Genomic DNA, 72,089 nt, shown 5'->3' with positions numbered 1-72,089 from the left:
CCATTGAATATGCGCTATACTTGCTCATTAACATAAAATGCACTCTTGAATAAGGGCAGTTTGGAAAAGACGGTCGGGGAGATGGTGCAGTATTCCATTTTTGTTCTCTTATTAAACTTAGCCATTGCAATCATTGTGTGATGCTGCCATGCTCGAGCATACTGCTACATGCCTGGTTAACTTTTTTTTTCCTTCTTGCTTGTCTACAATTTGACTAATATTGTCGACTGTCGGGAAAATGTGCCTTGTCCACAACATTGTCGACAAAGGCCTTGTCGACGACAGCCCTAAAGACCTGCAACAATTTAGTACAATATTGATAATTTCATATCTAACATTCTGGTTAGGCGTTGTCTTTACTTGCTGTCAGATACATTGATAATTTATTACTTCTAAACTTCTGAACAGTGTTTTTCTGCAGCCCACTGACACAAGGAAACCAACTTCTGAACAGTGTTTTTCTGCAGCCCACTGACACAAGGAAACCAACTTCTGAACAGTGTTTTTCTGCAGCCCACTGACACAAGGAAACCAACTTCTGAACAGTGTTTTTCTGCAGCCCACTGACACAAGGAAACCAACTTCTGAACAGTGTTTTTCTGCAGCCCACTGACACAAGGAAACCAACTTCTGAACAGTGTTTTTCTGCAGCCCACTGACACAAGGAAACCAACTTCTGAACAGTGTTTTTCTGCAGCCCACTGACACAAGGAAACCAACTTCTGAACAGTGTTTTTCTGCAGCCCACTGACACAAGGAAACCAACTTCTGAACAGTGTTTTTCTGCAGCCCACTGACACAAGGAAACCAACTTCTGAACAGTGTTTTTCTGCAGCCCACTGACACAAGGAAACCAACTTCTGAACAGTGTTTTTCTGCAGCCCACTGACACAAGGAAACCAACTTCTGAACAGTGTTTTTCTGCAGCCCACTGACACAAGGAAACCAATTTTTATTACGAATACCGACACAATTTGTATCAATATTTCACCAGTGACACTTTCTGACACTTCAACCTAGTCATTTATCTTCACTGATCCATAGATCCATTCATCCTTCCTTCTGTCCACCATGCATGGTTATTTCATCCTCCATGTGATAGCTAGATGACCACATAGGATTAACCACTGGACAGGCCTGAGTACACCACTAATCTAGCATTAAGTTGAGTTACAACCAAGATGTCACCATCACTATGGTTATATGATATGACAACCTACGTGCAATTGGGTTGGCTTTGTGAGAAAGTTGTTAGGGGTACGTTGTAGCTGCCTTTTGGTAAACAAACGGCAAATTGTGCATTTCCCCTAAAATGTACTGTACTGTTTGTAATAAACACCCTGGGGTGGGCAGTTTTTGGAAAAAGGGGGGTGTTCACTTTGGGCAAATTTTCAAGAAAAAAAACACATTAAAATTGGGGTGAAAATCATAAAATACGACCCATTTGAAATGATTGGAACTTTTAGAAGGAGTAGTACATGCAATTTAATGGTTGCAACAGCCAACAAATGTCAGTTTTAAGCTTCTAGACATGAACATTTCAGCATTTCTGGCACTTTTTTATTGCAAAAATTATTGCAATAATGTAAAATCGATGAAAAACCTGCTTTTTATTTTCAGCGCAAACGACTCGCATACCCTAGAAAATGGCACGATACGATTAAATAAAGAACGTGGGATGTTTGACACAGCATTTCGACGACAACTACTGTTGGGGTTGCGCCTTAAAGCTTGCCGGACAGCTGCAATGTTCGCTCTAGTTCTTACAGTCTGACGAGCACCTGAAGCTTCACTCTGAAGCTTCGATTCCTGACAGTTCTGTGCTCGCCAAACTTCTTTACGTTATACACTATCGCTAATGAATCTCCTTTATGCGTCTCAACATAGCTGCCGGTTTGCCAGTAAGTTTTTGAAAGAAATCCACGCTGCTGTACAATAAATTGAGGAGCCATCTTTTCTGTACCACAACCAGTTCGACCTCTGCAAGCATTTCAAATGACATGGACCTCACACCACAATAACTAAAACTACCGCAAAAGAGAGAATGGGATTAGGCCGCAAATCCTTAATTCCATATAATGATTGCTTCGTAACGTCATAAATAATAGATAGATATCGGCTATTTAGTGGAAATATGAACAGGGCACAACTAAAATACCTGCACAACTTTTTCCAAATAACTTTGTGCTGAACGGTTAGTAATGTTACAGATTTTCAAAATAGGTTGCATTGTCAAAACTTAGAATTCACCATTTTTACGCAATCTTCTATAACTTCTACTAGAAACGTCCAATTTTTAAAATCTAAAAAATCTGAGAAAGCTAAATATATGTAAAACTTAAAATGTAAAACAATATGACCATTTAACATGCCCTTCATACCTAAAAAATTCCATCTTTCCCGGTATAGATCATTCTGGGACACCCTGTATACATTTCTGAATTCTGATCAATGCACTTGCTGAGACTTTTAACCCAGTTCATCCTGGATCTCAGTCAAGATCAATTTATCTTGTGGTACGTAGGATTTTTTTGGATATGTGACCAGCTCCAACAAAACCCGGAACAAGTAGCCAGGCATGTTTTTTAGTTCTAGGCCTTAAAAGATGACGTTCCCATAAAAAAATCTAATTTTAAAATTCTTAATTTCATGGTATTTGGTGGATTAATTAGCGGACTTTCAAATGCTTGAAAGTACTTATTAAAAAGAGGTTTATTTAAACAATAATTAACAGTTGAACTATGATAATCCCTATTCAATCCTGTGTAAGGCAGGAAACTAATTAACACATTACTCAGAATAGCAATTTAGTAAAAATATTAAGGTATCATTTTACAAAATTATCCATATCTTGAAAAGTAATGTTGCTATGTATATAATTTTTGTATCATTTTAAAGCTTATTGTCTTGTGCTTAGATTTTTATTCAAATCATGAAATATCAAAAATACAACTTGTTCCTGGTTTTGTCAGAATGGGTCACATATGTGACATGATCAAGAGGAATGAGTCGGATGTCGCTAATAGTAATATTGTTTTTGAGATATTGGCAAAAACGGTGTTCAAATTCTTTTGTTTTATATTGTTTGCAGCCATTGATAAATTGCTCATAACTCGGTAACCAGATGTCCGATTTTGATGGAGTTTGCATCAAAATGTAGCATTCATAAACTACCAGAAAATGATGTAAAAAACTTCTAATTGAAAATTGCCGACATGTGACTCATTCCCTTGATCATGTCACATATGATTACAACAATGACAAAATAACCATTCAAACCATAAATCACTCATTCTTAGCCCCTCCTAACTTAAAATCAATTCCCACTTCCTATTCCAGGATGTCCAATCCAGACATACATTAAGATGAGTACACTATCCACAATCTATCTGTTCTTACATGTATCCCAACTTCCACATATAGATCATCTTTAAAGACTCAACGACCTGCCCACCAAGGAAAATCTTTTCTAATTTCCATCTAAATCTCGGCAAAGTCTGAATATGATCATACACGTAGGTTCTTAGTTCCTAAACTGCCTGTCAGCCATTTTAAGATTGCGATAACATCAAGGGTCTGCGCCTCATTAGAGCCAATTTATGTCATACAGGGTTGATGTATAATGAATGAAGGCAGCCAAAGGAAATTACTGTTTGGTCAATTTAACGGACACCGCCTAATTAAAACTGACAATAGCTGCTTTATACATTGTTTTTATAAAGTATTCAAAAAACAGTTGGCTTATAAATAACTTCATTTATTTATAATATTCCCCCTCTAAACAAGGGAGTGGGTGACGGGTAACAATAACTATCACCGTATTTGGCATAATTACATGTAACACCAGTAAGTTATGTGCGGCTTACTAAAATTATGAGGAATTTCCATGCATAAATATTCAAGATCCATTGATCTGTAGTCAAAATTATTACTATCCCAAACTAGAAGGTTTAGAAGTTATTTCATTCAGACTTTTGAAAAAAAATTTCTTGTACATGTGCACTGAAAAGGGAGCGCCTATTACACAGATCTGTAGGGGCACTTATTAGGAGATGGGCGATGCTCTGCATGCTAGCCATACGCTTCATCAACGGAAAAAGATTAAGCTTTGAAATATTTTCTCAAAATATCAAGAGCTAAACTGGACCAATACTAGGCTTGTTTGTACTCATTTTAATGCAATTTTCTTGCTGATTCCAAATATGGTCATGAAAATTTACATTTCTGAAATTTTTTAATTAAAAACGTCTGCAGTCGACACCCGCGTGAAGAGAGTTAAGTTGAATATGGCACAAGTTTGGGCTACAAAAGTTGGAAGTCACTGAAAATGACCAGTTTTCAGTGAACATAGTAAACTGTGTTAATTACAGACTCGTTTAAATTCAACAGCACTTGCAGGCTATATACATCCTGCTGAAATGTTATACCCCAAATCTTACAGTACCCAGGCACAATCTAATTGGTATTTTACAACAATTCATTTCTATCAAAAATTATCAGCTAATAACTCCTTTATCAGCTCATTTAGTTTGGTCAAATTCTTCCTCTTTATTACAAAGACCGGAGTTCATAAATCCCAGGAGAGTTGGTGCCAAGTAATGAATCCTGGTTATACGAGGGGGTATCAAAAAGTTTTAGAAATCGCCCAGAAGTGAAAAAGCTATATCAATGAAATTTTGTCAGTGCAATCACTGGTCCTTATGTACACTATGATGCAAAAATGGTCACATAAGAATGTTTACTTTTTTTACAGGCGCTAGATGTTAGTACCTGCCTATGTAACCGCATAACCAACAAAATGGAGAAAATTGAGGCATGTAGCATGATTAAGTTCCATTTTAAGGGTTACAGTGCCCAAAAAATCTGTGATGAAATAAAAATTCATTTTCCAAAAAGCATCAGTGACAATATCACAATCACCACCGAAGATAACTTTCATTTCATCATCGATTTTCTTGGCACTGCAACCCTTCAAATGCAGGATCTTAATAACGCTGCTTGCCTCAATTTTCTCAATCTTGCACTTTATGTGCAGTAACTGGGGCAGCAGGTTATTAGCATCAAGCGTCGCCTGTAAAAAAAGTAAACATACTTATGAGACCATTTTTGCACCATAGTGTACATAAGGACCAGTGATTGCACTGACAAAATTTCATTGATATAGCTCTTTCACTTCTGGGCGATTTCTAAAACTTTTTGATACCCCCTCGTATGTTCGTTAAATGCAGAGGAAATTAACTATAACATGTCATTTACAGAGAGGGTTGGCAGGTTAAGACCCAGCCATTACCATGCTACACCCTCAGAAAACAGCGCTCCAACCACTGCATATATAGCTTCTGGATTTCTGTAACAAATTTTATTCTAACACAACTTTTTTATTTGTATACAGAATGATCAATCATAATAAACTTAAAGCTGAATTTGATCATTCCATTTCCAAAAAATATGTAAATTAAGATTTAGTCTCTAAAAAACAAAAAGAAACTCTTAAAAGTTAAATACGTGCTGCAATCAAGCATTATGATCCATTTCTTGATTTCTTATCTATTTTTAAGCTCCATTTTTAGCTCAATTTACATATTATAGTAAGTTGCTGTAAACCATGAACGATGAGTACTTATGATATTGACAAGGGAGAACATGCATATGTTGCATATATGGCGGAATTAACAAGCACTGATGTCGTATCATATCATATCATATATCATATAATATCATAATATCATATCCTAACATATCATATCATATCATATCATATCATATCATATTATATATATATCATATGATATCATATCATATCATATGATATCATAATATCATATCATATCATATCATATTATATATCATATCATATCATATCATATCATATGATATCATAATATCATATCATATCATATCATATTATATATATATCATATGATATCATATCATATCATATGATATCATAATATCATATCATATCATATCATATTATATATCATATCATATTATATCATATCATATGATATCATAATATCATATCATATCATATCATATCATATGATATCATAATATCATATCATATCATATCATATTATATATCATATCATATCATATCATATCATATCATATCCTTTCTATTCAATTTCAGGTAAAGATTAATACCACGACCGGTAAAAACTACGGTCACTGTACAATGTACAGTGACAGTAGTTTTTCCCTGGCAGTATGTTGTTAAAAGGCGTTGTCATGTACAGTGTACATGACAACGCCTTTTAACAACATACTGCCAGGCAATAAATATTTTGACATACTTCATTGTTTTCAGCAGGTTACAGGAAAATTAACATTAGGAGTTAATTTGTCAATTACAATGACTTAGAGCAGAAGCAACCAGGACATGATATTGTCCTAAATTTACTATAAATGACATGCATTATCATGATTGTGTTAGACTAATTAATAGGCAGGAAGTTCAGTCTTGTAACTCAAAACAATTACAATCATCACATAATTGGAATTGATACATAATGGTACACAATGTACTGTTAAGTTCAGTAATGTCTAGAGGATCTAAACCTGAGATCAAATTTAGAACCGGTACCAGTTCCTTGAGGGGGATGCGTGCGAAGTGCGCTCGTCGGCCGTGAAGCGGCCTTCAAGCGCAAAGTATAGGACTGGTGGATTTTGTAATGTCAGAGAGGGCTTGTCATGGTCCCCTACGCACTGAACAAGTGCTAATCAAATTCAACAAGAATCAGGTTTCATTGTGAATCTTAAAGCAATAAAGTGTGATTTGCATAAAGAATAGATTCTTATTTAAATGTTTGTTTTCATTGATCACATTATCCCCTTTTAATTTCGAGCCAAACAAATGAGACATAACGAAGAAAATTGCGATTCATTCCAACACCTACAATGCGTGTACTACGCTCCCCGACCATATTACATGTAACTGCACGGAGCATCGCGCTCGACGTGCAGTATATACAAGCTGATATCCACTGTACATGTTAGCAAGTACTCGATCGTTGAACTCTGAATAAAACCGGGTCGACCCGGTTTTAATACAAAAAGTTAAATTTTACTGTTATTAAAGCACTTCAGACTTAGTCTTTTACGTGGTATTTTAGTATACCACTGGGCATTAATTAGGTACTTTGTCCTGAAGAAGTCAGAGCTACTCCTGACGAAAGCTTGACAGTTCTGAACTTGTCTGACGGCGAACCCGCTAAAAAACAAACACTAATCAATCTTTCAATGTTTCACACAAGTATTCCAGCAGAATCACTGTAAACTATCTTCACACAACAAACTGGTTACAATCTACATAGAATCCAGTGATTCTCAGGACCTTTACTTTCAAAAACCTGATTTCAGTCCTTCAAAACGGGCAAAGTTGAAACCTTTACAAAAATCACTCTCTCCTTGTCATGAACAGGTTTGTGTGCCCACATTAGCACAATGACAATCTGATCATCGATCACCATCAACTTTTATCTGTCCTTTTGTGCAATGCTTGGCGCCAGTTTAAATTTAATATTATATATTTTTCCTTTGCTCCTTCCTACAATTTACAAAGTTGACCTTTCTGTAATATAAATCTTTCTGATCTATAATTATCTGTCTTTTGAGAGATACTAACTATATAGTAGTCTATGTTACAGTTTGGAACTAAATATGTAAGGTATTAATTCTGGCTATATTACAGCCCGGCTGTAGAGTATAGACGAATACAATTTCACGCATTCCTACACCTCAATGGCAGCCATATTTGGGTCCCTGTCGGCTCCATCTCACCTAAAATGAGATATGATGCGGCCTTGGAGGGTACTTTAAACTGCATTCTATCACCCGTATTACGCGGAGACAAAAGAATGATGACAGTTTACAACACACAAGAATCTAACATCGAATTTTAAGCGGCTTTAATCCACCCAATTGTGCAGTCACAACACCAGTTTGGTGCTGCGGGGACCCAGTCAAAGGCCGACCAAATCCTGACCATGATTTGGCTCGTTGGATTTGTCTACAGAGTTGGGCGACTATCACTTTTTTCCTAGTTGACTAGTCGGCAGCAAATAGTCACGACTACGACTTTAGTCGCGACTATCTGTAGTCAAAATTGGACCGAAAAAATTGGGTGAAAGATTGGTGCAAATTTACGATAACAAGTCAACAACACATCATCACAATGATGATTTATGAAATTTATGAATATTAATTTTGTTGGTTAGTGTTACTATTGGTAAGACAATGATACACGCTTTTAACACATTATTGCAGTTTATATGTTAGTATTAGGTTGCTTTTGTTGTTGTTTTCTAGTGCTTTTAATATGATTTTTTAACATAAAAATAGAGTTGTCTTAGTCGACTTTTAGTTTTCAATAGTCATTGTCGCGACTACCAGTAATAGTCGTGACCAAGCCTAGTGGAGTACACATATTTTATAAAACATTGTTTATGTTATAGCTAAAGCCATGATTTCTCCATAATACGGAAAAACGGACAAATTCACAGAATTCGGGGTTTGTTCACTGAAATTTGAAAATGCCACAAAATAGTGAAAACTGTGTAAAATGTCTAACTTTTGTGTTGATTTGCAAAATCAATTTGTAACACGGATTTTACATTTTGTAACACGGAGAAATCATGGCTTTAGTTATAGCATTCTAGACAGTTCTATTATTTGGTTTCAGCAAGCAGGACTTAGCAGACAAGAGGAAAGTTCAGTTTTACATAACTGAAGTGGCTTTTCTGCTAAATTTAAAACCATTCACTTTCACTCACAAATTGAGCTCACAAGCAGTTGCCAGAGACTAAGATAATAGCCAGTGGGTGAAAAGGATGTTAGTTTGAGATGGTTTTCAGATTTGAGTCTTTAAATGTCAGGTAGTTCTTTCCGTTACTGGGATCAAGGTACTTTGAATAACATTTAGCTCTACCATAAATCTCTATCTTGCCTTACCACACCTAGCTTTGGAATGTGCAGCTAAGAAGATATGAACAGGCATTTCAGTATGACTTTCTGTTGAAGGACACTTTAACCGTAACCTAACCAGAGCTCACTAAAGCTCACTATTTGCCAGCGAAGTGTTATGTGTAATCCGATTATCACCATGCCAACTAGATCACGCTTTTGAGTTCTGCACTACCATCAAAATGATCGCAACGCAAAGTCTATGGCATGTACTACCAATTCCAAAAGGTGCATGATCCAGTTACCAGGGAGTTACGCAACCACTTCGCTGGCGAATTAAAACCACTGCTCATGCATGCATTCCATGTGATGCGATGGTGCCTAAGTCATACCCAGGGAATTGCTGGCCAGGCCAGCATAACCCCCGTGGCTACAGGCTGTGATCTTTTGGGTGGCATGCGAGGGGACAAGGTTCGAATCCTGGGGGGGGGGGGACCAAGTTGACTTCTTTGTTTATCCTTTTTCCTATTTTGTTTCTTCTTTCCCTTCCAATAGCAAAAAAGCATGAGCACAGTCAGGGTTAAGGAGACATGAGCTGTAAGATCAATTCAAAGTTGATCACTATTTAATAGTTTGTTTTATAATAACATATTATTAATTTCAATTCTAAGCCAGCGTAAATATAAAATTCAATAAACATCAGTCAAGTAAGGTGAATTGGGAAGATGTTTGGGTGTATGGAAGTGTATGTAAGCATAGGCCTTCAAACACATCTTCAAGGCCTATGATGTAAGTTTGTTCTTCAGTGTGGAAAAGTTATGCAAACTTTTATGGAAACGTTATGCCAAAAGTTATGCCAACTTTTGATACTTCTGCACAAAGGATTCAATGCAGATCAGATTGTATTCCATTTTTTACCCTGATGTAGCAGTGATGTTAGCCCATTAAGGCAATTGTTTTGTGTGTGCAGCTATGCATGGTCTTTAAGTGTGCACTTTGAGGGGACATTAGCAATTTGAAGCTGTGCCCACATCAGGGTGAAAAATGGTACAGTCTCAGTCTATAAAGTACAACAATTTGGTAAGCTCATCCCAGCTGTGAAGCTGAGTTATTCTTCAACATAGCTGGATAGGGTATAAATCCTGTACAGCTGTCCATAGATGATGCTAAATTTGGCATCTTTAATCACAAGAAATGGACCGGACAAGAAGTCCAAGAACAGCTAGCAAAACCTTCCCTTATCACAGATGATAAACACATTGACAGGTCACGAGAGGTTGAAAAGTCAAGCAGCTTCAAATTTCCTTCCATCTAAACAAATGTATCACATCAGATGAACTCTTACAGGGACTGTAAGATTCCTGTAAGATTCAAAGCATATTATTTTACCCTGGCCATGACACAAGAGAAAACCCTATAAATATAATTGTTAGATAAAACTTCCGACTTGGTTATCTGGTCACTCAAACCTCTCAATTTAACTTTACCATGCTGTCAAATAGTACAAGCAGACAAACTGTTGACATATTTTAATAATTTTTTTTCTTCCCATTTTCATAAATACATTAATAACCATCCACCATGGACCTCTTGTAAAGTCAGCCACTGGTCAGTTTTGTTTTATTTCATATTCAAAACGTATACATCATAAGCTTTAAAATGATATATCATTTGACTTCATATGATATTCAGAAGCGGAGTTACATGTATGGTAGGTTGGATTTTCTTGCACAATTGAATGCAATTTTCAATCATGCAAATTTTTTACTGTAGCTTAAAATCAAATTGTCCAACTTTAACAGAGATTCATGGTGGTCAGTCAAATTTAAATGTCACTGTTTTGACAATTGATTAGTATAATTTGGTTCATCTCAAGTTTGGTAGTGACGTACGTGCATATTTCGCTCGCCGCAGTATCGAATCGTGTGCGTTAAGTTAAACGCCCTGAGTGAACACGCACACATACAGGGCCAGTTTGTTGGCACGCTTGAGGCGCAACCGTGAAAAAGCATTGACATTACGAATTTGAGGTGAACCAAATTATAGTTATATATTTGATTTCTACATATGTTTTTGCCTGATGAAAATTTGTATAGTGATATCCACACAGATAAATGATTATTGGTCAACATAACTAGGACACAAGTTGTCCAGATTTCTTAATTTTAATATATTTTCCAATTTGTTTTGACCAAAGACCAAAATGTACATTTAAAAAGTGTTCATACATACTCAAGATATAACAACGTTTCTGATTGGATTTCGGACCTTTTTTGCTGGTCATAAATTCCGTTTATGACCAGTACGCAGGGCATAAACAAGCTGCGTCACGCAGCGTTGGAACCACGATCCACGATTTGCTAGTGTTGCGTACAAGCGCATGTCACCGCGCCCATCTCACGCGGGCGCAAGCGATGACGCGTATCACGCTTGACTCCTGGCCGTTGACCTCATGAGCCGAGCTGCTCGATCCTGCAAGTAGGCCTACTCATTTTCTTCCAATTTATGAAGGAAAACGGTATGGAAATGTTATTTAAACTTGTAAACCCTTATTATTTTCATCTGTATTGAATTGCTAAGAATGTTGGGTATGTCGGGCATGATCGCTGTTTATGCCCTCGGCTCAAGCCTCGGGCAATAAACAGCGATCATGCCCTCAATCCTATGAATGAACCCCTAATTGACATGTCAACATGGGCAATACTACAGGTCCTGTGTATGTTAATTTTTCACAGAACTGCACAATTTGGTGGTATATTGTGCCGTTTAAAAACAGCATGCAAGGATTTAGCATACTGGTCAAGAAACTTCCGACACAATATATAAGGTCACCGAGACATCCTGTCCACGCACCATGTCCACAAGCCAACAGGATGGGACATAGTGTACCAGGAAGGGGCACCAAGGTTATTAAACGCCCAACAGGATAGGGCATAGTATACCAGGAAGAGGCACCAAGGTCATTAAAGAGACAACTAAAAACAAATGGATGGATATGCTATGTGCTAAACTGCATAAGTCCCTTCACAATTGATTCTGAGTTTACTGTTCATGATTTTAAAAATAGGACGAGGTGACTTTTAATTATTAATTATTAATTATCTATTATTTTCTTTATTTAGTATTAGTTATCACAACCAATTATCAACCTGTTTTGACAGGAGTCGGCATTTAATTATTTTATTAATATGCTTACTTTTACACATAGTATAAGGTGCAGTTATGCTGTTTGTTTATTCATCATTATTGTTGATATGATTCATGTTAGAAAGTAGCAAGTAAAAGTCATTAAAAGTTATTTTAAAGGAGAAAATCCAAAATAAAAATAAAATAATTAAATATTTTGCAATTTTCAATTTTGGACGCGGGCGGTTAACAGTAAACTAAGAATTTAATGTGAAGGGCCTAATATGCAGTTTAGCACATAGCATATACTTCCTGACATGATAGCTACTATGGTCACTTTAGTTAGAGTACTTGGATCTCTTGGCACTGCACTGTACCAAATTTCTGAAACATGGCAAACAATATAAAAGTCCCTAAACATAGCAAATTCAACTACCTATTGACAAGGAAGCAAGCAAGAGTCTGAGAGACTCTCTTCTTCCTATCCACATATCTTATCATTTCACACCTATAAAACACCTCCAAATTATAACCTATTGAACCAGAATGAGCAACGTTACACTGATAAACTCCTATGTGACAAGATAGCCAGTGGAAAAATTAGCCCCAATTAAGCCAGCGATGAAGATCTACAAAGTCATACTTTTTAAGCACATATAGAGCTTAGTGAAAAGGTCAAACACCTTTTTCTACATATCCTGATACATATGGTACTATTTAACACCTATGAAAAGAGCACCAAATCTAAAACGTGTATCGCCACTGATAAACTAGTATGATACAAAGATACTTGCTAGACAAAGCTTATCGTTGATCACACACGTGTTGAAAACATGCTATTCAGAAAGATTGTACTTTTGTAGTATGTTTTGTTTTCAGCATGAGTGCCCTGATTTGAACCAACAAATTTAATCAAGACTTCATAATTATAACCTAATGATATGGCAAATTTCCAGCATTTTTAAATTGAAAATGGAGTCAACTGATAATCAACTGACATGTTACACAGTGCAAGCACAATATTGCACTTTTTACAAACATATGTGACAATGTACTTTCAAATGAAGCAGTATGGCCAAATATTTATTGCCGATGTCATCGTAAACAACAACTGCTACAAGTGCAAGACTCCAAACAAGTTTGTAGGACTTGAGGCCAAGATCAAATGGATGATGTCATGTAGTGAGTGATGTTATCACACATCGTAAAATGCATCAGAGGATTTGACTCAGAGCTACATCAACAACAGTTGATGATAACTGAGGTCATATGAAAGTACTCATGGTGGGCAATTTATACCCACAAGTGACTGCACTGCTATTCCTTAACTGATTAGTGTCACCAGTTTACAGAAGACACATCAACTCTGCAAGGAACTCATCAGGAAGAAAGAGTCCATTCAAAAAACCAGACAAGATTTGTCTTTCAGCATACAATCAATTACAATCTTTACAAAACCCTGACAAGATGGGTCTTTTAACAGAGGTGTGAGAAGGATTGCATCTTTCAGCAGAGGCATTATTAATGCCTCAGTGCAAGGACAGAGTGTGCCCTTACCCCTACCTGTATCTTTCAGGGGCATCAACACTTGTACTTCAAACACAAAGAAACATGAAGAATGCATGATCAAGAACAATATTTCAAAAACTGAATTTTTGACCACTACAAGGGTTGTCAAGGTGCTGAATTTTGGAGCATATCAACAGAAATGCACCCCATTTTCCACAATGTGTTCTGTAAGGAACAAGAATTTGCAATCTTTGACGATTATAAGTTTAAAAAGTGGCAACATTGATTACAACCTGTGTTTACTAAATAAATAGTGACAATCAGCAACAAGCAATGGCTACTCTTTTGTTGACATGCATTTCCGTAGGGACAATTTTATGTTATTTCTAGATCGCATCAATATATTTTTAGTCTGCGGAGTTTACAAAAGTTGACGTGAAATGTCCTCATTATACAGTGAGGCATCCTAGGGGGATAAATCTATTGATTTATTGATGAACCTGATGACAAAAATATGTATTTGGTTTCTGATTAAGTTGTTTGATATTTAGAAACAAGTTCACATTTTGAGTTCAGACAAGAAATGATTCATCGTAATTAAAACTGTAATGCAGCAAATGAAACTTAATTTTTGATATAAAAAGTACCACAAAAACAACTTAATTTGTATCTGGTACCACCTAGGTTTCATTATCATTGAGGTATAGGACTTTTTATTTTTTTAGGAGAAGAGCAGGTAGGGCAACTACTTGATTATATTTCTACATGTTCATACTACAAACTCTGAAAATTTTAGAAAATTCGCACAAGTCCGTTTTTTTTTAAATCACATTTTTGTTCCTAAAATGGGGGTTATAGCAACGGTAGTGCCGTCGTCGGCACCGTTTTTTAATGTCGACATGTCGATAAAATTCGTATACCGACGTCGACAGTGTGTCGACATAAAAAATTCTAAAAAAAAAAAAAAATTTTTTTTTTTTTTTAATTTTCGTAAAAATATTTTTGGCCAGAAAAGCAAGTTATAGGCCCAAAATGACTTGTTATTCAAGGTTGGAAACCAGAAAAATACTGCTACTCAAAAAAAAAAAAAAAAAAATGCCAATTTTTTTTTACAAAGTTGATACATTTGTATATTTTAATTACTTTTGCTTCTATTGAACAGCTAGCAATGCATACTAATTCAATGTGTCCCTGACTGTTCAATAGAAGCAAAGGTAATCAAAATAAACAAATTTATCCAACTTTGTAAAAAAAATTGGAATTTTTTTTTTTTTATAGCAGTATTTCTCTGGTTTCCAACCTTGAATAACAAGTAATTTTGGGCCTATAACTTACTTTTCTGGCCAAAAATATTTTGAAAATTAAAAAAAAAAAAAATTTTTTTTTGACTTATTATTCAAGGTTGGAAACCAGAAAAATACTGCTACTCAAAAAAAAAAAAAAAAAATGCCAATTTTTTTACAAAAGTTGATACATTTGTATATTTTAATTACTTTTTGCTTCTATTGAACAGCTAGCAATGCATACTAATTCAATGTGTCCCTGACTGTTCAATAGAAGCAAAGGTAATCAAAATAAACAAATTTATCCAACTTTGTAAAAAAATTGGAATTTTTTTTTTTTTTAGTAGAAGTATTTCTCTGGTTTCCAACCTTGAATAACAAGTAATTTTGGGCCTATAACTTACTTTTCTGGCCAAAAATATTTTTTGAAAATTAAAAAAAAAAAAAAATTTTTTTTTTTTTTTAGAATTTTTTTTTTTTTGATGTCGACATGTCGGGATACGTGCCGACGTCGACATTATGTCGACATAAGGCATGTCGACGACGGCACTAAGCAACGGGCACTCTCACAACCACTGCTTATTGTTTTGTAAACCACATTGTTTGTTTCTGTTATTCATGTTACAGTAACACTTTAAGTCTTTTTGTTATGTCATTTACGCTCCTATTGTTCTGGATCTGAAGTTACAACAAGTGTGTGAATACTTCTGATACATCATTAGCAATATTTAGTTTTGTTGCAGAGTGCACAGAATAAAACATGTCTGCTGTCTATAGTCTGTCTCTGTCCTTCAAGTTGAGAGTAATGCCACATTGCAGATTCGAATCAGAGCATTTACGTTGTCAGCATACGGACAAATCGCCCTTCTATACATAAGTCTACTCCCCATGGGATTTGGTTCGCACACGATTCGAATCTGCCAATGCGAAATCCAACATGGCGTTACTCTCAACTTGAGATGAGTCAGACTATACACATATGATGCTGAGATGTGATATAGAATACATTATCACTGAGTGCGTGTGGGTGGGTGAGGGAATGTTGGAGTGGGGTAGGTCGTGAGGAGGTCACCACCTCAATTTGCATGTCCTGCTCATACAAGGGCAGTTTGTCGGCATGCTTGCATCTCATCAACCACATAAAAACCACCGATGTCAATGTGCCAAGCATGTGCATATACTGCAATGTTGCATTGACCGCAAGATGACACTTGCGCTCATGATGATGATGACACAACAATTCCTTGCAGTATAATCAATGCATTATAGCTAGGTGGTATGCATATGGTATCATTTGTCAGGGGCAAACCTAATGTTGTAAGGAACCAGTGCAACAGGCTTACAGATCCATCTTAATGTACAATAGTTCTGTCAAGGATGTGGATCTGTCAAAGAGCTTGATCCACATCTAAAGATGTAGAGCTCTGTGGATGTAGAGCACTGTGGATGTAGAGTAAGTCAGTAAAGCATTGCTGTGTATATACTTCACCTTGGGTTTGGGAGGGATGTAGGAGCATATTTCACTGGTCACAGCTGAGACTAGTAAATTGTTTTACTAGTCTCAGGTCACAGCCTAAAATTGTGCGTGCTGCTCGTATAAGGGCATTTCGTCGACACAGCACACTTGCATCGCAACCGCATACAAAGCACTAACATCCCGTCACTACCAAACTCATGGCAAAATGAAATATGTCTATTTCTTGCATGACTTGCAATCTTGATTGACAACATCACTAGAGATGCACCTGCATAGATGTTCTTGTCATATCCTTCCAAGTTGACCCATTTATAACATGAGTAGTGTAGTGTCTCATCAAAGTCAACCCCAAAACTTGATGCATGCTTCCTTTTATTTCTAATTGCTTATGTCAATATCATAATTGCCAATGTTACTTCTATGATGATTGAAAGATGCTACACAGATGGAAATAGTATAAGAAATACTGAATTTTCTATCATAGTTTGCAACTTTCAACAAGATTAAGATACAGGTTGTCTCAGAAAGATTAGCACCCACATGTGTGAGGGCTGAGGGGGTATGGATTTCAACTGGAATTGCCCATTTCTACTGCCTCCGAGGTACACTGCTGCCCATCTACTTCCTTGGTACCAATGTGGGTACACACACTGGTACTCTAGAGCAGGAAGGTAGCTGGGTAGCAGTGTACCTCTGGGGTCAGCAGCAACAGGAATCTGGTAGTGTATTTAGGTTGTGCATTGCAGTCAGGATTCTCAATATAAGACCAGCAGGCTTTTCCAGCACAATGCAATTGTCATCTTTATACCATTTTCCACCCTGATGTGGCAGTAAGGCCAAAAAAAAAATTGTTTGTTTGTCCATAGAGGCTTATGAAACAGTTGGGCCCGGTAGGTCGGATTTTTTTTTACAGATATTGCACTTGAAACTGTACAATTTGAAGACTGGCAAATAAGTCAAAACACACAGCACTTTACTGGTTTAACTCTTGAGATGGTTCTGCATGTTATACTGTTCATTTTCTTTACATTTTCTTTCTTTAAATTTATACTAACCACTGTTTTATAAGATGTCCCATCGATGCCAAAAAAAAAATCAAAAATCAACAAAAAAAAAAAAAAAAAATTCCAAAAAAAAAAAAAAAAAAATACGGTCGGGACCAGGGTACATCGGTCGGTCGGACGTGGACAAACAAACAATTTTTTTTTTGCCCAACGTCAACTGTTTCGATGCGCTCACCGTGCATTTATGTAGTGACTTTACCGCGCTTTGAACGAATGATAGGGATTTAAAGCAGCACCCAATTAAATGCACACCTACGTCACTGCTGCATCTGGGTGGAAAATGGTATATCACCATCACTAGACTGGGTTTCGACAGCCATTAAGTCATTTTGATTGAAAACCCTGTGCAAATTATGATAATAAATTCACAACAAATGAGCTCAGTTGCAAACTCAACACATGCCAAACCTAAAATCACCTGTCACTGCCCGTACCTGACAGTTTATTAACTATGTACAATATTAATTAATACATGTTTCTATTGATTCAAGATAATTTCCTGATTAGCATGATTTACCTCTGAGCTCTTCCTATCTCTGCATAACACATTACCCATGACATGGCATGTGTCACATAGCATGCATATTACATAACACTTACATTTTCTATGAATTGTGTATTGGCCAGCATAAGGAAATCATTGAAGACGTTATGTACTCGGGAGTCTGTACATTTGGATTCACTGACCAGTCCATCTACCTGCTTCTCTAGCTCACTAGTCTTGGCAATCATCTTCTGTGAGAATTCTTGAAGATATAGTAATAACTGCAAGATAATCAGAATTTAAAAGACCAAGGAAATTGAGTAAATGTTAATAGATAAAAGCATTATTAAAAGAATTATTCTAGACATGTTACTAATAGAATACATGCATTCTCTATTGAAAACTATGATTTTAGATCATTAAGGGATCTGGAATGAGCGTCTTGAGCGTTTCGACAGTATTTTTAGTGGGACATGAGAGCACATCAGACATATCGAATTGCATTCTGAATACGAAGAATGTCTTTCTGATATCAAATAATTTTCATTTTTTGAAATTCACAATATAATACAAATTTTATGACAAATTATTAAAATTTGATATTTTTCACATTTTTGATATATAACAGTCCTCGAAGTAAATTTTTTTTAATCTAATGATATATTCTTAAATTGTATGTAGCTGGGAGGAAAAGTCGACAATAAATTGAAAATTTTGACCTTTCATATTGAAGATATGTATTTTTTTCCCAAAAAGACTTTTTGGTGTTTTGGGAAAGAAATCCATATCTCCAATACAAAAGGTCAAAATTTTCAATTGATCGTCGGCTTTTCATCCCGCCTACATACCCTTTTAATTATCAGATTTATACAGTTTGCTTTGAGTACTGTTAAATATCAAAAATATCAATTTTTAATCATTTGCCATAAAATGTGTATTACATTGCGAATCTCAAAAAATCCAAATTATTTGATATCAGAATGACATTCTTCATATTCAGAATGCAATTCGATGTCTGATGTGCTCTTATGTCCCACAATAAATACTGTCCAAACGTTCATACCCCATCCCTTAACATGTCTTTCAAGATACAATGTGTGACCGTTCACCACCAATGGGCTGATGTAGTGTCTGCATTTTCACTTTTTGAAATATATTGAACTGACAAATTCTCCTCAAAATAAGCTTTACAATGATATACTACTGTCCCTGTTGCTTGATTGGAAGGGAGTAAACGATCAATTACTGCACTGGGAAATTCTTTGTTTTCTAATGTTTTTAAAGATGTTCAATGAACAATATCTCAGAAATTGTTCTGCCGACATTACAGCCACTTTGTGGTGGATGGCCACATATAGTAAGGGATGAAATCAAAACTCGACCAGCGGCTGACCGGCGTTTCCGTCCGGTTCCATCTGGTTGTCATTGTTTAAAACAATATCAACCGGATGGAACTGGCAGTCAACCGCCCGATCGAGTTTTGATTTCATCTCTAATATTGTCGTGATTTTTGCATACTGCCAAATACAATATTGCAATTTTGTGAAGTGCCTTCAACAATTTGGTAATGCCAGTAGTGACGATCAAAGTGCCAGTAGCGACCATCAAAGAACACATCTGCACTGCAAAAATGTTGATAAAATTGTACTTTACAGTCATTGTAATATAAAGGAATACCGTATTTCGTCAAATAAACGCCCCCGGGCGTTACATTTTCCCAAGGGGGGGGACGTTTATTAGAGGTCATTTTTAGCACGACAATTCCCGTTAAAATCATTAGGTAAGCTTAAAAGTCACGCTAAAATGACGAACTATGAACTTTTGACACTTGACTTTTGGTTCACTTCCCGGTTTCTGATGCAGATTTTCGCCATTTATTGCTGCTATTACCGACCATGTGAGCAACTTGGTAAGCTTACTACACAAGATAGCATGGAAATATCGAATTTTTGAAACGTCTTGGTTGAAAAAAAGTGGTGGGGCGTTTATTTGAGGGGGGGGCGACTATTTGATCGCCGAAATACGGTAGTCACCAAAATAGGATCTTCATATTAAGATATTATCATTTGACATCCTCATTAAAATATTGAAGGACATTGATAACTTTGATATAATTAAAGACAGAGATAAAAAGAATTTATCGTGTCTGACGTCATCTGTCAATCAAATTCGAGCACGGTTTGTTTACAAGTGTCGTGATGATGGCTTGCTGAACGCGGCGGTATACATGTAACCGGGCGTTTTATTGTTAATTTTGCACCTTCAAATATGCAAACCATCTCAAAAGTTAGGTCTTTGCAGTAGGAAACTTTCTTTGGCGAAGGCACCATGTCAACAATGCCTAAAAAAGCTGCTTTTTGCCTTGTAAAAGTACGCAATTTTTCACCATTTGCTGCTATTCCTTTTCTCCGATCAGCACCAGAAAGATCTGTCTTCCTTTTACGCACCGATTAACCCGCGCAAACCAATCAAGGATCATAATTGACAGTGACATCAGACGCGACAAATTCTTTTTATCTCTGTCTTTTAATTATAACATTTCTTACAGAAGGTGTCTCATTGGTGATGGATGAGTATTTCCTTCACAAAATTAACTGATGAAAACAAAGAGTCATTTTTGCTTTGGATATGCACACATTGAAATTTTGACATTGTGACATAGCATTTTTACTCTAACTGTCTAATCTGAAAAAATGTTTTTTGGTAGAGTAGCAATATTGAAAAGGTAAATTTTATGCCCATATCATATCTTTTCTCAAGTTGAGAGTAAAGTCATGTTGGATTTCACAGTGGTAGATTTCGAATCAGTACATTAACATGGTTGCGTCACCAGAGTACAGACAAACCGCCTTCCTTATGAGTGTGTATACACCCCACAGGATTAGGTTAGCGATACCATTCAATCTGCCACTGCGAAATCCAAATGGCGTTACTCTCAACTCGAGAAGTTAAGACACTTTAAGCATTTTCCCATCTACATTCGTTGTTGGATCGCAAAAGTAGCAGCCAATACATTGATCAGAAGTGCTGGCATGTCCCTGCATCAAATCACAACCAGTTGACTTTTTAGTGAGAGTCACTAGCCACGACTGAAAGCTGATTTTGTGGTACAATGGCTATTACTAGTCATTTTTTGCTGTCACTTTCTGTGACTGCTACATTTAGTATGATATGGGCATTCTGGGTAAATTATTTGGTCCAATTTCTCGAAGCTTGGCTAGTAATCAGGCTTCTTAAGCCAGTAGGCTATCTCTACAGGCTAGTCCTACCAATTTGGATTCATTTTATTGATTCCTCTTTCTAGGTGATGTACAATGTAAAATTGTAAGCACTGGTATATTTCGGACTAATTATTGGACTTAAGCGTGGTGGCTTAGGAAGCCTGACCACTAGCTATGTTTAGTGAAACCAGTCCTTAAAGGCTTCTCCTAACATTTCTATATACCGCTTCTTTATTAAGTGAGATACCCACAAAGCAACTATTTACTTATTATAGCCTGTTCCTCTTTAAGTTGTTGATATTGCACAGGGCAAAAGAAATCCAAATTTGAAAAGAACTTGACTTGCTCAGAATTTTCAAAAGGTGAATCACTTCTCTTGGATTGCTTCCATCTCCAGGTCACCAATTATTCATTCCACTTAAGCACTAATTAATCAATTAATTACACTACATGCAAATTGTCTGCTTAACTTTATTACCTAATAGGTAACTTATACACCTGGCATTACTACTCTCTCGAATTGAACTCTTTAGAATTAAGATTGACATTTTTGGAATTTGACTATTACTCTCCTTCATCCATCCATCCATATAATTTAATCATAATACTTTTATTATATCAAGGGTTGAGAGCCAGAAAGCCTCAACTCAAAATCGCCTGCTCCCACAAAATGAGCATTAAAGGACACTATAGAAGATACAGCCGATTAATCATGACTGAATTCAATAGAAAATAAAAGACATTGTGAAGGAAATACAGATTTTTGAAGACCAAAGCAAGGAGTCAACTTTATGCTCATTGGGCTATTCCATTTAAAATCCACCCCGCCCCTGTGGAAGATTTTGGAAGTATCTTCCAGAGGGGAATATAATTTCAAATGGAATTAGCACATTAGGCACCAACATTTGCATTTCATAACCCTCTGAAAAGATTCAACCTGAATCTTCCACAGAGGAGGGAGAACAAGTCTCAAATGTGCTCATTCCATTTGAAATTCATACTCCCTCTCAGGAGTATATTTCCAAAATCTTCCACGGGGGGGGGTGGATTTTAAATGAAATAGCCCATTTTGTGAGAGATGATCATAAGAAGTTACGGCTATCTGGTTCTGAACCCTCGATATAGATAATGTAGAAAACATTGTAAGGTTTAAATTTAAATAATAATACAAAATCTTGATGGTATAAGGCGGTGAATCCTGTGGGTGTGTTGTCACTTTGACATATGCCATTTCATACTCTTCTCTTTGGTCTATTAGCTTTTACTCTTCTTTTAGGGCTAGAGTTCAAGAGGAGCATTACAGTTATGGTCTAGTGTTATGATATTGGTTGAAATAAAGTGTTGGAGTAAAGGCAAGACATATTGAAATGGATAATGTAGCTAGACTGTAAGTTATTAAGATACATCATCATCAGTCGGCTGATGTAATACACATTTGCCATAAAATGTGTATTACATTGCGAATCTCAAAAATCCAAATTATTTGATATCAGAATGACATTCTTCGTATTCAGAATGCAATTCGATGTCTGATGTGCTCTTATGTCCCACAATAAATACTGTCCAAACGTTCATACCCCATCCCTTAACATGTCTTTCAAGATACAATGTGTGACCGTTCACCACCAATGAGCTGATGTAGTGTCTGCATTTTCACTTTTTGAAATATATTGAACTGACAAATTCTCCTCAAAATAAGCTTTACAATGATATACTACTGTCCCTGTTGCTTGATTGGAAGGGAGTAAGCGATCAATTACTGCACTGGGAAATTCTTTGTTTTCTAATGTTTTTAAAGATGTTCAATGAACAATATCTCAGAAATTGTTCTGCCGACATTACAGCCACTTTGTGGTGGATGGCCACATATAGTAAGGGATGAAATCAAAACTCGACCAGCGGTTGACCGGCGTTTCCGTCCGGTTCCATCTGGTTGTCATTGTTTAAAACAATATCAACCGGATGGAACTGGCAGTCAACCGCCGGTCGAGTTTTGATTTCATCTCTAATATTGTGGTGATTTTTGCATACTGCCAAATACAATATTGCAATTTTGTGAAGTGCCTTCAACAATTTGGTAATGCCAGTAGTGACGATCAAAGTGCCAGTAGCGACCATCAAAGAACACATCTGCACTGCAAAAATGTTGATAAAATTGTACTTTACAGTCATTGTAATATAAAGGAATACCGTATTTCGTCAAATAAACGCCCCCGGGGGCGTTACATTTTCCCAAGGGGGGGGGGGCGTTTATTAGAGGTCATTTTAGCACGACAATTCCGTTAAAATCATTAGGTAAGCTTAAAAGTCACGCTAAAATGACGAACTATGAACTTTTGACACTTGACTTTTGGTTCACTTCCCGGTTTCTGATGCAGATTTTCGCCATTTATTGCTGCTATTACCGACCATGTGAGCAACTTGGTAAGCTTACTACACAAGATAGCATGGAAATATCGGAATTTTTGAAACGTCTTGGTTGAAAAAAGTGGTGGGGGCGTTTATTTGAGGGGGGGCGACTATTTGACGAAATACGGTAGTCACCAAAATAGGATCTTCATATTAAGATATTATCATTTGACATCCTCATTAAAATATTGAAGGACATTGATAACTTTGATATAATTAAAGACAGAGATAAAAAAGAATTTATCGTGTCTGGCGTCATCTGTCAATCAAATTCGAGCACGGTGTTGTTTACAAGTGTCGTGATGATGGCTTGCTGAACGCGGCGGTATACATGTAACCGGGCGTTTTATTGTTAATTTTGCACCTTCAAATATGCAAACCATCTCAAAAGTTAGGTCTTTGCAGTAGGAAACTTTCTTTGGCGAAGGCACCATGTCAACAATGCCTAAAAAAGCTGCTTTTTGCCTTGTAAAAGTACGCAATTTTTCACCATTTGCTGCTATTCCTTTTCTCCGATCAGCACCAGAAAGATATGTCTTCCTTTTACGCACCGATTAACCCGCGCAAACCAATCAAGGATCATAATTGACAGTGACATCAGACGCGACAAATTCTTTTTATCTCTGTCTTTTAATTATAACATTTCTTACAGAAGGTGTCTCATTGGTGATGGATGAGTATTTCCTTCACAAAATTAACTGATGAAAACAAAGAGTCATTTTTGCTTTGGATATGCACACATTGAAATTTTGACATTGTGACATAGCATTTTTACTCTAACTGTCTAATCTGAAAAAATGTTTTTTGGTAGAGTAGCAATATTGAAAAGGTAAATTTTATGCCCATATCATATCTTTTCTCAAGTTGAGAGTAAAGTCATGTTGGATTTCACAGTGGTAGATTTCGAATCAGTACATTAACATGGTTGCGTCACCAGAGTACAGACAAACCGCCTTCCTTATGAGTGTGTATACACCCCACAGGATTAGGTTAGCGCATACCATTCAATCTGCCACTGCGAAATCCAAAATGGCGTTACTCTCAACTCGAGAAGTTAAGACACTTTAAGCATTTTCCCATCTACATTCGTTGTTGGATCGCAAAAGTAGCAGCCAATACATTGATCAGAAGTGCTGGCATGTCCCTGCGTCAAATCACAACCAGTTGACTTTTTAGTGAGAGTCACTAGCCACGACTGAAAGCTGATTTTGTGGTACAATGGCTATTACTAGTCATTTTTTGCTGTCACTTTCTGTGACTGCTACATTTAGTATGATATGGGCATTCTGGGTAAATTATTTGGTCCAATTTCTCGAAGCTTGGCTAGTAATCAGGCTTCTTAAGCCAGTAGGCTATCTCTACAGGCTAGTCCTACCAATTTTGATTCATTTTATTGATTCCTCTTTCTAGGTGATGTACAATGTAAAATTGTAAGCACTGGTATATTTCGGACTAATTATTGGACTTAAGCGTGGTGGCTTAGGAAGCCTGACCACTAGCTATGTTTAGTGAAACCAGTCCTTAAAGGCTTCTCCTAACATTTCTATATACCGCTTCTTTATTAAGTGAGATACCCACAAAGCAACTATTTACTTATTATAGCCTGTTCCTCTTTAAGTTGTTGATATTGCACAGGGCAAAGAAATCCAAATTTGAAAAGAACTTGACTTGCTCAGAATTTTCAAAAAGGTGAATCACCTCTTGGATTGCTTCCATCTCCAGGTCACCAATTATTCATTCCACTTAAGCACTAATTAATCAATTAATTACACTACATGCAAATTGTCTGCTTAACTTTATTACCTAATAGGTAACTTATACACCTGGCATTACTACTCTCTCGAATTGAACTCTTTAGAATTAAGATTGACATTTTTGGAATTTGACTATTACTCTCCTTCATCCATCCATCCATATAATTTAATCATAATACTTTTATTATATCAAGGGTTGAGAGCCAGAAAGCCTCAACTCAAAATCGCCTGCTCCCACAAAATGAGCATTAAAGGACACTATAGAAGATACAGCCGATTAATCATGACTGAATTCAATAGAAAATAAAAGACATTGTGAAGGAAATACAGATTTTTGAAGACCAAAGCAAGGAGTCAACTTTATGCTCATTGGGCTATTCCATTTAAAATCCACACCCCGCCCCCTGTGGAAGATTTTGGAAGTATCTTCCAGAGGGGGAATATGAATTTCAAATGGAATTAGCACATTAGGCACCAACATTTGCATTTCATAACCCTCTGAAAAGATTCAACCTGAATCTTCCACAGAGGGAGGGAGGGCAAGTCTCAAATGTGCTCATTCCATTTGAAATTCATACTCCCTCTCAGGAGTATATTTCCAAAATCTTCCACGGGGGGGGGTGGATTTTAAATGAAATAGCCCATTTTGTGAGAGATGATCATAGGAAGTTACGGCTATCTGGTTCTGAACCCTCGATATAGATAATGTAGAAAACATTGTAAGGTTTAAATTTAAATAATAATACAAAATCTTGATGGTATAAGACGGTGAATCCTGTGGGTGTGTTGTCACTTTGACATATGCCATTTCATACTCTTCTCTTTGGTCTATTAGCTTTTACTCTTCTTTTAGGGCTAGAGTTCAAGAGGAGCATTACAGTTATGGTCTAGTGTTATGATATTGGTTGAAATAAAGTGTTGGAGTAAAGGCAAGACATATTGAAATGGATAATGTAGCTAGACTGTAAGTTATTAAGATACATCATCATCAGTCGGCTGCGGAGCAGGCGACTACAAGCTTTCTCCAACTATTGCGATCTTGGGCAAGCGAAACAATTTTGTTTGGCTCTGCAACATCCCTTCAGTATCTCCCAGGAGGTGCTGGACATACTGTAAGTACAATGTGCGCAGCCGTCCCGGTTTCCTCTTCCCATGTGGTGGAATATAGAGGGCATATTCTTTCACAGGCTTGCCGTCTCCAAGACACAGTATATGGCCGAGAAATACGAGTTGATGAATCTTGACTCTGGCAACCAGTGGAGTGGTGTTGGTCAGATTGTAGATGGTTTCATTTGGAATCCGATCCACATGCTTGATGTTTAACATGACTCTGTAGCAAGATGTTGCAAAGGCATTGATCTTGTTTTCCATGTCCTTGGTGATTACCCATGACTCGCACCCATACAGAAAGACAGTAACACAAGTTGTCTCAAACAGCTTGATTTTTTGGCAGGGACGGGCTTCTCCAAAGGCGTTCCAGTTTCCAGAAAGCTGCCCAGGCTAGTGCTTTTCTTCTTTTTAGGTCTCCAACAATAGAGCCCATCTTGGAAGCCAAGTACTTGAAGTCTCTGACATGGTTGATGGTACTACCATAGACTTCAAGTACACTATAACATTATATTTCAGACTATTTTAAAGCTTACCCCCCGGTACATGTATTGTTAGAAAACACCACCCACCCAGCAAGAATACTGTGACACAGTTAAAGTCATACATGTACACCCCAGGTTACGCTGTTGATGTTTGTATAGAGTACTCCCAGGTACTACTCTATTCAAACATCAACAACACACACTAAGACCCTGGTGAGACACACATAATTGCATCATCTGACCATCAATTTCTTTACCATGGTCTGACTATAGTTGTCTAAACAATGTACGGTCACACGGCAATGTACTATAGTCGGGTAATGGTTACTAAGGGCTCATATTGAAATACCCTACCACATTTTCACACAGAAAGAAGGCAGGATTCCCCTCGCTAAGCGCGCTTCTCAGGAAAGCTCGGTCATAAAACGGATGGATTATATGCATCAGTGATACACCCTGCCCAGGATTTTAACAAAAGGCGGCTAGCACAGGAAAGCTGCAGGATGGCGCACACCTTCCTGTGTAAGGGAATTTCAATATGAGCCCTAAGAGCTTGTTTTCACAATGAAATGCATCATCGGATGACGCATTGTGCGGGTCGCACAGTTGGTTGTTTGTACTAACTAGCCTATATAGTCTGACCATAGTAACTTGGGCACTAATGATGCTAATGAGCCTTGTTGGGGAAAGATGGTCAGACTATAATCACACGCTACCTGTACCGTGGTCTGGCTATATTCCGACCATCTTTACTTGATAAAAACATGCACATGCGACCGAGGTCTTATGTATCCTTACTACAATCAAGTTAGCCCAGGTGGGATTAGCTTATCATGATTATATACTAAGTATGTGGAAATACTGTGCTCTTAACACTTTATAAGCTTCTTCACCATTTGGGGGAGGGGTCATCATATTTGTATTCGTATCTAAATTGCTCCAATATATTTGCAAGTGTTCATTTAACTGGTCAGATACGTTTGGGTTGTGTTTATAAAATCAAAATTAATTTCAAATTCAAACTTGACCTTAACGCTACACTAGCTGTGATATGCAATCTGTCAACAGTTAATTTACACCAAACATACTCATTAAACAATTTACACGTAAAAGGCTGTGGACCTCATACAGTTTGATCAAATCATTCCAAAGACAGATTACATCTCTGTTTACAATTATACAATTTCTTATCTACAATTACATGTCTTTCAACTAAATATGCATCCATCTTGGAACATTCCGTACACATGTAACTTTACGGGCAGCAACACAAAGGTGAACGGCGCAAATGGAACCTTGGCAGAACTGACCAATCACACTTTGGATTAACATTATTGGGTAGACTGCATCCTATATGTACGTAATGGGTATGTTCCATGATAGGCCAAATGAATTGAAAGACCAGTAGGCCTCTGTAATTACACATCATACAGCAACAGTTACATTGTATGTCTACAGCTGCAATTTGCACGTTAGAACATGGATTAATTTCACAGTTCGTAGGGTGTGGCTTACTTCCAAATAACCAGTATAATAGTTAATCTCATTGCCAATACATTCTTAATACATAACCCATCATATTTCAAGTATATATCCTACAACCTTGTTATGATGACTCACACTCATAATCAAATCCAAGGAAGACTTTCCTGGGATTACTACTTATAGGCATGAGGGATAACCCTGGATAAATCTTGTATTGCCTCTAGTTAAGCTATGTACTAACTGTAAACAAAGGTGCAATATGTGATACTTAAGGTCAGATTTTTTTGGGGGGAGGTTGCTGTATGCATGTAAAATCAGCTTGTTTTTTATAGGGAAAATGTATTGATTTTGTTTGACTAAAAAAAATGCGAGCAAAGGGAGTGAACTAATTGAGAAGAAAGCTAGTATTGTTTTCAAAATCCCAACAAAATCCCTCATGATAAGATACCACCATACTGTTTTATATATACTGCTGTGAAAGATGTGAAACACAATGTGAAAAAATATGACTATGCCCCTTTAAGGGGGTACTACACCCCTGGCCAATTTTGTTCCTATTTTTGCATTTTTCTCAAAATTATAGTGCATTGGTGACAAGTAAGATATGTATATTATAGGGGCAAGGACTACAACTACTGCACTGAAATTTCAGCAACTCAAGGCAAGTAGTTGTTGATTTCTTGATCAAATACTGGTTTTCCCTCATTTTTGACTGTAACTCCACAACTGTTGTCTGTGCTGAAATAAAATTTCCAGTGCAGTAGTTGTAGTCCTTGCCCCTATAATATCTTACTTATCACCAATGCACTATGATTTTTGAGAAAAATGCAAAAATAGGCAAAAAATTGGACAGGGGTATAGTACCCCCTTAATACTTTGTAAGTTATTTCATTATTTGTTCTTTTTCTTCAAAAAGTAAAATCCTGTTTGACAAAATCCATTCCACGTGGTGATAAGTTTGTGTGACTACGGTGCTAAGGATAAATTAAATCTTTACTTCTGGATAAAATAAGAATTGGAAATAAAAAGTTGATAAACAAGGATTGTGAGTCAAGTATTAATGTCACATAAGTTTGACAAAATTCCGGAAATATGTGACCTGCTGAAGTTAAACAAACTATATTAGTTTCCTGACAAATATCATGAGAAATGGGTTATTCCTGTTGAAATCCATATACCCCCTATGAAAGACTTGATATTAATCTTCCACACAGGGGGTGCAGATTTCAAATGGAGTCACCCATTCAGGTAACCCCATTTGAAATTCATACTCCCTCTGTGGAAGATTAAGGTCATGTATTGCATAGGGGGAGCATGGATTTCAACCGGAATAGCAATATGCTGATCTGGCTACTTACTTTTCTTATCTTTCCCAGGTTTGGGCATAAATGTACAAAAAAAAGATCCCCAAGAGGGCTGAATTCTTGAGATAGCAGAGCAGCAAGACATTGAATGATATATCACAGTAATAATTATTCAAATTTAAATTGACCGGAACTTTGCAACACTCACCGTCCTGTATCTATAAGTCATAATACTTAGTTACTGTAATTTTCCACTGTGTTACACTACGAAGCAGGATTCTGTTAAACAAGAGTACGCACTCACCATCAGCATTTACAATGTACGAACTTAGAGGGGTTAATGCCGTTACCACCTATTGGCAGATCGCATGAGCAGCCAATCAGCGGTATTGTGTAATGATGCGCTGGATGCTTAAAGTATGCATATTTTGTAAACGGAATCATGCTTCCTAGTTTAATACTTAGTGATGTCCTGATTGGCTGCTAAACACATCCAATAATCACATCTCGCTACAGGTAAATTAAGTAATTCTTGACCACGCTGGAACATGAGCGTTGCGTCTATGCAGCGTACAAAGCGTATACGCAATGTTAGCCGCATGCATGCTTTCTTGTGTACCGCGCTATGTGCATGTGTGTTTATCGCAGAGCCACCAGCGTTCATAATTTTCGAGCTTGGCCAAGAATGATTTAATTTACCTGTAGGTGATCACGAAATTACCACTCTGCTACTTCAGCTCTTTTTACACAATAATCAGTAGGTGCATATTGGTAAGTGCAGATGGTCTTTGAACATCATTCCATCTTGCTCAGAAGAATTGAAGCTTCATTAATCTAAAATTTTTAATCATTTGCCATAAAATGTGTATTACATTGCGAATTTCAAAAACTCAAAATTATTTGATATCAGAAGGACATTCTTCGTATTCAGAATGCAATTCGATATGTCTGATGTGCTCTAATGTCCCACAATAAATACTGTCCAAAGGTTCATACCCCATCCCTTAACAGTAAACTTTGACCAGTCCCACATTCAGCCTTGCACAGTCATCCGAAAAGGTAACCTTCCTTCCAATAAGGGAAAACCAAACGATACACGAAGCCCTAAAGTATTTTTGTTAAAACAAGCTGACTCCTCTTTCATTATTTGAAACAAAACTAGAATTAGATCAAAAATAACATTGATCTTTTATACAAGAAATGTTATCAATAAGGGGATCAGTTGCAGCTTTCTAAAGAAACTAATTGCGCTTATCAGGGCCTAGATTTCGTCTTGGTTTGCGAGAATCAAAATCCGTCATAGTCTCTGCACTTACTGTATGATATAATGAGAGAAGCTGATTCTCGTAATCTGGACAAAATCTAGGCCCTGCTTATAGGGCTTCATCAAAACAAAACTATTTTCATATACCGAGCTTCGTGTATATCTCTTGGTTTGTTTCCTCATCAAAATGATTGTCCACATGCTACAAAGCATACATGCATGGAATAAAAGTTGACCATCATTAGGATCCAGAACATGCTCATCTATCAGGGCATAGTTCTTTAACCCCATACATTTAATACATTCATTGCATGAGCTTTCAAATTTTGAGTACAAAAACTCATACTCTGGAACTTGAGGTCAAAGTTTGCACTGTGATTGTTTAGTTGGGGTTATTGAACTATGCCATTGGGATGAGGTCATTGCTGACACTTACTCCTGCATCTGATGCTAAGGACCAGTTATTACTACTCTTTCGTATCTCTGGTATCTTGAGTGGTAGTTCCCATGCCTTGGGTGGTTTATTCTCTTGTGCTGCTTCATCTTGTGATAACCCATTAGCTTCATTAGCCCCAAAGTTGGGTAATGCTACAGCCTGTAGGATAGAGACAAAGGAAAGAAAATGATATAGTAATGGTTAGAAAGGTATTATAAAAATATACGGTACAATTACCGAATAGGGTGCAACTTGCTTGACTTGAGTCCAATCCTCGTTTATGGAGTTTAGGGTTAGGGGTTGGGGTAAAGCAGTCTTGTAATAAGACTAGTAGAGTTGCACCCTATTCGGTAATCGCTCCAAATGTACCTACCCAATTAGTAACAGAAGAGAGACGTACAGATATTTGGTAATACAACTTGCCAAGAAAGTTACCATGTTAAAGAGTACCCATACTCTATCTGCCGCAACCTAAAACAAACTTACCGCTGATGACGAAACACCGAAGTCCATCGAAAATTCTGTTGTAGATTTTTTATAAACTTTTATTCAAGACTTTATCAATATACAACCATCCCATTCCAAAGAGATTTCCAATTCCATTGATATACATGTACAAGTGCTACAATATTCCAGCTTTCCAAAGAGAGAGTAAATAATAGGAACAGTCTTCTTCTGCTTTGTACAGTGCAATCACCGCCGGATGGATGTTATCATGCATAGGTTAGCGTGATGCGACAGTTTAAAGCTTGAAGTGAGCTCTCTTGACAGGTTTAGTTATGCTCAGTTCAGCCAATTTGTCTTTAAAAATGGCTACTTCCACAATATTGCGGACCTCTACCGGTGAGATATTCCATTCCCAAGGGTATAGCGGGTATTGATGACAGTTTTTATTGAAAGATGGTGTTTAAAAAATGAGGTCCAGTGGAATCTTTCAGTTTCACAATTAGATGTGTTCTTCACAGGGTTGACATCTGGTGGAGCCATGTTGTATTCCCACTTTTACCACCTCCCGGGGGGGTACTCAGTACAAATGACCATACGGGGACGTGCCGCAAATATGGGTAGCATTTTCAGCCAAAATTTTGGGAAAATTTGAAATTTAAACTAAGACAATTTGGGTAATTCGGCTGAAATTTAGACCTTTGGTATATCACTGGGTCCAAATTTCTTGAAAAATTGGTATATTTATGGGTCCACTTGCAAATTCTCAGCGGCACGTCCCTACCAAAACCACACTTGAGTACCCCGGTACCACCTCCATCATTTTGTTTTTCAGATTGCTCTCAGCCAGAACGATACTGTAAGACCATAACACATGGATACATATATGACATTTAACTGAGCTGAAATTATGTAACATGATATTTATGGCATTTCAGCTTCTTATTATATTTTTACCAACCTAAACACAGCATAGGATATTATGTAATGTGTACCATGCAGGCTGGAATGCATGAAAATATTCATTTAATCTAAGCATAGGGAAAATGCGCTATTTTTGAGAGTAAAATGTGCGCCAGTTTTTGAAAATGCGTTTTTGGAAAACGAGTGCTTGAAAAATGGTTATTTTGGACAAATCTTAAAATTCACTGTCAGACGTAAAATGCGCGATTGTACCCAAAATGCGCAATTTTCAGCGTTTTTTGTGCATTGCGCATTTTCCCTGTCCTTAATTTAATCGTTTAAAGTTTTAAATGCGTTCTGCCATATTTCTTGCTGGAATGAGACCCATATTTATTTTTTTTCTAACTATCATTGAAATGGCTTATTTCAAACTCATCAATTTATTAATACATATTGTTTTTTTAATTATTAAACTCAGGTTAAGGGGTACTACACCCTGGCCAATTTTGTGCCTATTTTTGCATTTTTCTCAAAAATTATAGCACATTGGTGACAAGTAAGATATGTATATTATAGGGGCAAGGACTACAACTACTGTACTGAAAATTCAGCAACTCAAAGCAAGTAGTTATTGATTTATTGATCAAATAGTGGTTTTCCCTCATTTTTGACTGTAACTCCACAACTGTTGTCTGTGCTGAAATAAAATTTCCAGTGCAGTAGTTGTAGTCCTTGCCCCTATAATATACATATCTTACTTGTCCCCAATGCTATAATTTTGAGAAAAATGCAAAAATAGGCACAAATTGGCCAGGTGTAGTACTCTTAAACATAATTATAAAAATGTTGTGTTTTCACTTTTTTCCATGTAAATAAATCTAAATCCCAACTTGAATCAAATACAATCCATATGAATATGATAACTGCATTTTTCATAATTCCAGAAAATGAAAAACCACAAAATAAAGTTTAAAAGGCTTATCTTGAAGCTAAAATAATAATAACAATAACAATTGAAATAGTACAGTGAGTTTAAAACTTATTTTGGTATCCCAAATTGTGATGTCATTGACTCAATCCCCTATCTCCATGGTTACATGTCTAGGATATCATTCAATCAGTGCCATCTTGACCTATTACATCTGTTTTCTCTATCACAAGAGACACAGATTTTCCATCTCATAAACACAATGTCTAGCCTACACAGCTAGGTGCTAGAACCATTTAATGTTTAATATAGTGTTTCAGTGTTTGTATAGACAAATCCGACGAGCCAAGTGATGGTCAGGATTAAGTCGGCCATAGCTGGGGCCATCCGCGCCAAACTATCGTGAGCGCATCAGAGCACGTAGCACTTCCGCCGCGTCACGGGCGCTGTAAACGCTGCACACCTATGATACTGGCGTCACGTAAAATGGATGGATGGCCCCCAGCTATGGCCGCCAGTGAGGTGTTGGAATATATGGCTCGTTGGATTCGTCTATAGTTTCTTTCATATGGCTTGTACATGTATTATAGACTGCTTGTTTACTTGTCTGTATGTTGTCTTTTGTTTGTTTGTTTAAATGATCTTCCTGTAGGAACTTGACAATGACCCATAATAGGAGAGGTTTTACAACTTGCACTGCCCCCATCCCCGGTCTACTGTCACAACTTATACATTGTAGACCAATTTCTACAAAATTTTACGTCTTTCAGGAAATGTGATTTTGTTGTTGTTTTTTGGGGGGAGGGTGGCTTTTTGATTTAAATGTTAAGATGTAACCATGAGCAACACATTGCAAGATATAATCTAATTCAAAATGGTTCCTTATTTTTCTCTACATTACCCTGATTTTACTGTATCTATCTGTCCAAGATATGAGGATTTTTTTAAACCAAGCCTTTATTTGGAATTTTTCCACTCCACTTATTTTTTTCTGGTTATCATCATACCTGAAGATCACAGGATAACACCCTGATCTGATCATTTGGGATGGGTTATTAGGACTGCATGATAGAACATCCTGTCCCACCTGCATGACTGTGGCCTTTGTCATTATTGTCTCAAACCATATTTTGCTGATTTAGATGACCATGTCTATTTTCTTAAGGTTTCGTCATAAAACTTAAAGTTGCCAGGGAAACCGACAAACCCACAATAGGAAATATTCATTGTCACCTGTAATTGCTCCAGGCATGTACACCTCTCGTCTGTTATGGGAAGTTTTCTATTTTCATTAAGCTTCATTTCATGGTTAAAGACTTTAAAAAAACCTTCCAGGTACAAAATATTTTGATGGCTACGCTTTGTCTCACCTCAAGTTTGGTAGTGACGTAGGTGCATATTTCACTAATCACAGTTATCAAATCATGCACATCAACTTAATTCCTAAGACGATATCATATGCGCACAAGGGCAGTTGGTCAGCAGCACACTTGTGGCCAGGCCCGTAACCAGGGGTATTAGTGTGACGCCCCCCCAAATTTGTGTGTACAAAAAGTTCAAAAACTAAAGAATTTGTGAGCGTAGCGAGTCAAAATGGGTTTTTTTATGATTTTTTAAAGCTTTTTTGGTCAAAAATGTCTAAACTTGGAGAAGAAAGTCCACTTTTGCCCCCCCCCCCGGAAAAAAGTTCAATTTTTCGAAATCAGCACCCCCCCCCCACAAAAAAAAATCCTGGCTACGGGCCTGCTTGTAAAAGCTTCAACTTCAAACTCAAAGTGAAACAAAGTATAGACAATCATAGCACTATCACTAGGATCCACAACATGCTCATCTATCAGGGCACAGTTATTTAATCCCAATACATTTGTACATTCATTGAATGACCTTTGAAAATTTGAGTACAAAACTCATACTCTGCAACTTGAGGTCAAATTTTGCACTATGATTGTTTAATTGAGGTTATTGAACTATGCCATTGGGATGAGGCCATTGTGGTCCATAGGGAATTGATACGTATTTCCTTGTTTAGATGTTACTGCTACAAGCCTATAAAATTTCAGAAAATTTGATTTTGTAAATGGTCTCATAGTAGCTTTTTTTTCAGATAAAAAGTTCAATGATGCTAATCCTACCTAACACTGTAGTAAATAATAAGGTGCTAGGAACAGTTAACAATTAATTTTGAACTAGTTTTAACAAGCTTAAAGGATTTCCTAGTGGTATTAGTGTTTCGTGTGGCCTAAAGAGATTTTATTCTCAAACGTGACTGATGTTGTTTTGTAGGGTACCGTATAATAGCAAAATAAATACAATAAAAGTTACTGGACATATTGAGCAATCATGCTTTTGAATAATGTGTGTATGTGTAATTTGTGTATATACCGTAAAAATTTGCCTTACTAATGGCGCTATGGGGTCACTAGACATAAGTGGAATTTTAGGCACAACCTAAAAGTACCGTAAAATTCCCACCAGCAAAGGCACTGGACCTTAATTCTTGTTGGGATTTCAGAGGAGGAGCTCTCTATATGCACATGAAATGCACCTCAAGACAAAGGGTCCCTAGTGCGCTATTAGGCGAATCTTTACAGTATGCAATCCAGTGGATCTGTTTTTGAACTGGAGATGGTCATCTTTTAATAGGAATACAATATTTCTGACATGTGTGCCAACATGGATAGTAAATGTATGCGCTCAAACCCACCCCACTCCCATCCACACACACCTACAAACAAGCAAACTGTCCTGCGTTTATAAATGTCATTCATAAAATAAACCTAAATCATACCTTGAGGCTTCTCAAAACAAGTGTCCCTTTTTAATTGATACTGGCCTAGCCAATTTCTGACAGGTCACAACACAATGGCGACAAAGCAGATGTAACACTAGGATCCATAACATGCTCATCTATCAGGGCAAAGTTCTTTAACCCCAATACATTTGTACATTCATTGAATGACATTAGACAATTTGGGTACAAAAACTCATACTCTACAACTTGAGGTCAAATTTTGCACTATGATTGTTTAATTGAGGTTATTGAACTATGGCATTGCGATGAGGCCATTGTGGTCCATATAATGTAAGAGATATCTTAATCTAATTGACACCTCAGACAAGACAAAAAATAAGGGCAAAGGAAACCCTTAACTACCCCTGCACTCTAGCTTGCCCTTGATCTCAAGAAAAGGGTTCAGATTAGGGGAAATCACAGACATGGAAGTGACTGATGAGACATAAAATTGAACAAAGGATATGCTTCAATGAGCAGGATTTGTGTTAGGGAAACATTACAAGATACTACAAGTGCTACTTGAATTCATGCAAGACTTTGTTAATCAAATAATCCCACTGAGTAGAGATGAACTTGTAGGTTGGCCTATATTTTGATGTTTCCCCTTACTCCCACTTGTTGTTGATTCCCATGAGCATATGAGTACATTGAAAGTTAAGAGTACATCAGCCCAGAGCTAGAAATAAATTAGACAGGCCTACAAAAACAAGTCAATAGACATGGCTTAATGATAAGAATTCTGATAGAAGCTTGGCACCAATAAATTTGGATTTTCAAAGTGCTATTAATTTTCTACAGGTAACATATTTTAATTTAGTGGTATGTTGCTCATGATTGATGCCCGGAGAATGGATGGGGAGGGGTACTTGTACTCCATATCATGCATTCATATAACGTCATGAATATACGCGATGCGTGCGATTCAATCACACAAGACAAATAATAAGGGCAAAGGAAACCCTTAACTACCCCTGCACTCTAGCTTGCCCTTGATCTCAAGAAAAGGGTTCAGATTAGGGGAAATCACAGGTATGGAAGTGACTGATGAGACATAAAATTGAACAAAGGATATGCTTCAATGAGCAGGATTTGTGTTAGGGAAACATTACAAGATATGTACAAGTGCTACTTGAATTCATGCAAGACTTTGTTAATCAAATAATCCCACTGAGTAGAGATGAACTTGTATGTTGGCCTACATGCTGATGTTTCCCCCTAACTCCCACTTGTTGTTGATTCCCATGAGCGTATGAGTACATTGAAAGCTAAGAGTACATCAGCCCAGAGCTAAAAAATAAATTAGACAGGCCTACAAAAACAAGTCAATAGACATGGCTTGGTGATGATTCTGATATAAGAAGCTTTGCACAAATAAATTTGGATTTTCAAAGTGCTATTAATTTTCTACAGGTAACATATTTTAATTTAGTGATATGTTGCTCATGATTGATGCCCGGAGAATGGATGGGGAGGGGTACTTGTATTCCATATCATGCATTCATATAATGTCATGAATATAAGCGATGCGTGCGATTCAATCATGTTTTATTAATTGTAAAAACGTGAATGCAAATTGGGGTCAATAATATACACATATATAGAATCTGCTACATATGTATTATTAGGGCTGGTGTTGACAAAGCTGTTGTCGACAATATTGTTGACAAAGCAATTTTCCCAATTGTCGACAAGCATGCAGATCAGTTGTCGTCAAAAATTAATCATGCTTAAGATATGCTTTTATTTATTTTATATCGCCATTATTTGCAAATTATCTCTCCATTATAAATTCTAATATTCCGATGATGCATAATTGCGTATGGGGTATATGTGGTAATATTATGATGCAAAAAACGATGCATAACGTGGTCTCTGAACTTAATATTATGAATGTATTGATTGCTTTGTCGACAACTTGTCGACATTGGATCTTGAGATTTGACAATTGTCGACAATGTAATTCTACTCGACAACATCCCTAATATGTATTGTATGTACTTTATAATTTTACCTTGATCATCTTTTCCTCATCTTTTTCCAGTCCATTTTCATATGAAGGAGAAGATACAAATATCACCTGATCTGTGATCAAGTGTTTTAATATTCTTAAAATGCATCTCAATTAATTATTCTCAAGACACCTACATTTTGGTTCTAATATAATGTACCGTATTGGTCCGAGTATAGTCCCACCCGTTTTTTATGTGAAATTTTTTCACAATTGGGGGTGGGATTATACTCAATTTAAAAATAAAAAATAAAAAAATTTAAGTTTATTTTTTCGGTTTTGGAGTGTCCCTGGACCTAGACCTAGATGCTAGGATCATTCATGGTTGACCCAGTTGACCTAAAAAAAAAAAAAAAAAAAAATTTCAAGATATTTTGTATTTTTAATATGAAAATTGATAATTTGTATTCATGTCATACTCTATTAATGATTTCAAATTGCATTTAATTTGAATGCATTTTGAAATCGTTAATAGAGTATGACATGAAAACAAAGTATCAATTTTCATATTAAAATACAAAATATCTTGAAATTTTTTTTTTTATTTTTTTTTAGGTCAACCATGAATGATCCTAGCATCTAGGTCTAGGTCCAGGGACACTTTTAACCGAAAAAAATAAACTTAAAATTTTTTTTTTTTTTTTTTTTTTTTTTACAATTTCTGAAATTTTTCGAAAAATGGGGGGTGGGATTATACTCGAACGTGGGACTATACTCGGACAAATACGGTAATAAGACAATAGGTCAGTCGATCTTTATTAATACCTTCCTAATGTCACTATCATTTTGCTATTTCATATATACTACACAGGTGGGTATATAGACATTGTGCTTTTTTTGGTCTCATCAAGACACCATTTTAATTCAAAGAATTTGTTCTCTTAGTAATAATCTATGTTTAGTAGCTTGGTACTAACCAAACAATTATTTTTCCCCTGCTTTAATTTATGCTGGCACTGGCACTATGACCCTGTTCACATTAGAAAATTTCTTAATTCGGCGAAGAAAAGCTAATTTTGATTCACTAATTAAGCATACATACACATTACGCTGAACGAAGATCGAACAAAGACATTGCACTGTACACATTTCATGAAAATTAACGAAGCTCGAAAAGCTATTAACGCCTGGCTATTATTGTCACATGATCACTTTCCTTCGTCGAACAAAGCGAGCGTACACATTATAAAATTAGCTTTGTCGAACGAAGTATTCCTTCGTCAAAACAACCTTTTTAGCTTCGTTGAACGAAGCAATTTTAATCTTCATCGAAGGAAGCAAAGTGCGTACACATTAGGAAAAAACGATTTTTAATCTTCGTTCGAGGTTCGTCGAAAGAAGAAAATTTTCTAATGTGAACAGGGTCCTTGACCCAAAATGGTCCACTCCCAAAGACATAATTCAATGACCCTCATTTATAGCAATCATATCTCCAAATTTATCCTAAAGTTACAGAAAATGATTTTAGGTTCCCTTATAGGCTTATTTCAAAGGTCATTCTATAAAATGTTCAAACATTGGGGTTAAAAAGCTGTGTCCTGATTGAGATCCTTGTTGATCAGTCAAGTTCAAATAAACTCTCATATACACAAATCCAATTTCACGCATTCCTGCACCTCAATGGCAGTCAAAGCTGGGTCCCCCCTTAGGTCTATTCCACCTAAAATGTGAAATGATGTGGCCTAGGCGGGATATTAAGCTGCATTCCATCACCTGTGTTACACATATACAAAAGAATGATGAAAGTTTACAACACAACACCCAATTGGGCAGTAACAACACCAGTTTTGTGCAGACGGGACCCAGTAATGGCCGACTGAATTCTGAGTATCACTTGGCTCGTTGGATTTGTCTATATGTAGCTATAATCTCACATCCTGGCGCTTGGATGAAAAGCACAGAAAGGGATGTCAAGTTACGTAAAGCAGCAGCATGGAGGGCGTGCAGTAAACTAAAGAAAATCTGGAGGTCAACTCTTACCAAGAGTTTCAAACTTCGTATTTTTGCTGCAACAGTGGAGTCGGTGCTGCTTTATGGATGCGAAGCATGGACCATCACCCCTAAACTTGCAAAGGGTCTGGATGGCTGCTACACCCGTATGCTAAGAACTGTACTGAATGTGCATTGGAAAGAACATAGGTCAAATGCAGATCTATATGGAGATCTTCCCAAATTAAGCCACAAGATCAGGGAAAGAAGAACCCGGTTTGCTGGCCACTGTTCTAGAAGTGATGAGCCCGCATCAAAAATGGTTCATTGGACACCCAAGCATGGGAGGCGGAAACCTGGAAGACCTGCTCTGACCTACATTGACATTCTGAAAAATGACACTGGACTGGAGGCAGCAGACTTCAAGACAGCAATGGAGGACAGGAAGTTGTGGAAAGCCATCACAGTTCGAGGACACCACTCGAATTAAGCAAGTAAGCAAGTAAGCTGGCACAATAAACCAGGTAGTCATATAAAAATATCCACAATGCCATGAAATCAAAACTGACAAGCAGAAACCTAACACAATTTGTTTCCTGGAACTTATTTTTGGCTTCCATTTTGGCCACTGTCCAGTTTTCTTCTCGATGTCATATACTGATTTGTTATGAAATATGGGGCCATAGTATGGGACAGTTTTTAAAACACAATAAAATTTTGCTACATGATTTTAAAGCCTACTGTACACTGAACAAGCATTATTCTGACGACTACCATGAAAACATAAACAAGTCAAAATGTGTAGGTGTGAGTGTAAGCCTCTATGTCTGGCAGCGATTGTAAACACTGACAGACAAGCACACATATATAATGAGAAATCTCTGTGTAACAGCGGCAACCGTGGACATCCACTGTTCCTAGATGCGTAGAAATAAACTCTGCTTTCAACGCATTTTACAGATTTGTAATACAATAGCCCATTTTTGAATAATGGCCATTATTTAAGGAGCGTTAGTTACTTTTTTTGAGATGTTTACATGTACATATCAAACATGGTACGGTACCACAGACACCTGAACTTGACACTGATATAGGGGGTCAAATTTCAAGGAGTGACCCGTCTTTGACCTGCTTCCGGCGTGTATCCATGCCTGACTCATAATTATAATCAAGATGTCGCAAAGTAAATTAAACAGATTATCCTTCTTGAATGAATATAACCAAATGGTAGGAATGGGAAATGTCCAAACCTCAGACTAACCCAACTGTGACCTGGCTGTGACCTTAACTCCATTCATGTCCAAGTCAGTGATTATAATTATAATCAAGATGTCGCAAATAAATTTAAACAGATTATCCTTCTTGAATGAATATAACCAAATGGTAGGAATTGGAAATGTCCAAACCTCAGACTAACCCAACTGTGACCTGGATGTGACCTTAACTCCATTCATGTCCAAGTCAGTGATTGAGACTAAATTATGGTACATAGACAATTTGGAGGAGATCCCCCCTTCATTATCAAGATCATAATTATTCATAATGAACTTGAAATAAGGGTGGATCTTAATAATTTCCAATGATTAAGGCATCTATGACCTGACTGTGACCTACATGTGTAGAGACAGGTAGTTAGTCAATTCCAAATATCAGTGATTAAGTATAATATCAGTCCCTAGGGTTACTAGAATTTAGAATGGTACAGGTAAGCAGTGTTCTATTAATACCAAGAACCACACCCCAAATACCTCTCTTTCCTTTAAGGGGGTACTACACCCCTGGCCAATTTTTTGCCTATTTTTGCATTTTCCCAAAAATTATAGCGCATTGGTGACAAGTAAGATATGTATATTATAGGGGCAAGGACTACAACTACTGCACTGAAATTTCAGCAACTCAAGGCAAGTAGTTATTGATTTATTGATCAAATATTGATTTTCCCTCATTTTTGACTGTAACTCCACAACTGTTGTCTGTGCTGAAATTAAATTTCCAGTGCAGTAGTTGTAGTCCTTGCCCCTGTAATATACATATCTTACTTGTCACCAATGCGCTATAATTTTTGAGAAAAATGCAAAAATAGGCACAAAATTGGGCAGGGATGTAGTACCCCCTTAAGGATACGATACATGATTTACCGACAAGTGACTCATTTCGGAATGCGATCATGAATTTTGAAGAAGAAAAAAGTTTCCACAGGCTTTGTTGGGATTCGAACCAGCGATTCGAACTTCCTTTGATTACGCTGTCTAGCGCTTTACCGCTCGTCCCACGGTGGCAGTTGAGTGGAGGAGTGTAATGATAAATGATAAATCTCATAAGTCATAATGCAATCTTTAGCCTTTTGTTTACTAAAAAAAGATGCGTTTTGTAAAGTTAGATTAGCCGTTTTATGCATAAAAAGCATGAACGTTTGGGAAAGGTTTCAAACAAATAATAAAGACACTGATGTGATGATGAAATTGCGTAAGTCGGGAAATATCTGCATCGCAATGTTTTGGTTTGGTTTTAGGAATGTGACCTTAAAATTTACGACTTCATGACATTGTCATTCGAAATCAACAAAAGATATTTCAACAGTATATGGCCTCATTCTTTCTCTAGAATGTTTTGTACATGTATGTGAAATAGCTTCAACAATGGTTCGCTGCATAATGGTAAAACAGCCTTGACCTAAAAAAGGGCGAGAGGTACCATATTTACCGATTCAGGCTAAATTTAAAATTGATATAAAACGCTTTGTTTTTGATCGATTACAAAAATTAATTTTGTCATATAAAGAAATTGTGTCTGGCGTGAATTACACTACAGTTTTTTATTCTTAGGGCTCTTTAACTTCTTCAAATAATTGTTTAAATGATAGAGTGAATCCCCTGGCCCTCTATAATTACGCACAAAAGATTGAGTCCCCTTAATAGAACTATGTCAAAATTAACTTCTTTTTGTTTTTAATCTCAAACTTAAACAAAGCCATTTTAGGAGGAATAGAATTTTAGGTTGTAATGATTAACATTCATGTTTCGGCAACTTGCACACATCAACGTCTGCTCAAAACTCTTGAAAATTAAAAGTGTTGACGAACTATGAATTAAGGCATGTTTGTTCAATTTATAGGACATGAATGAGTTCATACAAAGGACATTTATTTTCCCAGGTTTCAAAATAGGCAAAATAAACTCCCTTTGTTTCACAATTGATGTGCATAATTTTTAGAAACATGTTTGTATTAAAAATGTATCAATCTTATTATAGATGTTCTCATCAAATACAACAACTAGTGCAAAAAATAGGCCTTGGTAGGCTTAACTACTGCATCTCTGTAGTCTCACAGCACAGATATGAAGTTGTCAATTTGCAAATGTAGTGCCTACAGCATGAATTAAACATACGTCAGCAATTTCACTTAACCAAGCAGCCAAAATATCACAGACAAAAAGAAAGTTTCAAATGTCAAAATTGGCTCACTGAAGAGTGACTGTACTTGACAATTTAAAAATAAAACAATACACTTACCAAATAGTCCAAATTCATGGTTATAATCCAGCAGCTAAATCCTTACAACATATACATAAGTCCAACAATATAATCACTGTATCCCTTTCCTTGATATGTACAAAATCATTCCCCTCTTGCTAACTGACGTTATATTCCATAAAAAATTAACTCCCAGTGTGGTTAGGGGGTCTAACAGTAGTCTACTGGTATAGCTTCCACCCCTGGATTAGACGTACCATGCTAGGGGGCAACATTAAACGCCCACACTCCTATACATGTACACACACTTTATTGTATGCATGCTATTACGGATAACACTACATAGGCTGGCGAAGAATTTGCCGCGTAACCCAGAAGAGTTAGTCTCCGTATCATATGATCGAGATTGATAACGTATTGTGAATAATAGGATGAGGTCTAATCAGTTGTCATGTATGTGTAAGAGACAAAAGAAAGTGCTAGGACAATGAGTCACTTAAAGCTGCTGATCTCATCCTTTTAATATCTTAAAAAGTTGCCCGAAGTATGAAAAGGAATATAACTTAGTTCCCTAGCATGAGTGATATTAACAGTCCAATACCTACAGAGGAAGTTCAATTTTCACAATGTGTCAATTAACAGGATATACAACTTGGTATGAGATTTGAGTCTGAGTTAAGGGAATACTTTGGTCATTGTACAACATGATGATACCAAAATTAGTCTTTTCCTGTAGTTGTGAAAAGAAAATAATTGAATGAATTGTCATCCATAGATCCAGCTTAATGAATCATTGTAACAGAAAAGATTGTCCTTAGAGTTAGATTGTTGCATTAAGACTAAGACCACATTGACTTTAAGTGGATTTAAATTTAATCATGGAATCATTTCATTTAGGTTTTGTGTTGGTGTCAATGTGTACAGTGTAAGAGACTATTTCCTTTGCAGACTGGCAGGTGAATTTGGATCTACATGTATCAAGGTAAATATCAATAGTTTTATAAATGAAACATTTTCAGGCCTAATTTCTAGGGTTTTTTTTTAAACTATCTTTGTATTAAGGACCTGCTTGAAATATAGTGCTGTTACTGAAGCTGATTGAACCTCAATAAAGAAATAAACAAACGTGGTTTGAGAAAATCATGATAATTAAGGAGGTATTAAAAAAAAACAGGTTAGCCATTTCAAATTGGAAAGAAAGAGATGCTATCATATTGGGATGAACTCTGGCTGATATTTGGAACATCTTCTTTAGAGTGGAATTAGAATTATGTGTATTTTACAGGGTCATAATTAAACACAATTCTCCCAAATCCCCAATGAACCACTTCAACTCTTCAACTTTGTTTTGAATATTTAAAAAGCATCATGTACTTGTATACGTACATATCTTATAAAGGCATTATAATGGAGTGCTCATCTGAAAAAGGGTGAAAAAATAGGCCTCTGAAGGTGACTGCGCTGGTGATCTACCAATGAATTACTTCTCAAAAACCTGCATATAATCTCAGTAACATCACTATCAAAACATTTGGTCTTCAACTAATTTGTGGAAGTACTGGTTGACCTAAAATATTGATAAAACAAGCTAAATGACAAGTAATTAATTCACTGCTAATACTTCATGTAATTCTGCTAATACTTCATAGATCATTTCAATAAATAAGGTGATTTCCTGTTGTAAAGACTTTGTAAAACATGTACCAAAATAGCTTGAAATGTCAGAAATTAAGTAGTAACAAGCACTATGGACCACAGTGGCCTCATCCCAATGGCATAGTTCAATAACCTTAATTAAACACTCATAGTACAAAATTTGAGCTCAAGTTGCAGAGTATGAGTTTTTGTACCAAAGGTCATTCAATGAATGTACAAATGTATTGGGTTTTAAGAACTGTGCCCTGATAGATGAGCATGTTGTGGATCCTAGTGAAGTGGGAAGAGTCCATTTCCTTTTGCAATTCAGGCCAGGATTGAATGTATGTAACCTTTCCTGAAAGAAATTGAACTAATTTCACTAACTACGTATATTGTATTGAGCAGGATTTTTGATCTCCAAATGTAGACGTAACAGTTCTGATCGACTTTGTTTGAAGCCATTTGCATTAATTTATTTAGGTAGAAAATTGTTATGCAAATTGCCTGCTTACTGAGCATCCTCAAATCAATTACACAGCTACAATTCCAGGTTGTTTACAGCATTTGTTTACAGTATTTGCTGGCTGTGTCATCAGCTGCAGTGCTCGTTACATTCTTTGATATTTCTAAACACAAATCAAGTGACCAAAATATGTTGAATTTAATTACTTTTTCATGAATTAAGGACACAATAGTGTCAAGAGACAGTTCCGTGTAGAAGCTATCGTAGAAGACCTCATAATACGATTGATACGTGATAACAATAGGGCTGTGCATTGCTTCCTATAGTCTCTTTAGTTATATTCATCTCGGACGTCCACAGGGTATACGTTTTGGTTAAAAAATCTTTCTTTGGTCTAGAATAGTTGTCTTTTACTTGTTACGCTTTGGTTTGATATATTTTGTTTCGTTGTTTGTTTCATTGTTGGGTTTCTGTAAAAATATGGTAATTGTCTAGCCTTTTCTGGTGTGCAAAGAGGAATTTCCTCAACTTACTAAAATTTCTAAACAATTTATATATTTTATTGATCAAAGTCATTCCAGCTTGGTCAGACTGAAATTGTATTTTCTGTTTATTTGATATTTTTCCAAAAAACTTAATGCCAAGTAATCTTGAGAAATTGAGATTTGGAAGAAACTTTGTTTGGGTTAATTCTTGTAAATAATCGTTATAACCTATTCCACTCAAAATGAGGCCATGAAGCATTCAGACCTATACACAAATACAAGGCAACAAAACATACACAACGTTTGACACTGATCTTGCTGTAATCATCAAGGAGCATGGCAATGGTTAGGTACTTGCCTTTAGTGCACCAGGTCCCGGATTCATTCCGGCGGTGGCGATTTGCTGGGATATTGACTTGGAAATAAAAAGTATGAAATTAATTGGAAACTTCTATAGATTAAATTGAGACTTCCACTCTCCCCATGGTTCAATTAGAATTGGGTAAATGAATCGTGAAAGTACTCCATCCTTCGGAGGGGACGTTGAGCCGTCGGTCCCTTGTGCAGAGAGCCGTACCTGTACATGTATTTCGCAGCCAGTTTTGAAAAGAGTAGGGTGTTAACCCCTGACTGTTCCCAACCCGTCCTGGTGTTCAAATGGACCCCAATGGGAATAAGCTTCAATAGAGGCTTTCTTGGGTTATCCAGGGTTGTCAAAACCAGAACAAATCAAATCAAATCAAATCAAATCAAAAGAGCACCAAGCTGGGTAGCTTGATGAAGAATCTCAGCAGAAGTCTAGGCCATATTTTCAAGGGGCCAAAACATGAGTCATACTTAAAGATGTGATCATACTTGTCATCCAGTCTGAGCTGGCATAATACAGTCACTGTGAATAAATTAAGGACTACATTGATGTACTTGTGCTAGCAGTTGTTTCAGTGTGTAGGGGACCGTGAAAACAAGCAACCCTTCCTATGCCTCATATGGGCTGCCCTATCTTACAAAATCTCACACCGTGATGGGGTGGGGTTGAGTAACACACATGGCAACCCCACCCAAACCACCCCTGTGGGGTTAGGGTAACACACAGGGTAACCCCACCCAAACCACCCCTGTGGGGTTAGGGTTAAGAGTGAACATCAGTGAAGCGTGCCCAGCACTTTTAAAAGTATCCGGTACAGGTAAATGTATATAGATACCAGCAGTACCTTCACACAACACACTAAACAACCGTGTGAGATCTACATTTCTACATAGTTGGTACCAGTGTTCTCAATTATTACTCATTTTACCCATAATATTCATGGGTTAGCCCGTTTAATTTCAATGTCCCAAGCATTAAAGCGCTTTTTTAAAATATTTTGCAATTACCACTGTCACTGATTTATTTTGCCCAGTTCCATCAGAAACTAATAATTTTCCCAGTTTAAGTCTGCAGTTACTACATCCTGAAAGATTTCCTTTAAAACGGGATATTCCAGTTGAAATCCATATACCCCGTATGGAAGACATGACCTTAATATTCTTCCACACAGGGAGTATAAATCTCAAATAGGGTTACCATAATGGTGACTCGGTTTGAAATCTACACCCCGTGTGGGAGGTGAACGTAATGTCCTCCATAGGGCAGGGGTGTATGTATTTCAACTGGAATAGCCCAATGAATTCTCTGAATATACACCATGTATGGCCAGTGAATTACAAAATGAGTGCTCAAAGCTCTATCTATTTCTTGTTCTCAAGTTGTAGAAGGTGCCATATAGGGTGTCTTCAGTGTTAATTATTTTCATTATAAATGTCGCAAAATATTAATATTGACAATTTAATTAACAACCTGTTTGACCTCTCCATATATCATACATTGTTCACCTGTGTTTTCATATCATATTTTGTGGTGAAAAGTGATTACAAATGTGTAATTTGCAATCATTTTTGGAGCAACAATTTCTTCATACCAACGGCTATGCATGTATGTGAATGCACATTAAACACATACACAGCACCTGTTGGAACTCCCGGTCGGAGCCGGGAGTTTCAATTATTGGAACTGGCAAGCAGCAGAAAGTATGAAACCAGCATTTATGCAGTGCCGTACTATTACGCTGACTTTCGTATTCGGCGAGGAAGACAATTTCGACCTCCTGGTTTGTTTACAAACAGAGAGGTAGATAAAAGACCGTTCCGCTTGTCCAAACACTCAAGTATCAGAAGGATGGTCCACAATAGCATGATTCACGTAACATGAATAGGGATTAAAAAGCTGTCACGTAGAACCTGTGCTTCTATTGTCCAATTTGCCATCAAGATTTCATATGGAAACAGTTCAGACCCAGTACAGGATCATGTCAGAAATTATAATTTTGTTCCGGGTCTGATTATTCGGACTAACATTTATGCTGCTAAAAACACCCTTCAAGTTGAAGGAGCCAAATTTTAAGTAAGCTTAACCATTTTTCACCTCATTGCAACCATTCTAAACAAATTCTCACCCCTTCATCTCCTTCTGCAAACATATCTCCATTTTCAGGTCCATTCAGGATGTCATCCATGATTGATATTGTACGGAAATACTGGAATAAAGATGCAGCAAACCGGGACCTGTTGGCATATTTCGGAAATGGTGTCCTCCTCTCGTCTCGTGACCTCGGATGACCCGTGTGAGGTGGCAACAAAATGCAGCTCAGTATAGGACGTAGTTGAACTATATTTTTCAAAGGCAAAAATGTCTCAATTATATGTATTAAATCAAATTTAGTAATTCAGTAACTTCACATAATGTTTCCATTGGTTTTAGGATAAAACTGCATAATATTAAATTGTTTTCCATGACTGCTTTATGTAGTTTTATTATAACTTTTAGCGTGCTGCATATTGATAAATTGTATGTTTATCTAAACTCTGTAACAGATCACACGGGTAGACGCTATCGCGCACTTTGTCAGTACTTCGTGTGGTGTTGACCAGTATGTAGAGGAGGTGTATATCACGAGACGATTAAAAAACAAGATGTCTGCGCCCATGAGAGAAATTCCCGGTCAATTGATTGCATGAAGCAGTGTGTATAGAATAATATTATACTATAGCACGACCTGGTGAGATATGCATCCACTTCCACTGCGCTCAGACTCACAGTAAACTTAACCTCAATATTGCCAGTGCAGTGTGGAGTGAAATGTAAGTAAGCTTATTATTAGCAGCTCCGTACATATGTTAGGCTAGATACAGACTTTAGTTTAAGGTACATATTTCGAGGTGCATAACAGACACAAAATTTGTGTCATAACAAACACCAAATTGGTGTCGATGACCTGACATGCATGCATTCTTTTGTGATGGTCTTTCAATTTGTGTGTGACCTTGGCAGACTTGACTATGCTTCAGTGGTCATGAAAGGATTCAATAGATAACCTCTGCCCCACTAATCCCCAGCTATTGTCTGAAATTGCACCTCGGAAGATATATTATAACAACTCAGTCCCTCAAATGATAGTCATATAACGACCAAAAGATAAATGACTGACTATCATTGAGGACCGAGTTCCGCAGTCTAATGTTAGGCATGTTCATAAAATTTTGAAATTTCATAAATTCATCTAAAATTGCTTTCATTCAAAAGAGAATCATTTAACTTAAAACATGAGGGGTCAATCATGTGTGTAGGCCTATAATTGGCAATGTTATGAGGAAAAGTATGCTCGCCTGAATGTCCCAAAATGGGCCAAATTGTGTGTCCCAGCATAATCAATGGCTTCCTATGTCATATTGTGTATGTATTTTATGGCTAAATTTTTGAGCACGAAGGGCCATTTTACAAAACTTTCGCAAATGTTTCATGAAATGTGGCTTTCATTACTTGATAGTATTAAATATTATTCAAATGCAGATTTTCTAAAAATCATGCTACATTGGAGTTTTGAGGGTCAAAATCCATATTTTCTTCATTTTCCTATTGGATTACACAGTTAAGACAGGATCTTGGTGCACAAGTAAGCTTAATGAAGCCCGCCCTCACATGTTCAAAATGTGATCATGTCTACATATGTATCTCTCTGTCATATATTTGTAATTTGTCTCTTTGTACATCCATATTCCCAGCAGATTGGAAAAAGGCTAAAGTTACCCCTATTTTCAAAGCTGGTGATAAATCTGATGTAGGAAACTACAGACCAATTTCTGTTCTTCCAATTGTTTCTAAAATTGTTGAAAGAGCTGTTCACAATCAACTTTATTCTTATTTAACCAATAATGGTCTTCTCTCAGTTAATCAGTCTGGCTTTCGTACCAATCACTCTACCACTACTACTTTACTTGATGTTGAAGATTATATTTTGAACAACATGAATGAAGGTCGTGCAACAGGGGCAATTTTCCTTGATTTAAGTAAAGCCTTTGACTGCATGAATCATGCCATCCTGCTTGATAAACTTTGTGATTATGGTATTACTGGATGTTCGTTAGAGTGGTTTAAATCATATCTTAGTGGAAGATCACAGGTTGTAAATATTAATTCTTGTATTTCTGATTTTAGTAATATAAATATTGGTATTCCTCAAGGCTCAATACTTGGGCCACTTCTTTTCATTATTTTTGTAAACAGTCTTCCTAATAATGTTACCTGTAAATGTACTATGTACGCAGATGACACAACACTTCTTTGTACTTCTGATAATCCAACTATTCTTGAATCTGAGCTTCAATCAAACTTACTTAAAATAGCAAGCTGGTTTCAAACTAACAATCTTACTTTAAATGTAAAGAAAACTAAATTCATGGTGTTTGGTACACGTCATATTCTTGATAAATTTAATGATATCACTTTGTATTACAACAATGATTATATTGAGCGTGTTAATCAATTCAAATACCTTGGTGTTGTTTTTGATTCTTTTATGTCTTGGTCAGAACATGTAAGTAAATTGTCAGCAGATATCTCCAAAAGATGTGGTGTTATAAAACGTGTTAACTATTATATTCCTAATAATATCCTAATTATGCTTGCAAATGCTATTGTTATGCCCAACTTTGACTACTGTAGTCCAGTCTGGTCTAATTGTTCAAATGAGCTCTCAAGTGCACTTCAAGTTCTTCACAACAGATTAGCACGTATAATCCTGTCTGCTGACCCAAGATGTCCAATTAATGAGATGATGAATTCTTTGAAATGGGTTAAACTAAACGACAGGTGGAATAATCACATGTTAACTCTAATCTTTAAATGTCTTAAAGGTACTGCTCCATCTTGTCTTTCATCTCAGTTTACCTTCATGCACTCTGTTCATTCAAAAGGTACCAGAAGTCAAACTTTTAATTTATTACATGAACCATCTTGGAATAATAATGCTGGTAAGCGCACTTTCCAAATGAGAGCAGTTAAACTTTGGAATAATCTTCCTGTTAGTATTTGTAATAACTTTGATAACATGAGTATTTTCCAACTTAAGAATGCTGCATTTGTAAAACCTGCCTTGTAAAATGTTGTTATCACTGTACATGGTGATGTCATGTAAATTAGTTTTAATTTATATTATCATTGTACAAATCTGCATCTCACATTTTGCTGTATTGTATTAATTATGTTATGTTTTACTATGCTGTTTTAACTATGTTATGTACTTGCAGGGCCTCCTTGGAAATCAGTGCTTTGTCATTGAAGGGGCTACCCTGCCTAAAGAAAGTTTAAATAAATAAATAATAAATATATTTATTATAAATTGACAATCAATGATATGTCTATGAAATTCAAATTGATATTTATTAAAGGGGCATTTCGTGATCCACAGCCTCATCCCCCCACTTTTCCCAAAAAAAGTTGAGATTTTTACACCACTGGATACCTCTGGCTATAAATGTAAATGTACCAAATATTTCTTGCAGATTAATTCGCTTAGCAAAAATATCGCCAAATTTGAATTTCGTTCTGGTGCACCAGAACGAAATTACAACACATTGTCTCGTCTATGTAGCTCGTTCACGTAGCGGTTTCGTTGTCCCACACTGGCCTACTAACGTAGATTGCCTGGCGATCGGAGTGTTATCGTCTATGGAGCAGTGTAATACACATAATCATGCATAACTCGCAAACGCAAAATCGGAATCAACTGAAATTTTGGAAATAAGCTTTTTTCGTGGATATCTACTGAAAAATGTCATAAAAAGAGGATGCTAGGATCACGAAATCCTCCTTTAATAGGTATGCCAGGTGAATTCAAATTTGCCATCAAACTGCATCATTTTATATATCAAATTAAAGCTCTTGAGTAAAGAAAGCCAAACCTGAAAACCTTTTTTTCATAGCACTGCACTTTCCATCTAGCAAAGTTACATCTTGTCAAAGATTGACTTTCTAATTTCATCAAAAAGATTCAGCTAGCAAAATTCCCCAATAAAAATTCCTTTAATTTAAAAGGAATAGGGCGAGCAAATGAATTGTCAAGATAAAGGTATAGTTCCATATTGATATTGCAGTATTACTTCGATTTTCACTTGTCATCATTAGCAGAGGAGTGAAATTTTGATTGAAAGAATTAAACTAGGAAGGTTGGTGTTGGAAGTTTAATATCAAAATTACGAAGAGACCAAGGAGAGCAATCAAATTTAGGACAACAAAATAAAAAAATAAAAAACCCTACACCATAGGACTGTACGGTAAAACATGTACCAGCAGGCTACTTTTTAGTCACCCCACCTTTGTAGGACTACACAACAAAAAAGCCAGGCCTCCACCACGATAGGACTTTACGGTAAAATATTTAGAGGAATATAGGTCAATTAAACATTGAATCACTACTCATGACTTGAGGTCAAAACCATTATGTAAATAAGATAATGGCCATTAAAATGGGCTCACAGACATGAGTTCATTATTATGTAAATGAGATGTTCAATGTTTGCATGTGATCTCAAAAAAGGACATGTTGACATGTTCAATGTTTGCATGCGATCTCAAAAAAGGACATGTTGACATACATTTGTAAATTAATTAACTGTGAGGTTGACAAATAAATCCGGTGCGTGAATAGTTGATTCGGTGACCGACTATCAGTGGGCACGGAAAAACGGAAAAACTGGCAATCATGCTTAACAAACAAAGAAATGAAAATAATCTGTTGCAACTTTCGGATTTGCATACAAGTAATTCTAGTTCTACAACAACAGGTTTTATTATTTCTTTTAATACAATCTTGTTGCTGCCTAAAATGACTTTATAGCACTGATTAGATATCAAAATGAAGTAATAATTACAAATTTTCATGAACACTATCGCCTCTGTAATTTCCCGAGTATATAGACAGCACAAATATTTTCTGCAACGCTGTGACCAATATGTATGTCAAAACCCAGCGCAAAGGGCTCGCCCAAAAAAGCATTTCGGTGGTGTTTCTAGATCTTAGTCTTATGTTGATAGCAGCTTTTTTAATGGAACTGCTATCAAAATCCCTCTAAAATTCCATGTGCGAGTGACTTATCACCATAAAAAATCATATATTTGGGTTAAGTGAAGTATAGACAACATACTGTAGGCCTATTTATGTAGGTTTCCTTGACCGGCCAGTTCTTTTTAATTCCAAAGTTAGTCACCTGAAAAACAATACTTGTTATATATATTTCTATATCGCTGACGTCCATCTGCTACAAGCTACTAGAGCATATCATCCACAGCTCAGTGATGCAACACTTTGACACGCACAGCATCTTGACCGTCTTCCAGCACGGATTCCGGAGGGCTCACTCCTGCGAATCCCAGCTGATCACCACCATCGACGACATCGCTCGCAACCTTGACGCTGGGCTCCAAACAGATCTCATCCTGTTAGACTTCTCAAAGGCTTTTGACAAAGTCCCTCATCAACGCCTCTTACACAAACTCCATCATTACGGTATTCGAGGCAGCCTCCTTGGCTGGATTGGGAACTTCTTGGAAGAAAGAGACCAGAAAGTCATCCTGGAAGGAGCAACATCTGCCCAAACTGCTGTCTCATCCGGAGTACCTCAGGGAACGGTCCTAGGACCACTCCTATTTCTAGCATTCATCAATGACCTCCCGGAATGCATCTCCAGCAAGTCATCAGTAAGGCTGTTTGCAGACGACAGTGTTGTTTACCGGACCATCAGTAATGACGACGATGCCATACAACTCCAGCAAGATCTTGACAAACTCCAAGAGTGGGAAAAGACCTGGATGATGGAATAAGCAAGTTGACAACATCACCAAGAAAGCCTCGTGTGCCATTGGATTCCTGCGTCGTAATCTGCGTAACTGTCCCCTTGAGGTTAAGGCCAAGTGTTACAACGCCTTTGTTAGACCGATAGCAGAATATGCCAGCTGTGTTTGGGCTCCACACACTCAGCGCAACATCACCAAACTTGAATCCATCCAACGTCAAGCAGTTCGCTTCGTCATGAATGCGTAACTGTCCCCTTGAGGTTAAGGCCAAGTGTTACAACGCCTTTGTTAGACCGATAGCAGAGTATGCCAGCTGTGTTTGGGATCCACACACTCACCCCAACATCACCAAACTTGAATCCATCCAACGTCAAGCAGCTCGCTTCGTCATGAATGACTACAGTAGAGAGAACAGTGTCTCCGCCATGCTGGATGAGCTCAACTGGGATTCCCTACAACATCGACGTGCTGTGTCTAAAGTCACCATGATGCACAGAATCACCAATGGGCTGATCGGCATCCCTCAAACCCAGCTGAAGCCATTAGAAACACCTACCAGAGGCAACAGTAGGCGCTTCCACATATCAAACTCTCGAACTACTATGATGAAGGGCACATTCTTTCCAGACACCAGCCATCTATGGAACACGCTCCCTCAACATGTAGTCGACTCTCCATCCACAGACGACTTCAAGGCCAGAGCTGGAGACGTCACCTTCTACTAGCGCATCCACAACAATGTTTTTAATCCTGTATATAATTGTCACTGCACCTACCAGCTCCATGCTCTTCCACATCAAACTTTTTATCCTGTACATATATGCTGTTCAAGTAGAGCATGTTGTGCGCTTGTATGCTTGTATGCTTGCAAATCAACCAATGTGCGTCGATACTCTTTTGAGGTTTTGCACAGTACCGGAAGAAGTAGAAGAAGAACTTAATTGAATGATTCTCGACCATATAGGAACTTTTTGGGAGGGAAGAGAATTTTCACCTAAGTCAAGTCCAAGGCTCGAACCCTCGTCGATTGTATCTCCCGGCCAGCAGCGTTACGCCTTAACCACTATGCCATCTCGCCCTCTTAAGTTTAAATCCAGTTAGTTATTTTATTTTTGTTTTATCTTTTTGATATATATTTCTAGTGGAATGTTAAGTTGACAACAAGAATATAGTAGGCATGTCCACTAAAAATTGAAGTACTTTTAAATTGATTCAGACCTAACTTATTGGCTGGGACTTGATGAAAGAAACATTTTGGCATTTAAATAATCTTAATCGAATGTTTCATTCCAGAGATATGGCCTTTCGAGTGTCACAGTTTTATATAGGGCTGCTAAAATGTGTTAAAAAGTTAAAGTCCAAAAAGGAATAATAACAGAAAGTGCAACTTTAAGGTACTTTTTCTTAATGTATTTATTGACTTACGTTATCTGGTACATTTGGCTTTAATATAACAACATGAATTAAGATCATCCTGAAAATTTAAGCGATTTTGCAACATACAACAAAAAAATATAAGACCTTAAAACCCATGGTTTGTTTGGTGAAACCTCAAGCATGATCCTAGATGGCTGCCATGGAAAATATCTCCATAGAGGAGCTGAACAATAAGTGCATTATTTTAAATGAATAGTGGTAGTCTTAAACATAGTTCAATCTTTTAAGATCAGCACATTTTGTCTTGATCAAAAATCTTATCAAAAATGATTATATTTCATCATGATATAAGTTTGGTAACATTAATCACTACTCATTTTGAGAAAATGGCTTCAACTCAAAGGTTATCTTTACTATACTGAGCAATAGACTATGTGTGCATGGAAGCCATGATGGGTAGTGTGGTCTGGAGTGAATAATTTGAAATTGGTTTTGGTAGGCTTAAACATTCTTCAATTTCTTAACATCTGCACATTTTTGTCTTCAAAAATAGTTAAATTTTATAAGTATGTAAGTTTGCTTGTCTGAATCAATCCCAATTCAGAGATAATTGCATTTCAACACCTGATGCACAGAATGCTCTCACTACAACCTGTTGTACATGTAGTTCTCATCTCATTGATTTTTTCTTTTAAAAAGGTTGATCCCTTGATAAAGGAAGGTCATCTCTAATTACTGACCAAACAGGAAAGAGTTTGGTTAATGTTTTCTGGTGGAATAAGGAATTTCTTGAAACACCCTGTTTTAGGCCTTGAATTGGACCATAGTGTATACTGTACACCATTTCTCAGGTCTGGGACTTAGTGCATGAAGATGTATTTGCATATAGACAATAAACTGTTCTAGCAGCAAATGTGTTGACAGTGGACATCCCTAATTATAGAAGTAAAAGTAAGATGACTGGGAGTCTGGGATGCTTACAAGTAGCAGTTAAGAAAATAAGGAGAGTAGAAAAACAAAACTAACTCTTTCAGGTACCGGGTACATCAAAACTGAGGTTTGCATAACACTTTTGCTTTCATATCAAAACTTTTATTAAACATTTTTTTAAGTGTGGACATTAAAGATGACTATCAAAATTGCACCCTTGGAAATGTTGTATTGTAATCCACAATGAGTGAGTCAAAATTAAATATAGGATCTTTTTGTTTGTATGTTACATTGAAATGATTATTCACAAGTGTTGCTCTTATTTCTACCACCCATATTGTATGTTGACAGTACCACATAAACAGGTGTGACTATAGTAGGAATTCCAACTGAATTAACGCAGCTTTCAATAGCGTGATTTTTTTGCGTACATTGCGCGATGTACGCCAGCATGTGCAACTGTGCATGAGTAACGCAGAAGTGTATCCAACCATTCCAACACACTCAAGATTGGTTGGCATTGTATCCAAGGTCGTGCGTTAGTGTTGTAGTTTGAAATACGGGATATATGATCCGGGTTGGATCAAGCACAGCTGTTGTAAGCTCGTTGGAATTGGAATTTCTACTATAACATTTGAAGTGTGAGTGGTTGCCTCATTTTTCGAAGGTGGCTGGTTTAAATCCCACTTACAGTCAAACTTTCTTTGCTCTCATTATTTTATTTCAGATAAGAAAGGAAAATGGGAAAGAAGAAGAAAGATGGAGGAAGACCAAGTAAAGGTGGTGGTCACCATGGCAACAAGAAAGGTGGGCATGCAGTAGCAGCAGGTGGCAGACAACAAAGACAACACAAATTTGAAAGATTCAGCAAAGATACTGATAATTCTCTCTGTGGTAAGCTATATTCCTCTTCAAAATCATATCAAAGGGTTGTCCATAGTGTAAAACAGCTTAGTTGAATGGTTACGTAGGCCTGTATAGCAGGGATTGAAATTGCAGCAACCATTCTCCTAAACTTGGTTTGTGATAATCAAACTTAATTTCCCCTAAAATCATGCTGGTCTACATGTAGTAAGTAACGACAGTCAGTCGATTTCCATCTGATTCTTAACCAAACAAGTTTATGAGACTCAATTTTTTTCATGCAACGAGGAATATTATGCCCCTGTTAAATCAAATTAAGGACAAATAATTTTTCCTCCTGAATTATTCCATAATGTAAGTGGAACAACTACTTAAAATATTAATATGGAAAGAGTTTATCAGTACATTTAATGCTCTGCATGCTAGCCATATAGGCTTCAACATAAAAAGTTTTCAGGTATTTTCTCAAAATATTAAAAGCTATCTTAAGAACCACTGAACCAATAGTAGGCTTGTTTGTACTCATTTTAATGCATTTTTCATGCTGATTCCAAGTATGGTCATGAAAATTCACATTTCTGAAATTTTTGAATTTTAAAAAAAATTGAAACTTGTCGTCTGCAGTCGACACCCGCGTGAAGAGAGTTAAGATCAGAGGTGCATAACTCCTTTCTTCTAGCAGGCTGGTGTTAACTCTAAAAAGGTAACAACAAATCACACTTTTAACAAATGCCTCAAATAGATAAATGGACAGGAATTAGAAACCATTAAGCATTTGAAGGGTAAAAAGAACTCTTCTTATCTGTTTTTCATTCTGCATTTAGGGGCTGGGTATATCCTGCATGCTGTATATTATACACACTCAATATCGAATATTTTCCCCAAAGTCCCAAACCATGAGTTTGCAACCAGCGTTTGTTGGCTGCTCCATGTGTCTCTTTTTACATAATAGCTAGGAATAAATACCAGTGGGGGCTGAAATGTTCAAATCCGGGGGCACATTAAAAATATTGGTGGGTATGCTCCCCGAATTTTGAGGTGGTGGGTCTTTGGGAGCTGATGGCGTACCGGTAAAAGGAGGTCTTTTGGAGCTGCGAACAAGTAAAATGGGGACTTTTGGAGCTGCGAACAGTCAAAATCAAGGGTCTTTCTTGGGCTCTGGTTGAAAATCGCCTGAAAATACCTTTTAGAGCTGAAATTATCAAAATCAAGGGTCTTTCGGAGCTGTATTTTGGTCAACTATAGGGGGTCTTTTGGAGCTGCGAAATCCAAAAAGGGGGGCCTTTCCAGGGGAGCAGACCCGTATGGCCATTTGGTGTTGAGTGTCTCCCCCCCCCCCCATTGTTTGGGAACACAGAGAACATTCCTAATCCTAAAATGTTCTCTGTGTCCCTAAAACATGTGACTTGGGGATGATTTGAAGTGACCTCCAGTTGAGGTGAGTCTGGTATTTATTGCTAGCTATTATGTAAAAAAAGATAAATCATAATGTAGCATCGGACAAACTTGTGCATCCTTTTGATATGGATTTATATTACAGTATGTAGCCTACATAAACATCTAATAAAAAGTGACTTACCCCCCTGAAATAATGGCCTTTTAGTTAGTTACTTTTTTTGAGATGTTTATATGATATCTTCCTTCTTACAAGTTAACTTTTGTTTCTAATTTCAATATAGGTGATGAGCAACCTTGGGGTGATGCCAAATCAGCCTCTGCTACAGCCGATGTCCCGTACTCAGTTCCATGTCCCTTAGCTATGTGGGACTTACAACATTGTGATCCAAAGAAATGTACAGGAAGAAAGCTACACAGGAAAGGACTGATACAGAGCCTGAAATTGTCCCAAAGATTTACAGGACTTATTCTGTCACCAATGGGTACAAGATGTGTCTCACCTGAAGACAGGTATGTGCTTTACCATTTTTCACCCTGATGCGGCAGTGACGTCGGTGCGCATTTCATTGGGCACAGCCTCAAATCGCTTGCATTCGTTCAAAGCACTGGTGTACACACGCACACATTTAAAGACGCCGCAGAGATGTGCGAGCAAAACAGATGATTCAAGGCATCAACGTCACTGCATCAGTGTGAAAAATGGTATAAGTATCACTATCAATGGTTCTAAAATATTCTCACTTTGCAATGGGATTTTCTCTGATGGTTACTCAAGTTTGGTTTGGGTAGCGAGGTGACACTGAGAAGCTGAAAGTGAATCCATCACTATACCAATGTTCCAATTAAGTATGTTTTTTTCTTTTATTGCTGATCCTGACCCGAACCGGAGGAAAGAACCTTTGCCCGTTAAAACTCACCCCAACCCGGCACAGTTCATCTATTTATTCCCCGGTCCACCTGACCTGTAGATTTTTTAACATTTTAAAATATATATCTAATCCGCTTTTGATTCTAATCAATCTAGGTATTGGTGTGTCAGATTGTTGGAAGTGTCGAAATTCTAGAATTCTGATGGGTGTCGGAATTCCGGAATTACGACAGTTCCAGGTTTCTGACGCAGCCTGTCAAAAACTTGGAACTGTCGAAATTCCATAATTACGACATTGGGCGCTGTCAAAATTCTAGAATTCTGACAAGGCTGGCAGCCCATTCAAAATTTTGATACCACATAACACATTTAGAATTGTTTGTGAAGATTTCATAATTATGTGTAAAATCCAATAGCATGTCAAAAATGGCGATATCGCACCCACCACCACCTGATCACAGACTCGCATTCTTTCAACCATAATTTGTCACACAGCTGTAAAACAGTTTAGCAATTTTTATAGAGGGCAGCATGACTGATGAATTAAGAGTATCAGACAGTGGAGGAACAGCTTCCACTCCCCTCAATTGAGGCTTCCCTTTGAAATCTATTGATTTACACATTGTTGTTACAGGCTAAGAGCAGAAATCAACCAGGTAGTTGGTTGAGAGAATGATTTCAATCTATTCAACCAGATTAATCCACATACCTTGGAGCAACCAACGTTGCAGTCAGTACTACTGACCTTCAGCTGGGTTGTGATGTTAAACACCTTGAGTCCCGATGACATCATTTGGTGAGGTAGAGTTTGGATGGTTCTGTCCCAGGCATGTGAGAGGTTGTTTCTGAGTCCTCCACCACGGTTGAGGGATGGTTGTTCTGCTCGCACCCAGATGGCTTCTTTAACTCCCCATTTGTACCACCGTGCTTCACGGTCGAGGACTTTGATGTCCTCTAGGTCCACCTCGTGTTTGCTGGCTTTTAGGTGTGTGTAAACCACTGATTCTGCAGGCCCCGAACTAGAGCGTTGATGTTGCTGTAGCCATTTCTTAAGTGGTTGGGGTGTTTCTCCAATGTAAGTGTCAGTACAGTTGAAACTCTCCGGGCACTGAATACCATATACAAGTCCACTTTGCCTGCCTTTGGGTTGCTTGTCCTTGTGGTGGACTAAGGCTTGGCGTATGGTATTGACTAGTTTGAAGTGAGTTGGTTATTTATTTTTAATACTGCACCATTTTGAGAGCTCTTAATATACCAATAATAGGTACATCTTTGGTTTTCCTTCAGATCAATTGTTGAAGAGAAGGGCCTAGCTGTGATAGACTGTTCATGGGCTAAACTGGATGAGACGCCTTTCACCAAGATGAAAGGCGGCTACCCACGACTGTTACCATATCTAGTTGCAGCTAATCCAATCAACTATGGACGTCCTTGTAAACTGTCCTGTGTGGAAGCATTTGCTGCTTCTCTGTACATAGTAGGTGAGTGGGTGTGAAGTTATTATGTTGGGTTTGGGCAGGGGTGGGTGGGTGTGAATGTGTTACTATTGACATTCATGATGAACTGTCTCATGAAGAGCTACCAATAGTATTTGTCACTTATAGACGAATCCAATTTCACGCATTCCTACACCTCACTGGTGAAATGTGAAATAATGCGGCCTTGGAGGGTATTTTAAACTGCATTCTATCACCTGTGTTACACATCAGACAAAAGAAAGATGACAGTTTACAACACAAAAGAATCTAATATCGATTTGTAAGCCGCTTTAATCCACCCAATTTGACAGTCACAACACCAGTTAGGCGCTGCGGGCACCCAATAATGGCCGACCAAATCCTGACCATGACTTGACTCGTTGGATTCATCTATATAGAAAGATTTTAACTCTTGATCTCAATTCAAAAATATTTACCTCTGTAATTTTCAGCTCTTACTACAGCCTTCATCCGAGGAATGACACAATTGTGCCCTCTTGAAGTGTGATGTAATGATCGGGTCATAGACCTTTGGTAACTTGTAGCACCCTCCGTCTTTGTTCAGAGATGGTTGGTTGGCCCTAATGTGGGATGTGGATGGCCTCCATAACTCCTCTCTCAAACCATCAGGGCTCCCTATCCCAAATTTAGACTTTGTCCAGGTCAGCATGATGGCCTGGTAACTCAATATGCACAATCGGGTTATTCCGCTGACGAAGGCTGTAGTAGTAACAGCTAAAAATTACGGAGGTAAATATATTTGTATTGAGATCAAGAGTTAAGATTTTTCTATCCAATACAGATGAACTTTCATGCTAATTTGTCACTTATATTTTGTGTGTGTACAATATTTAGTAAGCTTGATTTGGTATAAATGACAGCTACACTTTGTTCAACTATCAGTGGCAAGCACAGAATTAGAGAAGGAGAACCGGGACTCCCTATACCGCCACATACAATCGCGCCGTCAGCTATGGGGATAAAATAAGGGGTATTCGGGTCCTTGCCGACGGTGCGCGGAGACGAACGAAAACAATTCTGTCTCATCTGTAGCGTCTCGGTACTCGCGTGCAGGTCGCATCAAGTGCGTCTCTCAAATGCGCCCATTATCTATGTCGCTCCTGCATGACAACGAATGCCTCAAGCGCATTCCGAGGGAAATTTTTGTTCCATGCCTGTATCAAGATGGTGGTCGAGTCCTGGTTCTCTGGTTTTAATTCTGTGGTGGCAAGACTCTTAATATCATGGATTGATATTGAGAGGAGTGCATACAGTTGGGCACAGCACCTACGCTATAAAGTGCACTTTGCGTAATGCATGACTGGCACATGGTTATGTGAATTTATGTGCGATAAATTGAGACTTTGTTGATGTGTGCAGTAACAGGGGTGTAAATTTCAGTCAATTTTGATTGAATCTTCCATGTACAAGTATAGGGAAATACATATTTTCAGGCACTTTTAAATTAATTTCATGCATTTCTGTCAGTGCTTGTTTTCATCCCTGCAGTAAAAGAAATGAATGCTTTCTGGTTAAACAAAGTATTGACATAGAAGCATCTAATAATCAAACTATCCCATTCACCATTAGCAACATATATCTTGCTCACTTCTGATTTGGTTCATGTGTATAAACCGTGTACCCTGGGATACAGCTGTGACTCATAAACTCTTATTTAAAACAGCAAATTTTACACTGTAGTTTATGGTAAATGTAATGCCAAATCAATATTCAAAGGTGAAAGTGCCAATCACCTTCTCCATATTGTGTGAATCATCCTCCTACTTAATAACTTGCTTTGATAAAAGGGCTCGCCACCCCCACAATAAGTTTTTCACAGTATTATACAGGTACATATTATACACATTGGTGGAAATAGAAAATAAAGTGTCTCTTCTTGTTCTTAATAAGTGCAACCCACCATTGGAGTATTATTTCACCAGTACACTACTTGATTGCACCACGGATCTCAACCCGCAACCTTATAATCTTCAGTCCAACCCGTATTACAGCCCGGGGGTACTCAACTTGGATTTGGGTAGGGAGGTGCTGATTGGAATCAAAGAGTGGAACAATTGCTATATTTCCTGTCAAATTGAAAGCAAATTGGTAGTTTTTATCAAAATTATTTGGTAAATTTTGGGTTCAAATAAGGTATATTTTGGATGTTTTGTATGAACAGTAATGAGAAAATTTTGAAAACTTACCCATCCATATACCAAAATAGACCTCAAAAATGGGGTCATGTGACCCATTATTTGCAGCACATCCCGGTATGTATGGTCTTTTGTTGGGACCACAGCTGCACAAGTGTGCACTAGGGCCGGTGTCGGCACCGTTTTTGATGTCGACATGTCAACATATTTCGTATCTTGACGTCGACATACATTTGGGTTCCGAAAAAATACCAGGACTTTTTTTTTTTTCATGATTTTAGGAATATTTTAAAAATTTTAACCTAAAAATATCTAGAAACACCGGCGGCAATTTCAGCAAATTTCCAAGATCATAGCGAGCATGTAGCGATGAAGTGTACAATTTACACCGAAAAACAAGGCATAATACTGCCAAAAGTATGCCCCCCTGAAGGCAAATAACATGAAAAATTGGCGAAATAGTAGGTAAAAGATAAGATTTGGCATTGCATTTTGTTGAAAATACATTGGAAATGGCCAATATTTTGAGTGAAAATGAGCTTACCTGACGAAGTTTTACTGGACCATTGCCTTAGCACTATGTCGCCATGGACGAAGTTCTGTCGATATGTTGACATAATTCACTTTGTCGACAGGATTCCAACAGAGGACCTGTCGACATCGGCCTTAGTGTGCACCCTTTAATTTGTTATATCTTATTATGAACAGGTCTTGAAGAATGGGGTAGTAGACTTCTGAAACGCTTCAAGTGGGGAGGCTCATTCTATGACCTAAATAGGGAGCTATTGGATACATATGCAACCTGTAAGAATGGGGCAGAGATTGTTACTAAGCAACAGGAATGGATGGAGAAAATGGCTGCTGAAAAGAAAAACAGAGATAAATATGGTAAGCATTGATGTAGGGTGAGGTCAAGAGTTAATTACCGTATTTCGTCAAATAAACGCCCCTGGGGGCGTTACATTTTTCCAAGGTCAATTTTAGAATGATAATTCCCGTTAAAATCATTAGGTAAACTTTAAACTCACGCTAAAATGACGAACTATGAACTAGAAACCAGGGCCGTCGCTAGAGGGGGGGGGTGTGACTCCCCCCCCCAATACACAATTTTGTCGACAAAATTTGACTGCTGTCGGCATAACCATGTGACTGTCGGCAAATGTAGTAAAAGGTATGTGTGATTGTCGGCAAATTGTGAGAGCCACATAACAGATTAATGTGTTACGAAATTGTGTTGTTGTAACGTAATAGACATACTGTGAATGGTATAGTAGTTACTAGTAAAAAATTTTTGACTCCTCTCCCCCCACTTTTTAGATTTCTGAGCGCCGTGCCGTCCTGGCTAAAAAAAATTTGGGTCAACAAATTACAAAAAATTTCCGTCGGCAAACCATACTGTACACCCCCGAATCATACTGGTCTAGCGACGCCCCTGCTAGAAACACTGACTTCTGGTTCACTTTATTTATTTATTTAAACTTTCTTTAAACTTCCGGGGGTCTGATCCAGATTTTTGCCAATTATTGACGCTATTATCGACCATGTGGGCAACTTGGTAAGCTTACTTCACAAGATAGCATGGAAATATCGGCATTTTTGAAACATCTTGGTTGAAAAAAGTGGTGGGGGCGTTGGGCCAGTAGATGGGCTATTCCAGTTGAAATCCATACACCCTATATGGAAGACATGACCTTAATTGCCCACACAGGGGGTGTGAATTTCAAATGAGACTACCTCTGTGTGGTAGATTAAGGTCATGTCTTTCATATAGGGTGTATGGATTCAACTGGAATAGATCAATGCATTTTTAAACAGCTGGCCCTTCAGCATTTTAGCCCACTATATTTGCTAAGTACATGCTCATTCAACTTATTTTAATGAGTTCCTTTAGGTGATAAATAATAATGGGTTATTCCAGTCGGGCCCATAGCCAGGATTTTTTGTGGGGGATTTTGAAAAAGTGGATTTTTTTCCAATGGGGGGGGGGCAATTCTGTAAAAGTGGACTTTCTTCCCTAAAATCTAATTTTTTGGCTTGCTACACTTGCAAATTCTTAATTTTTTGGACTTTTTGTATAATTTTGAAAATTTAGGGCTACGGGTCTGATTCCAGTTGAAATCCATACATTCCCTATGGAAGACATGACCTTAATCTTCAACACAGGGGGTGTGAATTTCAAAAGTGATTACTTGAATGGAGTCAGTGCAGACTTGGCAGTATGAGGATTTTAATACAGATATTCTTATGCTCTTATGCTTTAATCTTGGAAACATCAAACAAAAGTATTGCAAACCAATATTGGACTCCCTCCTCCTCCCAAAAACAAAATCCAAAATTTTCAAGATGTCAATTTAATTAAATCCTTCACAAATAGATAACTCTGGTGTCAAGTTCAGTAGTGAAGCTACATGGGGATAGGGTTGGTGATAGTTGGGATGGGGGTGAGAATGGGGGAATCACCTGATGTTTCAGGTATGGTTCCACCTCCCCATTTTTTGTTTGTTTAGTTGCCATGAGAAAAATACAAATCTTTTAAAAGTAAATGTGTTTTCCTTCCAAATGCAAAGAAGGTGGGCCTCATCCTCTGCATTGCCTTCTCACCCTCACCTACACACACATAAGTCCTAGCACTGTCACTGGTTGTGCTAAGAATGTAACTGTGATATGGTAAATATGATATGATTAATATTTGTTTATTTCATATCTTTTACAGATCCCCTAGATATTGATATGTCATTGGAAACCTGTAATCCGAATAAACAACCAAGTTATGACATGCCAGAATCATCCTCAGACGAAGATGAGGTGAGCGACAGTGATGATGATAGTGATGGCGATGATGATAGAGGTAACAGGCAACCAAACTATGACATGCCTGCATCATCTTCAGAGGAGGACAGTGATGTAGGAGACGAATTCAAAAGTATGCCAATGAAGAATACTGGAGGTGACAGTCAAGCTGAGGATGCTGATGAGGAAAAGACAGACAACATTAGAACTTGTCAAAATGTTACAGAATTGACAGAAAGTGTAGCAGAGATGACTGTTTCAAGTCAAATTGATAATGATAAGGAGAGAACTTGTGATGATGAAGTTGGTAACCCTGTTTCATCTGTTGCTTGCAATGGAAGTGATAGGTAGCAATAATTGATGGGGTTGTTGTGCAAAATGTAGCAATTATTCATTTAAAACATGGCTCAATTGATAGATGGGTATTCAAAAGTTGCACTTACCGTAAAAGGTATGCACCTCCTATAAGCAGGTCAATGTCTCATATAAGACAGACCATGACTATATGTTAAATAGGGTCAGGGGTTACTAACCCTAACAACCGTAACACCTGACCCTAATTAACATATCATGATAGTATTAAATGAAACATCTACCTATAATAAGCATGACTAACTGCTGTCTCAACTATCAGGTCTATACCTGGCATCAGATGACCATAGATGTGTCCTTGGAAGTAACATTTATTGAAATAATGTAACATATGGTAAGGGTAATATGTATAAGTATAATGTATATGGGTAAAGAATCCTATACACACACCCCCACCCACCCACACACTTCTGTTCTTTTCTTATGAGAACAGTTTGTTCAAATAAATACCACCATTACAAGGAAAGTTAATTCCTTCAGCAAAGTTTACAAACAAGTCGGAAGATAATAGAATTCAATCTATGTTTGTTCTCACAAAATACTGGAAAATATCTATGGCCTGGTGCCGTATTCCAATCAACCTTCCACTTCATGGAAAAACGGCACCAGACCGTAGATATTTTCCCATACTTTGTGAACAAACATGGGTAGCTAATAGTGTGTGGATGAGGTGAGGGATAAAGAGGCAGGCAGCAGAACAGACTTTGATTTGTATTTAAAATACAAATAAAGTATTTCCCTAGCTTTGTGTAAAGGACAAAACAAAACATACAGCGGTTGTCCTATCAAGGCCCGGACTTTCCCCATAGACACAATATGTTTTACAGAAACTGTTTAATTTGTCGGTTTACATTAATGGTATATAAATGGTATATAAAGTATGTGAAACGTTTGAATATTGAAAATTCAAAAACATTTTTTGAAAAATTGCTGCAAAACATTCTAACATTATTTTATTTAATTGTTGGCAAAATATTTTGTAAAAATGTTTGCCAACAAATATTTTGCAATAAAATATTTCGAAAACATTTTCAGGACCTTCATATTTAACCTAACATTTAAATGTTATTAAAACATTATGACCAAAACAAGTATATAATGTTTTAAAAGCATTTTTGTATTTGCTGGGTTTGCACATTTGTGACCGTACAGCACGAATGAGCCGTAAATGTCCTCAATTGTATTCTGACTTACAGTGTAAAATGGGCATGAAGGTCGTATTCATAGGTACCTCAATTTGGTGCTACGTGTACCTCATTTAATGAGATACACGTAGCACCAAATTGAAATACCTATGAATATGACCTTCATGCCCATTTTACACTGTAAGTCAGAATACAATTGAGGACATTTACGGCTCATTCGTGCTGTACGGTCACATTTTGCAATTAGTAAATCCAAGCATTAATATTGAGGGAAAATAATTTCAGAAATTAATAATGTAGAGGAAATGATATAAAATATTGATTTTTATAAGGCAAACTGATAAATTTGTGAGACAAACAAGTGTAGGGCACAAAAAGGTATGTGCCTCAAACCAATGCACATAATGTGTGTTAAACTGAAAGCCATCCTAGCAAATAGCCCTATGCAGCTATACGCTATGTCTTTTACAGTTATTATTTATAGTTATTAACAAAAAACTCTTTTTGCAAAATGTTTAAGAGACAAACCTTTTAGGGTGGCTAAGTGAGTCTCACAAAAAAGTGGTTATTTTGATGGTATTTGCAATTTGATAATGAACTAAGTGAAGGAAACAAATAGTTGTGTAATACAAAGAATAAAACATCTAATAAATATAATTTCTTATCAACTTCTCATGTTCTGTTTTTCTTTGTTACCACCTTAATAATAGGGATGCCCACTCTCAATACAGTTTCCACTAGAACGATTTTTCATTTACTGTGTGCGTGCACTCACACACTATTGTCTATGGAGAAACTGATCGATACAAGAAATCCCAGGCCTGTTAAATGGCGTACATACTTGTTTTGATCCAAATGTAGGCCTATATCAGGGTGTTTCAAGAAATTCCTGATTCCACCAGAAAACATTAACCAAACTTTTTCCTGTTTGGTCAGTAAATAGAGAGGACCTTCCTGCATGAAGAGATCAACTTTTTTTAATGAAAAATTTAATGAGATGAGAACTACAACAGGTTGAAGTGACACCATTCCGTGCATCAGGTGTTCAAACGCAATTATCTCCGAATTTGGAGTGAATCAGACACGTAAAGAGAGATATGACACTGGATAGTGAGACCCCCAGGCCTGAAGGTGTCTCAAAAGCTACTGGGGAAGAGAGAACAGATGGCATCTACCTGGGCATCAATGACGCTGTCACGTTAAAGCCGCAAGGAGGCGTGAAAGCTGATAATCCCAAGGAGAATGCCAGACGTAACCTCTGGAAATCAACATTGAAGATTGCGACTTGGAATGTCAGGACGATGAATCTGGGAAAGCTAGACATTCTAACAAATGAATTAGAGAGAAATGATGTGCACCTAACAGGAATTTCAGAGATGAGATGGACAGGAAAAGGACATTTCACCACACTAAGTAAACACGTTGTTTACTATTCTGGTACAGAAAGTAAAAGAGAGCATGGAGTTGCTTTTGTAGTCAATGAAGAAGTCGCCAAATGTGTTCTAGGTTATAACCCGGTAAGTGAAAGAATCATTACCATTCGTATCCAAGGCAAACCAATGAATATGTCAGTAATCCAGGCATACGCACCCACCTCTGCATCAAGTGATGAAGAAATCCAACAATTCTATGACCAGCTACAACAGGCCATAGACAGCATTCACAAGAGAGACATTCTTGTCGTCACAGGTGACTTCAATGCTAAAGTTGGAGCAAGGAGTACCAATAAATATGTGATGGGCAGTAATGGCTTAGGAGAACAAAATGAGAGGGAGAGATGCTTGTTGACTTTTGCCAAGAGAACAAATTTGCAATCATCAACACCTACTTCAAACAACACCCAAGACGACTATATACCTGGTCATCACCAGATCAAAGCACTAGAAATCAGATTGATTACATCTTGGTACAAAGAAGATGGAAATCTAGTTTCATATCTCAAGACCCTCCCAGGAGCGGACTGTGGATCTGATCACCAACTTCTGATATCTACCATGAAAATGAAACTAAGGAGGATCAAGCGACAGCGAAAACCAGCCAGATTTGATGTAAGCAAGATCAATGACCAATACAGAGTGGAAGTTAAGAACCAGTTCCAGAGTCTAATGGAGACTGACTCCGAAGAATCTACTCCAGAAGAACTGTGGCAAAACATCAAGAAAGCAGTGACAGAAACAGCTCAAGGACTCTTCCCAGATGTAAGAGCAAGAAAAACCCTGGCTCACAGAAGAGGTCTTCAAATTGGCTGATCAAAGAAGAAAGGTTAAAGCAAATGGTTTGAAGAACAAAGATCAACGTGGAGAGTATCGTGAGTTGAACAGGAAAATCCAGCAACAAATCAGAAGAGATAAAACTTCTTTCATCACCAAGAAATGTGCTGAAGTGGAAAAGGATAGTGTATCAGGCAACAAGATATGTATAAAAATATCAAAGCACTGACTTCCAAACCTGTTCCAAGACTCAACATACTGAAGGATGAAAATGGAACCATCCTAACGGAGGTTGAAGAAATTAAATCAAGATGGAAACAATACTGTGAAAAATTATATGCATCTCAAGAAGACAATGCAGAGGAGGAAGATGGGGTTGAAAGCGAAGACACTGACAGTGAACCAGAGATCCTGTTGAGTGAGGTTAACCAAGCAATGAAGAGGCTCAAGAATGGTAAATCACCAGGAATTGACAACATCCAGGCAGAACTGTTGAAAGAGAGTGAAGGGAAGGTGTTGCAATAATTCACAGACTATGTAACAAGATTTGGCACAGTAAAGAATGGCCAGAGGACTGGAAAAAGGCTGTATTCCTACCTTTACCAAAGAAGGGAGACACAAGGGAATGTGCTAACAACCGCACCATCGCCTTAATTTCACATGCTAGTAAAGTCCTCCTCCATATCATTGCTGAGAGAATTAGAAATCATCTTGAGAATGAATTACCACCAGAGCAGGCTGGCTTTAGAAGGGAAGAGGGACAAGAAACCAAATTGGCAATTTGAGGAATTTAATGGAGAAAAATAGGGAATTCCAGCAACCATTATACCTTTGCTTCATTGACTACTCAAAGGCATTTGATTGTGTGCGGCATAGGCAGCTGTGGAGAATAATGACAGAAATGGGGTTCTCCGAGCATGTGACTGATCTGATTTGCTCATTATATCACAACCAAGAAGCCACCGTTAGAACAGAGAGTGGAGACAGTGAGTGGTTCACTATTGGCCAAGGCGTTCGTCAAGGATGCATTCTGTCACCGTACCTTTTCAACATATATGCAGAGTACATCATGAGGAGAGCATTTGTTGGTGTTACAGGTCAGGTGTCAGTCGGAGGACGAAAGATTAACAACCTCAGATACGCTGACGACACCACCCTTATTGCAAAGTCATCAGATGAGCTTCAGGACCTTATAGACAGAGTAAAAGCAAGTAGTGAGGAATTTGGGCTGCATCTCAATGTCAAGAAAACAAAGATAATGATCTGTGGAGGAGATACAAATCAGCAAGTGAAGGTGAATGGAGATGATGTGGAACAAGTTGACACTTTCAACTTTCTGGGATCACTTATAGACAATGCAGGGGGCAGTTCACAGGAGGAAATCAGAAGACGCCTAGCCATGGCAAGATCATCGGCAATTGCGTTGGCAGATATATGGAAAGACAGAGGTATTTCTAAAGCTACCAAGATTCATATTATGGATGCTCTGGTTTTCCCGATTGCCTTGTATGGCTGTGAAACGTGGGCAGTTGGAATGACAGATAAGAAAAAGATCATGGCGTTTGAAATGTGGTGCTGGCGGAAGATGCTGAGAATATCGTGGAAAGAACATAAGACCAACGAATTTGTAAGAAACCAAATTGGAGACCATGCTTCCGTGTCCCAAAAAAAATAGATCGTTTTAAACTGGCGTATTTTGGCCACATTTCTAGAAGAGATGGTGACAGCATTGAGAAGATAATTATGCAAGGTCACATAGAAGGCAGTCGTAGAAGAGGTAGACAGAAGCTTAGATGGACTGATGGAATTAAACAATTAACAGGCCTTTCTCTCGTCGCAGCCCACCGTCTGGCTCAAGACAGAAGCTGCTGGAATACCATCATCAACAGGGTCACAAAGGGTCAGTCATGACCCATAGGACCACGACGACGACGAGACAAGCAAACTTACATACTC

At 37.4% G+C, this 72,089-nt stretch overlaps 4 protein-coding genes across 5 annotated transcripts; all 4 read left to right on the top strand.

The window, feature by feature from the left end:
• Positions 1-44,617: 44,617 nt before the first annotated feature.
• LOC140150973 (18S rRNA aminocarboxypropyltransferase-like) lies at positions 44,618-67,912 on the top strand. Of its 2 annotated transcripts, none has more exons than XM_072173148.1 (6): positions 44,618-44,774; positions 57,580-57,746; positions 59,396-59,624; positions 61,270-61,463; positions 64,325-64,504; positions 66,330-67,912. In XM_072173148.1, the coding sequence occupies exons 2-6, from the start codon at positions 57,593-57,595 to the stop codon at positions 66,755-66,757; spliced, it is 1,185 nt and encodes a 394-aa protein (XP_072029249.1). In that variant the 5' UTR covers positions 44,618-44,774; positions 57,580-57,592; the 3' UTR covers positions 66,758-67,912. The 2 variants fall into 2 exon arrangements, with proteins under 2 accessions (XP_072029249.1, XP_072029248.1); XM_072173147.1 differs by lacking the exon at positions 44,618-44,774 and adding an exon at positions 49,285-49,555.
• On the top strand, positions 54,785-55,270 carry LOC140150227 (uncharacterized). The gene has a single exon (XM_072172232.1). The coding sequence runs from the start codon at positions 54,785-54,787 to the stop codon at positions 55,268-55,270; it is 486 nt and encodes a 161-aa protein (XP_072028333.1).
• A 1,108-nt stretch (positions 67,913-69,020) lies between the features above and the next one.
• On the top strand, positions 69,021-70,172 carry LOC140150226 (craniofacial development protein 2-like). The gene has a single exon (XM_072172231.1). It carries the CDS (start codon positions 69,021-69,023, stop codon positions 70,170-70,172), a length of 1,152 nt encoding a protein of 383 aa, XP_072028332.1.
• A 165-nt stretch (positions 70,173-70,337) lies between these two features.
• LOC140150224 (uncharacterized) lies at positions 70,338-70,658 on the top strand. The gene has a single exon (XM_072172230.1). The coding sequence runs from the start codon at positions 70,338-70,340 to the stop codon at positions 70,656-70,658; it is 321 nt and encodes a 106-aa protein (XP_072028331.1).
• Positions 70,659-72,089: the final 1,431 nt, after the last annotated feature.

Source organism: Amphiura filiformis, chromosome 4, assembly GCF_039555335.1.
Source record: "Amphiura filiformis chromosome 4, Afil_fr2py, whole genome shotgun sequence".
NCBI lineage: Eukaryota > Metazoa > Echinodermata > Ophiuroidea > Amphilepidida > Amphiuridae > Amphiura > Amphiura filiformis.
This window is presented reverse-complemented; position numbering and strand designations above follow the sequence as displayed.

Coding starts and splice junctions, on each gene's coding strand:
- LOC140150227 (XM_072172232.1), top strand. CDS start 54,785: ATGCGTAACTGTCCCCTTGAGGTTAAGGCCAAGTGTTACAACGCCTTT.
- LOC140150973 (XM_072173148.1), top strand. CDS start 57,593: ATGGGAAAGAAGAAGAAAGATGGAGGAAGACCAAGTAAAGGTGGTGGT. Junction 57,747..59,395: donor TACTGATAATTCTCTCTGTG/GTAAGCTATATT, acceptor ATTTCAATATAG/GTGATGAGCAACCTTGGGGT. Junction 61,464..64,324: donor TGCTTCTCTGTACATAGTAG/GTGAGTGGGTGT, acceptor TATTATGAACAG/GTCTTGAAGAATGGGGTAGT.
- LOC140150226 (XM_072172231.1), top strand. CDS start 69,021: ATGACACTGGATAGTGAGACCCCCAGGCCTGAAGGTGTCTCAAAAGCT.
- LOC140150224 (XM_072172230.1), top strand. CDS start 70,338: ATGTATAAAAATATCAAAGCACTGACTTCCAAACCTGTTCCAAGACTC.